Source organism: Cupressus sempervirens, chromosome 5 (assembly GCF_028749045.1).
Source record: "Cupressus sempervirens isolate cs-2001-9-10 chromosome 5, ASM2874904v1, whole genome shotgun sequence".
Classification (NCBI taxonomy): Eukaryota; Viridiplantae; Streptophyta; class Pinopsida; order Cupressales; family Cupressaceae; genus Cupressus; species Cupressus sempervirens.
In genome coordinates, this window is record NC_143122.1 from 503901216 (window position 1) to 503973304 (window position 72089).

Sequence of the window (72089 nt, forward strand, 5' to 3'; positions counted from 1 at the left end):
TGGGTCTACTTTTGGGGTCCAGGACTCACAGGTGGTGTCATTAATGCATATTGTTGGATTGGGGGTGGTAATTGTGGAGTACCAGTATTTTGGTTAGGCCATTGTTGAGGTCCTCTCAATTGATTTGTAGACTGCCAATTCTCCTGGGGGTGGTTGTCATTGGTTCTACTAGTTCTACCATTAATTATTCTATTAGTTTGGCTAGGAAGGTTGGATATTTTGAGGCCATTGGGGCTATTGTGGATTATTTTTCCAAGCATTATTCCAACTAGATTGACTATATTGTGGAGGACCTTGGGTATTATGATTTTTCCATTGATTACCATATAGATTTTAATTTTACAAAGGGCCATAAGGCATACCTTGATGTTGGGCCCATGGTTGGTGCTGAGAAACAAAGAGTACTTTCTCCTCATATCCATCTATTTTGATATACTTAATTGGAAGATGTTGGTTTTCCATGCTAGTGACTAGTTTGCATTGGCAATCTTTCTTCTGCTTCTAGCAATGGGGGTAGTACTCAGCTAGTTGTACTTTAGCTTTTTTGTGTTTCTTCTTTGCAATCATTATGTCAAGATGTGAAGCAACATCATTTATAATGTCCTACTTGAAATCTAAGAGAAGATTAGATATCTCGATCTTTGAAATACCCTAAATGATTCCTTTAATAGTTGTAGTTTGGTGTCCTTTTCCTTTCTTCATGGTTGATCTTGAGTAATTAAGAAATTTTTTCTTGAGGTTATCCCAAGAAAATTGATACACATCTCCTCCATCCATCAAGTCTAATGCTTCTAGACAACTATCATTCACACCTCTCAAAAAGACTAGCTTTTGTGAATCTTTATAGCACATGCTGAGGGTTCTTCTGTAGTGTATACAAGAAATGTGCAACATGGTCTTCTAATGTTTCTTCCTCCTTTTGTGATATCCTAAAAATATCATCTCCTCTTGAATCATTTTCTTTTGCAATACTCTTTGTACTTGTCCAGAAATAGAGTTTGCATTTCATCCCAAGTACCCATGAACCATCGTAAAGCTAACTCTTTTAGTGTTGCTAGAAATGATTTGAAATTATGGGTATTAGTGTTGTAGTCAAAACTGTGATAGAGTATGTCAAACTCAAACAAGAAAGTATCATGATCTTCAATTGTGAGGCCATAAAAGTTTGGAAGAGCATTTGGAGGTATATTATTGAGATTAGCATTGGTTTCAAGGCTTGGGAGAGGAAATGGAAAAGTAGATTGTGCCATTACTAGAGGTATTTGATTATGAGGTTGCTATTGAAAAGGGATATTGGGCACTAGATTGTTAACAACTGGTGGATTTGGAGCAGTATTATGAAAAAAACTGGCCAAAATTTTAGCAAAAGGTTGAAGGCCACTTGTGTCCAAAGGTTATGCCTTTGAGGATGATTCTATAGGAAAGATAGGCTTGCATCTAAAAAGGACAGCTCAACTTTTTCTTCAATTTCTTTGTTCAAATTAATAGGCTCCCGTGGAAGAAATCTTCCATATTCATCTTGTGGTCTTCCTCGTCGATGCATGCAATTGAATTGGTGACTTGTGGATCAAGCACTCAATCTTAGGGTTTTTAACTAACATACTAATTTAGAAATAGAGAACTCATGAAGGTTCCTAGTTTGACACCATCCCTAGCAATGACACAAAAAATGTAGGGTTTCCATAATAGATCAAGATAATCACACTACTATTCCTCTAACAAGGATACTCTATCCATCTTGAGAACTTTCTATTCTACTATGAAAATACATTTGAATTGTCAACTCGGGGATGTAGGAATTGAAATGGGTCAACATAGTATGTGCACCAAGTTCCTTTAAGAGTCTTAACACTTATGCTGCAAGAAAATAAAATGCATGAAAGGAATCTATACTACTGATATAGAATAGTAAACATACTTGGATCATCAATATAGAACTGTAGAAAATATAGAAAAGGGAATTCTAAGATAGTTAACAGTTCAAATATCCACCATGATAGTTTTCCACAAGTGCTACAGGAACTTTCATAGTAACTATGTTGCAGGACTAATATATTAAATCTATCTTAAATAGGAATTTACAAGAAATAAATCTATTCTACCTTAATCTATTCCACCTCCCAAGTGGGCCCCCTTGGTTGGCTTCAACTAATTAAGAACACAATAGGTATTCCAAAATCACTTTCTCATTAGGATTCTACTTTTGCTACATGACTGAACAATTCATAAGGAACAGAGAAAACAACTTCAGAATTTTTTCAAACTAACCCCAATTTCCCATCTATATAGGATTGGGACTTATTACAAAAACATAACATAAAAACTCATGAGTAAACATCATCAGTAGAAAAAGGGCAAGATGTCAACCTTGACTTCTAGAACATTGATTGAGTAATAGAATAATGGTCCGCAAATAATGTAACAAGTCAGCTTTCTAAAATAACTCCTTTCGTAGTTGTGGCTTGTTACCCAAAACTGGTCTGCACTTCTCATGCTATGACTGGTCTTCATTACTCCTTTAATGCAATGTTTACCACTCTTCACACCACTTCCTCATTTCCTACAAATTAGAAACATTTGAACATATAAAAAAACATTTCTACTCTCATCCAAATATCAAAATATAGCTTAAGACATTTATATGAAATATTGCACTTTATATATAATATTAAGCAATGTACGTCATATCCACTATCCATAGGTTTAATAGGTTTTGGTTGCATTCAGCATAAGACATTTAAAAGAATTATTTGGAAATGTTTTTCTCATGGCTCAAAGAGTAAGTTCATGCTATATAAAAATGATATCAAATTTGAGACATTAATTTGTCTCATCATGCACACTCTTAATGCTTGACAAAGAAAAGAAAAAAAACCTTGAGTTCTCTTCATTGTACATGCCATTTACATGTGTGCAGTAGGCACATGTGTGTGTGCACAACTACATATAATATATGCAAATAGGGGTCATTAAGCACACCTAGCGCACCTATAAAGGTGCACTAATTTGCACTTCTAGGCTTATGGGGGGAATTCAATTGGTTTTTCACTATTTTAGAGCATTTGGGCTAGGTTTTTGTTAGTTAGGGTTTTTTTTGGGTTATATTTTCAACTCTCTAGACTAATGTTTGCTTCATTGTGTAGGTAAAAAGGTATCCTTAACTTGTCAAGGTCATAACTTTTGACCTAGAGCTCAGAATTCAAAATTGTTTACACCGTTGGAAATAAGTATTAAAAATATAATTTTAGTCTCTAAAATAGTGAGACTTTGGCTACCTAGTTTTAGAGACCGAGGAAAGTTTCAACTTGAAATTTGGAGTAAAAGACCTCTGAAAAAGTCAATTAAAAATGCCTAGAAAAGCTTGTTAAAAAAAGATATGGAAAAATTTCAAACATTTGATTGATTTTGATAATCAGGATCACCTAGTCTCTGACCAAGAAGGATTGGGGAGTTTAGATAGAAGAAGTAGGAGGAGTTCAAATCTATAAGAATGTTTGGCTATAAAGAGGGTATAAATCATCAGAAAGGGCAAAATAAGTGTACAAAAGTGCTCCCAAACCTCGTTTGAGAAAAATTGTTTTCAAAACTGAGAACTTTGATTTTTTTGGTGATTTAAGCACCTTGCAAAAATTCCCTAAAGGTGTGTTACTCCAAAGGTGCACAAGGTGTACCTCTCTAAAGGTACGCCTCTCCATAGGTGTGCTTCTCCAAAGGTGCATTGAAAATTTTGAAGAAGTCAGAGGTGCACCACTAGTTAACTACTAGTTCCAAATTTAGAGCTTTCCATGCACCAGAAACAACTTTTGATGGTAGTTCAACTCCTAGAACCACCAAAAGAAGGCCAAGCTTCTATTTTTATAGCTTCTAGTGACTCCCAAATCCTCTTATAGTTTCCTTCTTCTAATCTACTTCTTTCATTATTTTGAAGTCATGTCAAGGCTCATGCACCAATTAATTCATATAAAAAAGGGTGCAGTCCTACTTAGCACCATTTAGAGAGTCAGTTTGTATATAATTAGATTTATTTTGTTAGTTTAGAAGCATATATTTTCATCAAGAGATCTCTCACTATCAACACAAATTGAGGAGAAGATTTCCTATAAATTGAGGAATTAAATATGTATTCCAAGCCATTATTTTAATGCAATAATATATGCTATTGGTGCTCTCATTCAGAGTGTAGTTATTCTTACCAGAGTGTGTTATATTTTGTGAATGTATGTTCATAGAGTGTAATGGAGCCAATAGTTTTATTGTGTTATTTTGATTGAGTGATCTTTTAATTTTGGTGTTTGCCACATGTTTGCAAATTCCACTAATGTACTTAGTTAGAGAAGATATCACCTTATTGTTCTTGCATAGATTTTTTTCTCGCATGAGAACATTTTCCATGGCCTTTTGATCTGATGAAAAGTGAAACATCTTATGGTTTTTGAATTCCCATCAATGACTGCATTAGTGGAATTAAGAAAGCGCTACTCCTATTTTCATTAGTTACCTACCAGTCTTTTCAAAGGCTTAACTCGTAGATGTGTTGTTTCTGTGACTTATGTTTGTTATGAATTTACTTTTCAAGTCATTTGTTTAAACTTCTTGTTACCTCATTTTCATTATTTTCTTTTACAAACACTTGGTTAAATTAGGAATTCATATAGTTGCATTGTTAGATTGCATTCATTTAAAAAAATAAAATACCAAAAAACATATGTCTTTTGTGGTTAATTTTGAAACAGCAAGCAGATTGGTCATCTTATCTAAAATTGGTTCAAACCAGAAAAGACCTCTTTGTGAACAAACACATTTATCTTCAACTGAGCATATTCTAATAGGTTGCAAGATTGCTCGGAACATTGGAGTTGATCCTAGATTAGCTTTTCAAGAGAGGATTTTGAAAGGATTCCTATTGTTAAGAATTGTGAAAAATGATAGCTCAATAGGCCTTTCGCTTCTTCTTCTTCATCTTCTTCTGCTTCTACTACTTCCTCATCACCTTCAACAAACTTCACTTTTAGTTTCTTCACTATTTTATTCTTCTTTCTTATAATAGAGGTAGTATGTAAATTAATTGTTATTCTAGATTTTACCTCATCATAATTTCCAAAGGATGTTGCATACTTGTCAATTTCCTCTGCTAATAAGGTTGTGATTGTTGTTGTTGCTTCATTTACATTAATTTCATATGGCAAGGGTTTTAACCATCTGACCTTGGGTATTGTTGCTTGCACATATGTATAATATGCATCATTGTAATGTTGTTCCACTAATGATATAGGAATCCTCAAACTTTGTTTCCTAGATTTCTTAAAATCTTCAAAATAAATAGTCATGACTAACTCAAAATTGTCTCCAAGTTACTCAATTAATTATGTAATCTGTTGTGTAACTGACTTGTTGGTCTTCCAAGAAACTTTACCAAAGGTGGGGAATGCATTTTGCACATAGAAAAATATACAAAAAATCAAAGAACCAAAATTGCAAGATGCACTTTTGGCCTTCCTAATGGCTTCCAAGTTTTTTAATAACTATTGTAGTTTTAACTTGGAAAGGTAATAGGAATGATCTCTCTTCACAATTTTGTAACCTAAGTCCACTACCATACAGGAAACAATATTCAATCAGCTTGACTAAAAGAACTTATGGGCAATGAGTCTGACTACAAAGGCAACAATGGGATCTAAAATAATATCTATTGGCATCCCTCTCTTATTCCAAATGGCATCTATATTCTTTTCAATACCCTTCTTTGCATCACTCTGCATGTTGTTCAGTTAGTGAAGGGTAGGATACCCTATTACCCTATGCATGTTCTCTTAATAATCCTAATTGGTCCACCCTCTAACCAAATTTGGTTGTCATGTATATGGTTTATAACAATATGAATCCATTCAATTTTAAACATCTAAGGAAAGTCTAGGGCATACATTAACTCTTTTCACTCAACGGTCTTATTCTCTTCCCTCAAAACACCATTATCACAAAGCTTACTATAGGTATCTCTAATCTCCATGTCCCCTACCTCTCCAATCTTTCTAGTATAGCAACATCTCACATCCTGGATCATGAGAACCTTTGGTGGTCTCATAGAAAGTGCACCAGATAGATCTCCCTTGTATGCAATATTAGGCATTGATCGGAAAGGGGGCTACCTAACATCATTTCTAATCAACTAAACATTGAAAACTTCCTTCCTCTCTTTCCTAACAGTAGACAAAGAACTAGCTACCATTATAATTTCCTAGGGTTTGTGATAAATAGAATAGTGTAACTCAACATAGGCTAAATACCTCTTGAATCCATAGAATGGTGTCAAGTAGCAATTAGATACGGTTTGCAAACACTAGAATCTCCTTTTATGAATCTCTTTTGTATTCTTTGTGCTCTTCAAACTCTCATAAATGCAATAAGTCAAAAATTGACTATATAACCCTTCAAATTTTGGTATTAAATACTCAACACTTATACATCTATAAGCTCAGCTATCATAGGATTTTCAAAATGCTCAAATAACATAGCAAGCTTGACTCATACTAACCTTGACTCCATCACTTGACAATAATTGTAATTTCTTCTTGACAACAACATAGAAGACAATATATCTATAGAGTAACTCTTACTCTTAACTTCTTCATTGCATCTTGATTCATGCATATTCATTCTTTTTTCAAATCTTAGATATTTGGAACTAATGCATTATATGAATTTTCAAATGTCAATCTCACACATGCCTTTTATTGCCTAGTTAAGGGTGATGTGATCACGTGATCCATTGGATGAGGTGGCCTCATCTGAACTTGATGTATTGCAATCTTCCTTCTTTCTCCATGTCTTGTTCATCTACACCTTCACTTTCTCAACACTGACCTTTTCTTTACCTTTACTAAATTCATTGCTTAGCCCTGGTGACCTAGTTGGATAGGTTCTACTGACATGACTAGTCTTGAGACAACTAAAGCATGTAATCTCACTCAACCATCTATTGTAATTGCCTCTAAAATGTGTCCTTATGTATTTTTTAGGAACATGTCCATATTCTTGACAATAGTGACAATTGTACCTTGTGTTGTAATCCCAATCATAGGAGTTTCTATTTTGGTGTACCTTTGTCTATTTGTTTGATGTCCACTTGGTCTTACATCTACATTCATATGATGTGTGTCCATCCATCTTACAATTTTAGTAGTACCCTTCAAATCTTTAAGTGCTCATGGTCTTGGTCCTACATTCATTTGCCTAATGTCCTTGTTTTTTGTAGTTGTAGTAGTATCCTTTGTATTTCTACTTGGGATTCTAATTGACAATTTTGCTCTTGCAAACATTTGTTGTATGACCCAATTTTCTACAATTATGACAAGTGGGTTTTCAGTTATTACCTTTGTTAATCCTTTCCTTACCACTTTTAGATGATTCTCCTTCTTTAGTATTAGTGTATCCCAATCCAATAGTATCATTATTAGGTCTTGGTGATTCCATCAATTTCTCAAAGTATTTTTTGGGTTCACTTGGTTTGTTGAATCTTTCAATGAATTCCTTTTTTGCTATTAGTTCATTTTTTAGTAGATCATTCTATGACTTTAGGGTTGAGATCTCAATGTCCTTTTGATTCAATTCGTGATTTGCAAGCATCAATTGATTCATTGTATCCAATTACATGTTTACAAGCTTTTGCACATTTGATGCCTTCTCTTCAAGTTTGTTAGTCAGTATTATTTTCTCTTCTTAATCATGAATTTGTCTTCCTCAACTTTATTTTTTATTTCAGTTATCTTACATAGAAATATTGATTGTACTTCTTGTTCTCTTTTGAGATTTTTGACTTCTTCAGTTAGCGCACCATTCTTTTCCATCAGATCTGCAATAGTTGTATCAAAATAATTTGAGTTTCTATTTTCAAAAAATCCAATAGTGTCTTCTTCTTGGTATTGAGTATTATTTTGTTGAATAGCCAATTCCTTTCTTCTCTTCAATGAACATTGCAATTCATCTCTTGCATCCTTGAGTTGATGTAGGGAAAGTTGTATTTCAACCTTTTGGGTCTTAATAGTCTTTCCCAACTTGTAGACTTCCATCTTCAAGATCTTACCTCCAAAGCTATAAAAAATTCCTTTCTAGAGAACAAAGCTCGGATACCAATTTTTGAAAATAACAATGAGAAAGTATGTTAAGGGGGGAGGGGAGTGTGAATCAACACATAAAATGGTGGCCTCTAAAAGATATCACCAACATCCATCTCATAACTTAACGTACAAACTAAAATAACCTAACATGCATCACGTCCATAACATAAAGTAAATAACACATAACACAATAAATTTGGTTACCTAGGAACCCTCCAATGAGAAGGTAAAACTAGGTTGGGGATGACACCCACAAATCTTCACTATTACAATTGTAAAGTGTGGCCAATTATGGCTACAATGTGTTTGATCATAATCTATGATCTACCCTATGAAAGGTCATCCCTATTGAAGGCTCACAAAGACTATTAGGTCTCACCTTGTTAGAGGATTTAAACTTACAATAAAGTAAGCAATCACTTAAGAGACTTACAACAACTTGTTAGGACTACTCGATTAAGAGATTTGCTTTGTATCACCTATGAGAATGAGGTAACACCATGATCCTTGGGTTAGCACCTTGCTACTTGATGTCAAATCTCTTCCTTACTGCTTAAACCTTGATCCTCTTGATTAGATATGGCTCCCCTATCCTTTCACTTCTTTACTTTTTTCTTCTCGAACTACTTCTACAATACATAACTCTGTCATAGCCATCTAAACTACCATAAATTCCCTTTGAACTCTTAGCATTCATCTTCTCACACATTCATAAACATTTTAGGGTTTTCCTTCTTATATAAACATTGGTGGTGATGGGTTAGGTAAGAATCAATAGTTGAGGTTGATCCTTATTGTTGCCTAATGCTTTCGTCAATCTGATTGGTTGTATGTATTGCATAAGGATTCATAATATGACTCCATACTTATCTCTTATAATTAAAATTATGATTATTTCAGCCCAAAAATTATTTTACATAGAATTTGGTGCTATTTCAAACATCTATGTCATAAACTATTCACTTGCATCCAAAGGCTCTGATGCTCGGCCTTCACCATGCTCTTAATACTATAACTCAGCTACTAAATAGCTCAGCACACTCTATTTTCCAGGCACCAACATCACTCAGCACATACTATTTACTTGACTCCCTCTATTGGCTTGGCACCTGAATGACTTGACACACTCTGACTGCTCGACACTTACTAGTGCTCAGCACGAACTATCATATAACTCAGTTGAACAATTATGCTCAACATTCTTTGATCTTAGCTGAATAATGACTAAGTTTTTTGTCACTACTTTGTCAAAACCAATCTAAGATTAACACTAAAGTCTTCATGATAAATCAATATTTAAAAAAAATAAAATTATATAATAGAAAGTGGGCCTGATATCCATGGCCTTTTACAAAAGAGTGCACATCCAACACCAACCTCGTATACCTATAAATATATTATATATTATATTCCTTCACTTACAAAAACATTTAAAGGAAAAAATTTGGCTTAGCCATATTATTCCAATAATTCCAAATCACCCAAGGCTTCTCTAAGAAGCTTAAGCATGTCGCTGCCATCACCTCCCTTTTTTACACTAGTTCAAATCTCGGGCTTTCTTTCAATCAAAAAAACCCATCTGCAATATTTTTGTCCGAAGGTTCACCCTTGTCGTTGCTACTTCGATTAGTCTAAAATACCCTAGATTGTGCTAACTTTCATCAGATGAGAAAAAAAAATTGTAATGAACCCTTTTTGGGGGTCATTCATTTATTTATGACTTTTTCTTTTATTTTTATCCTTTTTGCCATATATTTCCTAATTAAGTCTGTGTCTTTTCTGCCACTCGTGATGTTGGCTAGACTGTAATTCAATATATATTTGTGCAATAAGATAACTGGATGCTGAGTCCAATATGAATAAGTGATTTCGAATGATTACACTGTTAATTGTACATGTTATGCAAACTCCAATGAGTAGTAAGTAGCTGATTATATTGTGTATTTGACAAGCTTGTGATTTCCCTTATTGTTATCTAATTGTGACATGATTCCCATCCACGTGAGCTAACTCTATTACTTACTTCCTTCTATGTTAAGATGGTAATTGACAACTTGGGATGGTTTAAGATTTGTTGTTTGCACTCACTAATGGATTCATAACACTGACTCAAATGTTTGCACTATTGTGGATTATACCCTCTTAACTCTTTCATTGTTTGAATATTTGATGGGCTAGTAAATGACAAGAATTTTCCATCTGTAATCTCTTATCGATAGTTCAACTTATGCCGAGTTGGGTAGGGTAGCACCAAAAATGGATCATGATGGTCTTCGTTTAATCTTTATTTCTCAGTGTGATTATGCCTCTCTGTAGTATTGCATCTTTGGTAATGGCATTAGAGTGGACGTTTTGACCTTAGTTCTTTCTCCTCATCCAAACATAGTACCCTATTTGTCTTTGCCAAAGATGGTCATCAGAAGACAGTCAAATCTTTGTATGTGTTACGTCCATTTGTTAGCTATGCATCTAATATCGCTATTTACATGCTCCCTTCTTGTTCTGTTTCAGCAACTTGATTTATTCCATATCGTTCCTCTTGTTTGCTATGATTTCCAATTGATAATTCCTTTTCTTCATATTCTTCCCCACCATTGAGACTCACCTTTATAAATATATTAAGGTCAATTGGTAACGTGTTTGTTTGAAAAGACATGTCTATCTATACAACTTAGGTTTATTAGTTCATTATCTTAACCATTTTCTTCTCAATCGATGTTCTTAGGTGGGTTTGTAATATTATTTTTTATTCTTAATAATTATTAATATACTTATTGTATATCTCAACTTATATATATATATATATATATATATAATGAGTATGTATAATATTTATTATATCTTATCTATAATAGTTATTTAACAACTATAGAATATAATTAGTCACTCTATATAATTTGGTTAAATATTATCTTATTTATTGATAATACTAAATTATTATAACTTATTCTTTTATCATCATATTAATCATATTTAAAACCACATGATTATATCAATCAATATGCTATCAATCTTCTATTTTATTTATATTATTAGTTTATTCGTACTATTATTTTATTATAAATCTTATAAATATGGGGACATGACACTTTTCAATATAATAATTATATAATATTATAATTATTTATTTTTATTAAATTTAATATTTATATTATAATATATATTAATTTAGTAATATATCAACTATATTATTATAATACTTTATTAACATAGTACGTTGCTATATTATATTAGATTATTATTATTATAACATGATATGATATTATTATATAATTAGAATGTAATATTACTTTATATAAAACATTTATTTATTATTTAAATTATATACTAATATGGGGACATCACAAAAACTTCCTTTCTTTAAATTTTCTTTTTAAATTTTCAAAAAAGAAACCCATTCCGTCAAAATGGAAATCTATAATTTTGCAAAAAATTCTGCCCTTCCCAACCTTCCTAAAATCATATAAAAAAACTAAAAAACTAGTGAACATCTTCACTTACTCCTCTAGATAGAAAACCCTTACACTCATCCTACAATATCATGGAATTATAGAGTGATGAGGATGAGGAAAGGCCACTTGGAAGCTGAAAACCCACTTGTCCTTTGCCTCTTGAGAGCATTGAATCTCCATCTTCAACTTCTACCAAGCCACACAAATTCCCTCCTTATAGGCTTTCTAATCAAAATGTGCTAGCCACTAGAGGAAAGAATAATGACCCACCTCCATTCCTTCTTTTGGATTCATAAAGCATTCTCTATAATCGAAACCAAAGCTCGACACTACTCATTCTAATAGTGACTCAACACCTACAATTAAATTAAGAGGGGTAAGTGACTCCATCACCCATAGCACTACTACCTCCTTCTCATTTAATTCCAACCCTCACACCATTATCGTTGTCACTATATCTACATTCACTTTCTAGTGGTTCTTTCATTCCTAGAAAAGAAACCCTAAAGTCTCCTTGACTGCCTTTATTACTCCTTGTGATAGGCATTCTAAGGGCAATTTCAATCGATGATCCACCACCAAACCAAAAAGGGCTTTGTGTGGTTTCTTAGTTCAAAAGGTGAAGGTGGGCTCCATCAGAACCTTTTTTCACCACTAAAAACAAACTTCAAACTTCTGCCCAAGGAAAAAACAACTTTGTCAAATCTTCCTACTTCCCAAAATTTTATGCCTTGGCACACACATTACCTATTCTTTAAAGCATTAAGTGATTTGTCAATTCATAAAAAAGCTTTTCACCATCCATTTGAAATAATCATTATCATGTCTTCATAAAATCTACTAACATTTGAAACAAAAAGAAAAATATTTCACATGAGTAAATAAAAAGACACTTAAAGGGCCAATCCACCATCATTATCTATCAAATCTTTCAAATCCCCAATTTCCTATCGATTCAAGATGTGTTGCCCATTTAGATAAAACATCTTCTTCTCTATTACCTTTTCTTCTAGCATGGCTAAGTCTAAAATCTTCAAAGCTATCCAGAACACTCCTTACCTTCTACAAAAGATTTACCAAGTGTCAAGCATGTATCTGATTTAGTCTAATAGGTTCTACCACTATCATTGAATCACCCCTCTTAATGCACCTTTTGAATTTCCATTATTTTTTCACATTGAACTACCATTAGAACATCCTTGAACTCCACCACATTGTTTTTTCCTTGCTCAAGATTCTTCATTGCCATATCTAAAGTGTTCCCATTCCAATCTTGAATAGTCACCCCTACTCCTAAGGGGCTTGGGTTGGCACTGGCCGCCTCATCAAAATTTACTTTAACCCATCCCTCATCTGGAGCTTCCCAACACACCACCTCCTTTGAAACCTTCTTACTTTTCTGATGAAAATATCCCTCCTTTTTTTATACTTATCCCCAACCACATGCTCTGAATTAGACTATCACCTTTAGCAAAATACATATGCTTCACCTTGCATCTAAAGGTGGAAAAAAATATAACTTCTGTCATTGAATTATTAATCCTCCACATAGTACATTCCAAAGACTAAGATCTTTATCTTGAAAAATGTGTCTATTCATTTCCTTCCAAATTTCCCACACTACAATTGAGGAGATCACCACCCATATATTTGACAAAATAGATCTAGAAGTTGGTCTTGGCCAACTTAAAAGGAAATATTTTACTAGATTTAACCATGGGCCCTACCAATTTAAGTTCCTTTTCACTCCATCCCAACATTCCTAAGAAATTGAGCATCTGAGGAGAAGATGATCCACTAACTCCTCTTTATTTTTTCACATAACACACTTACTTGGACCATTAAAGCCAAACTTCCTCCTTCAGTAACCATATAGAAGCCCCTTCCTTTGGTAGGTAGTCCATATTCCAATGCAAATCACTACCCTCAAATTCATCATCCTTTCCTAAAGAAATTAAATCATATCCCAATTTAACCAAATATTTCCCATTTTAAGAGGCACACCAAAAGACCTTGTCCTCCCCTGTTGTCTTACATACCTCCCTTTCTGAGAGAATTCTTTACAAAAGGTCCTTTTTCTGATCTAAAAGTCCATCTCCATCATAACACTTTCACTTCCAATAAGCCCCATAAGGCCTATATTCTAAAGTTAAACAATCTTCCACTTTTCCTCCCCAATGTTGTGACAAGACCCTTCTTATCTCTTCAAACTATGGATTGTTAGCAAGGATAGGGTAATCATTCCAAGAGTCCTCCCTACAAAAAATTTCTCCATGTTACCCACCAACCAAGAGACATGATCAATTATAACAGGTCTATAGGAAATCACAAAATTCCAAACAATGATCCTGTAGTAGGATTTCTGATGGTTAAGATCCTCTCTGGTTCAGGAAAATCCAAATACTTTCCTCAAAGGATTCTTATCCAAGTTGATCCGAACTTTGTAAATACTCCAAACTAACTTTTCTCTCAAAGAAGTATTCATCATTTGCCAATCTCTTAAACCTACCCCCTCCCCCTCCCCCCCTGCCCCCCTCTTCTTTTTGACTAATTGATTTTCTCTGAAGCTTATAAAGGATGCTTCTCTTCTTCCCCCACTCCACTCCAAAAGAATTTCCTCATCTTCTGTCCTAGAATTTTTATAACCTTCTTTGGGATATTCAAACACATCATTGAAAAAATTTGCACAACTGACACTAAAATTTTTAACATTACAATATGCCTTGCTAGAGTAAGCCACTTTTCTTTCCAACCCTTCATCTTCTTTACACATTTTTCAACTAAATTATTCCACAAATCTTCCTTGTTGCATCCTTGGAAAAGGGGAATGTACAAATATTTACCTCAAAGAGAGCCACACTTAATGTTAAGGATTTTGCCAATGGCCCTTTGCTTATTGATTAATACATTGAAAATGAAAATCTCTAATTTGTTCTAGCTAATCATCTATCCTAAAACCCACCCATAAAGATCAAGTTTTTTATTCATCAGTCTAGCTTCCTTTTCAGAAACTTCCCCAACTAAAATATTGTCATCCACAAACTTAAATGTGAAATAACCTCCACTTCTTCAGCAATATTCACTCCAACCTAAGAACTAGACACTCTCTTTCTAGCGATCACTCTACCTAAAACTTCTGCCATTATAATAAAAATAAAAGGGGACATGGGATTTCCTTGACAGATACCTTTATCCACCCTAAAGAAATCTTGAGGGCTTCCATTTACCAAAACTAAGAAGCATGGTATAGAAATATAACTACTTACCCATTTCACCCACTTTTCATCAAAATCAAATTTCAAAAGAACTTTAACTAAGAAAACTCTATCCACCTCATCATAAGCTTTATTTATATCCAACTTTACTATCATCTTCTCCAACTTTCTTATCCTTATAGAGTGAATCAATTCATGGGCTATAATAGCTCCTCCATAAAGATATCTTCTTGGGGAAGAAAACACTTTGTTTAGCAGAAACCACAGAGTATAGAACCCTTTTCAACCTATTTACCATTACCTTAGAGATAATCTTATAAATATTATTATACAAAACTATCAGTCTAAAATCCTTAAATTTTTCCACTACCTCCTTTTTTGGGATTAGAGCAATGAAAGTGTTATTTAAATCCTTTAAAACAAACCCACCTTGGCATGATTCCTCCACAACCTCCCACACTTCTCTCCCAATTACATCCTAGACTTCTTGAAAAAAGAGTGCAGAGAAACCATTAAGTCTTGGGGCTTTATCCCTACCCATACCCCATAAATAATTTTTAACCTCCAACTCTACCACTATATCTAATAACATTGTATTTTAACTGTCATAAATTTTCCTCTAAATCAAATCTAAGACCTCTATCAACTCCACCTGATCAACCTCACTCTTTTGTCCCTGATTTTGGAATAAACCAACTACTGCCTTATTAATATCCTCTTGTGTAGTCAACAACTATGTCTCACCCGAATTAATAGAGTAAATCTTGTTTAAATCTCTTCTCATTCCTACTGAGTTGTGATTTATTTTTATATTCCTATAACCATTACTAAGCCATGTCTCTCAAGATTTGTCTCCAAAAGACATCTTCCCTAGCCAGAACCTCTACATATTCCTTGCTAAAAAAAATTCCATCTCATATAACCATTATTAAGCCATGTCTCTCAAGATTTGTCTCCAAAAGACATCTTCCCTAGCCAAAACCTCTACATATTCCTTGCTCAAAAAATTTCCATCTCAAAATCCTCCTCTTGCATCGCTGAGAGAACAACCTTATCATTTGAAGCCTTTAATGAGGCCTCTAAAGAGAGCTTATTATAAAAAATATTATGGTAGTGTTCTCTATTCCAAATTTTTAGCTACTCCTTCAAGAATTGCAATTTTTTTAAAAAGGCTTTATTACCTTCAAACAAGGGAGCCTGTAACCAACATCCTTTCACTAAATCTTTAAAACCCCCACTCTTATCCACATAGCTTCAAACTTGAAAGGACACGTGTCTAGGGAAGACTCCTTCTATAATCTTAAACCTATAGGAATATGATTTGGACCATGAATTGGTAGGATCTTAGCATTACAAGTCCATCTACAACTAGACCAATCTCCAAACAATAAGAAGCAGTCTAATTTCTCAGCAATATTCACAAAACCCTACCTTCTATTTGTCCAAGGGAACTCTCCTTTTTTGAAAGGAATGTTGAAAATCCCATTATCCATCATGAAATTGTTAAACTATGTTTGACTATTAGATATCTAACCCCTTCCCCCTCTCTTCTCCAGGGGACTTAGGATGGCACTAAAGTCACCACGAAGGATAGCAATTTCATCCTCCATCAATTGAAGTACTCTTATCATAGTTCTCCAAAGATCCCTTTTATGTCTATCCTGCATAGGGCCATGAATATTTAGAAGATTGAAATTCGCACTAAGCTATTTGGTGAAAACTCTAAACCTTTGCCAATACTGGCCACACTAAACAACCTCTATCTTCATTGATTCCTCCTTCCATAAGAACCCTAATTCTTGAGAAGGCCCTAATTAAACCTTAGTCCAAAAACTCTTCCATCTACCAAAACATTGACCTATGAAAGTAAAATCTTCCCTTTTGATCTTTGTTTCTTGCAAGAGAACAACATCTAATTTCACTTGATCAAGACCTTTCTTGATCAAACAGAGCTTTTTAGGGGCATTTCACCCCTTGAAATTCCATGATAGGAGCCTCATTACTTCCAGGAAGAGTGGCAACCCCTTCTCAATCCCAGTTTTCTCTGTCCAGCTACACTACTAGCCTCTATAAGAAGAGTCTTATTTCCTTTTTTACCTCACTTCTTTGTTTTTTGAACTTTAAATTTCAAGTCCTTAATGTCCATCTAGGATAAAAAAAAAAATTTAGTTAAGATAGAAATCTCCTCTAAACTTAGAACGTCCTCTTCATCCTCATCTGTTCCATCATCTTAGTCTGACTCCATCATTTGACCACTAGAATCCCTTACCAAATCAAAATATCTCTCTAGGTTCTGCATAGGTGAGATATGGATTAACCAGATTCTATAGCATCTTGACACCCAAGCTTCTAAATATCGTCCTTTGGTTTCTTCAATCTACCTAAAAGATCGTTCCCTCGACATTCCTAATTAGAAAGTTGATCTTCCCCTTTTGATTGTGAGGATGGGAAATTCTCTTCAAGAAACCTATTTGTATCATTTTTGCATTCCTCGTATTCTACTCAAGCTATTTCATTGCAATCTTCACTCCTTTCTTCACCCTTAGCTTCATCAGGCTCACCTTCTACTAAATCCTCCCTAAAATTCTCCACATATTTTCCTTCTAGAAAGGCTATGTCACCACTTATAGACTTCACAACTTGCATGTTTAGCCCACTTCCTTCCCATCTTAAGACATCCGTATTGTGTCCTTTCCTCTCCTCATCTTTGTAAAGTATCTCACACTCCCACCTTGTTTCTCTCTCTAAATGTTCTTTACAAGAAGTTTCCTAAGTCTTTTGGGTGGTGGAAAGAGTGATCACTCTTAGCAACAATTTCTCCTCTTCTAGGCTTTTCCTAGTCCTAGAGAATAAACATCCACCCTCCTCATGGTCTTCACTTAAACATTTGATACACACCATCAAATTTTCCTTGATGGAAAGAAGTTGTCGCCATATACCTTTACGGTGTGAATCTTGATTAGCTCTAGTAATGGATGACACACATTCTATGGGAAGCATATTTGGGAAAACATTTGAAAGGTCACCTTATCCACCATCTATCACCTATCAACTTGTAAGAGGTTTCATTCTAGTATTCCTATGGGAGATTTCTCAATCCTATCCAGATCAAGAAAGTTTAAATAGGCTCCTTTATAGGATCAAAGTTTTCTATCCAAGGTTTCATATAAAATCCCTTTCCTTCAAGCATGTAAGGACCACTATTTAAGATACAATCCTTTTCATGCTCGCAATTTGCAATCACCATATAGAAACCATTTTCTAGAGTTTTAAATCCTTTAACTCACCCCCAATCTTTATCACACTAGCTTTTGACCTTTTCAACCATAGGTCATTCACCCCATACCTTGATGTTTAAGTCCAAACCTACCACCATACATGTTGTTTGAGTTGGGTCATCTGCCATAGCTTTCTCATGTTCCTTTTCTATTTTAGGCCTCCATAACATTTGAGCCACCACACTAAAATCCCCCTTTCCTCCTAAATTTGTTAAAACAAATCTCTTCATTGGATGCTTGGGTGGTTCCTATCCTTTGAGACTGTACTCAACCCTTTCCTTCCCATGAAGCTCTTCCTTTGGTTTCTCCTGTGGCTCCAAGAGAGTGTCTTTCTTTCTTTGAAAAACTTGATGTTCTCGACTATTAGATGACCAAAAACCCCCAACTGTCTCTCTATAGATGAAACCATTATGATGTCTAAAGGGACCCATGTCATTCCTCTACTGCATCATATAACCATTTCTAGATGGTCGCCATGGTCTTTTGTGATTAAACCCTAAACCTTATTGATGTTGCTCCACCATCATTGAAAGGATATGCATTATAAAATTATAACATATTATAACTACTCAAAATACTATAAAATTTATATGACCATAATCTTGACTCTAAGATCTACAAAAAGGTTATTTTAGTTTTTGAAGAAACTTCATTTTTGAGGGATAAATTAACCTTGGAAATGAGAAGTTTTCAAAAACTGTAACTTTTGCTTGGGTGGCTATTGCATAAGATGCCACATAAACAATGTTTAGGATTAAACCACATACATAGATAAAAATTACATGCAAATATAACCAATATCAAAAAACAATAAATCACAAAGAAGAGAACACAAGACACAAAGATTTAACGTGGTTCACCCAATCCCTAGGCTACATCTAGCAAACAATGAGTCCAATATTATTATTAGCTAGTGATTACAACTTGATTACAATATGTAATCCCTTAAAACTCAATATTACCACAAGAAGAAATTATTGCATCACACCTTATGAAATCCCTAACCCTAAGCAATTCTATACAAGTATTTTTGCCACTTTAGGGTTAAAATTAGTTACAACATGTCGGCCCTAAAAATGCTGATAATATAGCCCCCTAAAAAAATTTCTTATAGAGGCTCTACCCCCAAACCCCAACTCAAGGTTTGACCCAATCCCAAGCCCTATTAAGGAATTATGGAGTATGGACAGTAGTTCCCTAATTAGTCACCACAAATTAACAACAATTATGACCGAAAGTGTTTTGACTATAACCATGGCCAACTCAACGTGCCCACTAGCAATTGCATGGCAGCTTCATATTAAAAAAAAATCTTTTTCCATTAATTTATAAATCAAGTAAATAGTAAAAAATCAAAGAAAATTTTTGGGGAATAAATATTTTTGAAGCAATTTTCTTCAGATTTTTTGTGGAGTTGAAAGGCAATTATGAATGATCGTTAATAAGCTAGATGTTTTTTTTTCTTAGTTATTCTTATATTCTAAACTGAAGCATTGAATTATACTTAGTGGAATCTAAATTAAAATTATTTTTTATATATCAAAGTATTCAATGGGGCACAAAAAGGAAAAGGTCATACAAAATGTAACCAAAACCAACCTATTGAAGTTCATGAAGAGGATGAGATTCAAGAAGATGAACAAATTGGTAGTTGAAACAATAGAAACACATTATTTGGCATAGGAAATTTGATGGATATGTATCAGGAGCTACCTTTTAGTCAAATTCCATATGAGCATATGGTACATGAGAATACTATTTAAAACATTGCAAAAAATGTGGGATGAATATTTCAAAAATAAAAGTGTATATGGAAAAGCACAATTATTTGTCAAGATATTTAGGAGAAAAGATATGAATCCCATTTTGGAGTTGTTGGGGGTTGATAACAAGAAAAACTATGTGCATTGTAATCACCCAAAAATGGTCATCTAGACTATAAGCCCTCTTTTTAATTAAAAAAATATCCATTGCATATCTTTGATTAAATCCTTTCTTTCCTATTTATTCTATTATAACCTATGGTTTGACCACTTTAACCTAATTCTTTTACTTAATTGAAAGAACTTTCTTCCTTTTAATCTAATTAAAAAATATTATACATGTCAACTATAAAAGGGAGAAATTGTTTTTTGTCCACTAGTTATACATGTCAACTATTACATATGTCAAAAATGATTTTATTTTATTTAATTAAAAAGGAGCAAATTCTTTCAATTAAATAAAAGACTTAGGATAAAGTGGTCAAACCATAGCTTATAATTGAATAAATAGCAAAGCAAGGATTTGATCAAAGATAAGCAATGAATAAATAATGCAAAAATGCTACAAGGGGGGCTTATAATCTAGATGACCATTTTTGGGTGATTACATTTTCTCCTCTTTGACTAATATGTGATCAATCTAGGAACACATTAAGTCAAAGAATAAAAATAATGAGATAACAACTAATAGATAGATTTGACTTTGAAGAATGAAGTACAAAGAGATAGCAAATCTTGAATGCATAGTCTGCTAGAAGAAAAAATGAACATTAGGAAAGAGATAAACAATATCAATACCTGATATGAGCATTGATATGTAAAGCCAAGTAGCCAAAGAAATCATATAGATTAAGAGAAAATACATAGCCATAGGAAGAAAATCAATTTGCAACAATGATAGAATATTCTTGCCCCCTCAAGATCAAAATCAAAATGAGATAGAGGAGATGCATAAATGAACAAGATTTGATCAAATCAAGACAAGCTAAATTCTAAGATGACAAATAAAAGACTAAAACCAAAATTTGACCACCAAGAAATGAAGGTATGCCCCAATTTGACTAAGTTCGACTAGGAAGATAAAGCATTCTAGAATTAAGTCAAAAAATGAAGAAAGCATGAAATGAAGTAAATAAGAAGAGTTGAAGGAAACAAAAATGATGAAGAAATGAATAAATTAAGAATACCCCTAAAATATTCCAAGATTAAACCTCAAAAAAGTCATCCAATTGTATAAAAGAAGGATGAATTTTAAAATGCAATTTTGACTAGTAAGATTAACCTAAATTTCAGTTTCAATCCTAAAAATGGACCCAGGATGTCAAAATTAGGTAGGATTGCAATTTTCATGCAAATTTGAGAAGTTCAAAAATTAGGTCAAAATAAGGCCAAAAGGTTATATAAGGGGCCCAAAAGGGTATATGTGATAAGAAGATTAACCTTTTTGATGAAAAGAAAAAAAAAAGAGAAGTGAGATGACAAGATAAAAATGAAGATGAAGACATATTTGAGAAGAGTCAAGAAGATAAACATAGTTGATTAACACATCCACAAAAGATAAATGAGACTCTCCCAACACATAAAATGCAAAGCTAATCTAAAATGAGCCCTAGAATGCAAGCTAGTGTGCAAAGGTGCAATTGCATGGGTTATATAAGTAGGTCCTAGTTTTTATCATTCAGTTTTATTAGGGACATCAAAAGATCATACAATCATCACTAGTATAAACTATGAGGATATGGATATGATATATATCAGATAGGAATGTGGGAACCCAATCTATGCATCAAAGACATAAAAGTTAAGATGGAAGCCTATGTATATTCCTTAGGTTTAATGTAACAAGATTATGCTTGCATTGAGACACAAAATGATGAGATGGTCATACGAATTCACTTGCAAAAAGAAGACAAGGATGATACATTGAAGATCTTAAGTGTCAAGTGGGACAAGAAAGACACTCAAGAAACCTAAGATCGACAAGTTATACCCACAAGCAGACATAAAAGGAAAATATGCCCCATGCCTCTAATCCTCTAGGTCATGACATCCTTGAGAGACTATTAGGGATGAAACACTCAATAAAGAAATCATCATAGACAACACACAAAGAGAAATAAGGCCAACAAATCTCAACTAGTTTTAGTTTTTTTTTTGTGTGTGTGTGTGAAAGTCATATGATTATCTCCTTAGGGCTCAAGTATACCAATGAGATGTGTCATGACATCGTAAACTGTAGATAAAGTATCCAATAAGTGTTGAGAAACACTTGATGTCAAATGGAAGTGTTGAACAATGCTATTGAGTTGACTGCCAAAGAAACACTAACCCAACACCCCAATAAGCTATGCAGTTTGTGCCCCCTTAGACCTAGACAAGAGTTAATTCCAAGTTAGGAAAGGCAACACAAAAATGAAATGGATGGTTCATGAGCCCAAAGCAAGTTGCATAGATGCAAGGGTCTCAAGTAGTGGACATATTTTAGTTGCATATTTCAGTTATGTCCTTTAGTATATGAGTTAAAGATAATCGATCAAATCATGTACATGATAAGCACAAACATCACATTTCTATGTAGAAATTCTACTCCATTACAAATTCAAATTTGGAGTTCAAGCATATATCAAGATCATGAAATAATATTGTATACAAGAGAAAGAAAAACATCACATGTACTATTATCTAGGTCGTGTCATGTTTCACAATCTATTTACAACTAATAGAATATTCCTGCCCCCTCGGGATTGAAATTGAAATGAGATAGAGGAGATGCATAAATGAGAAAGATTTGATCAAATCAAGATAAGCTAAAGTCTAAGATGACAAATTAAAGATTAAAACAAAAGGTTGACCACCAAGCAATGAAGATATGCCCCAGTTTGACTAAGTTTGACTAGGAAGATAAACCGTTAGAATTAGGTCAAAAAATGAAGAAAGGATGAATTGAAGTGAATAAGAAGATTGGAAGAGAGTGAAAATGATGAAGAAATGAATAAATGCCCCTAAAAGATTCAATGATTAAGCCTCAAAAAAGTCATCTAACTGCATAAAAGAAGGAATAATTTTAAAATGTAATTTTAACTAGCAAGATTAACCAAAATTTCAATTTCGATCTCAAAAATGGACCCAGGATGTTGAAATTAGATAGGGTTGCAATTTTCACGTAAATTTGAGAAGTTCAATAATTAGGACAAAATAAGGCCAAAAGGTTATATAAGGGGCCCAAAAGGGTAGATGTGATAAGAAGATTAACCTTTTTGATGAAAAGAAAAAAAAGAACAGAGAAATGAGATGACAAGAGAAAAATGAAGATGAAGACATATTTGAGAAGAGTCAAGAAGATAAACACAGTTGATTGACACATTCATGAAAGATAAATGATACTCTCTCAACACATAAAATGCAAAGCTAATCTAAAATGAGCCCTAGAATGCAAGCCAACATGCAAAGACGCAATTGCAAGGGTTATATAAGTAGGTCCTAGTTTTTATCATTGAGTCTTATTAGGGACATCAAAAGATCATACAATCATCACTAGTATAAACTATAAGGATATGAATATGATATATATTGGATAGGAATGTGGGAACCCAACCTATGCATCAAAGACATAAAAGTCAAGATGGAGGTGCAGGTATATTCCCTAGGTTTAATGTAGCAAGATTATGCTTGCATCAAGACAAAAAATATCAAGATGACCATAAGCATGCACTTGCAAAAAGAAGACAAGGATGATACATTGAAGATCTTAAGTGTTAAGTGGGATAAGTAAAACACTTCAAGAAACCATAGATTGACAAGGTATATCCACAAGCAGAAAGGAAAGGAAAACATGCTCCATGCCTCTAGTCCTCTAGGTCATGACATCCTTGAGAGACTGTTTGGGATGAAACACTCAATAAAGAAATCATCATAGATAACATATAAAGAGGAATAAGGCCAATAAATCTCAACCAATTTTAGCTTAAGTGCATGTGTGAAAGTCATATGATTGTCTCATTAGGACTCAAGTCTACCAGTCAGAAGTGTCATGACATCTTAGATTGTAGCTAAAGTATCCAATAAGTGTTGAGAAACACTTGATGTCAATGGGAAGTGTTGAACAACACTACTAAGTGAGCTGCCAAAGAAACACCAACCCAACACAGAGACCCCAATAAGCTATGCACTTTGCACCCTCTTAGACCTAGATGAGAGTTAATTCCAAGCTAGGAAAGGTAACACAAAAATGAAATGGATGGTTCATGAGCGCAAAGCAAGTTGCTGATAGACATAGATGCAAGGGTCTCAAGTAGCAAAAATATTTTAGTTACATATTTCAGTTATGTCCTTTAGTATATGAGTTAAAAGATAATTGATCAAATCATGTACACGATAAGCACAAACATCACATTTCTATGTGGCAACTTTGCTCCATTACAAATTCAAATTTGAAGTTCAAGCATATATCAATAAAATAATATTGTATATATTAGAAAGAAAAACATCCCATGTACTATTATCTAGGTCCTATCATGTTTCACAATCTACTTACAACTAATAGAAATATATGGATAAAACTTAAACAAACAAACCAAAAATCAAATCACAAAGAGACCCAAAGCTAGTGACGATCAATTTAAGCTACTCAAAAGATAAACAATAAAATGGCATTTTCAAGTGGAGGAAAGAAATAGTTGTAGTGGTAACTTAAGATAGAAATGGAGCTAAAGCTAGAGAGAATTGCAAAGAAGTAATACATTTCTTGAAAGTTGGAGGGAGAAATTAATATGGTTACAATACATAAAAAGAGAGTCTACTAGAAAAACATGTCTAATTCTACTATACTTATACACATGTATTGATTAGAATGAGACATTAATACATAAACTATTATTAAGACAAATTGTTATGTTGTTACAACAAAAAATAAGTGCCACATAGTGACTTAGTACTTGCCTATAATAAAAGATAAAGTAGTTATAATAGTATATTATTTTTGAACTAGTCTATTTCTTATAACAAATATCAAATATTTAGTAATTAATTAAAATATAATTTTACTTGTAATTTTATTAAATTATTACATCTTATAAATAATATATAATTATATATTTACTCTATATGATGATAATAAGAAATTCAATATATAAGTCATATAAGTTTTTAATTTAGTTTCAATAGTATTTTAGTATTTTATTTCTATTATTTTATTTAATACAAAATTATATAATTATGAATATAGTTTAAATATAACTTGTGGAAAAATTATAAGAAATTATTATCCATTTTATTTTAACTTAAAATATTATTAAATTACTACTAAGTACATGAAACACTATTATTATAACACCAAATATTTATTTAATAAATTCAATTTAAACTATAATATATTTCAAGATTGGTTTTTACTTAAATAATTACTAATACATAATTAATATATAATCAAATGAATTCTGTTATATTAAATAATAGATATTTATAATATTTTTATTTTTATTATATATATTGAGAAAATATATTGTATACTAATAAAAAAAGTTAAAAACTTAATGAAAGTATTTATTAGTTTCTAACTTTCAAGGAAATTTCAAAAAATTATTCAATTATTTTTACATGAAAATCATGCAATATGAACAAGTCTTAAAAGCTCTCTTCAATAAGACCTAAAACAATCTAACCAATCATATGACAAATAAGTAATATGTTAATATTATAAAGTTTTAAAATAATCAAATTCATGATATAAAATGTAAACTCTATAAAAAATGAGAAAAATGGAAATATTTTTAATTGGTTGATAGATGTAATTTTAATTCCGAATTAGTGTTTTTCAAAAAGTGATACAATAGTACTTAGCCTACGGACAAGTACAAATTAGCCTAGACAAGTACTAAAAATAATATATCAATCACAGTGATCTTTCTATATCATCAATACAATGATGTCATTAATATATATAACATTATGGCCCCCTTGAATGTTTCGAAGGTACCTAAAGACAATTTGGTAACGTACACCGTCTTTTACCTGGTTTGGAAATTAAGGGTTTTAATGCCAAAGGCAAATGTAAGGGCGAAGAAGAGTCCGAATCCAATTAAAGCGGGAGGAATATATCTCAAAAAATCGTGCTTAAAACCGAATTGGAGTCGCAGTAATTCCTTCACCTGTAGTTTGGTGCCATCTGCCAAAACAGTTTCCTCTGTAACATCTCCGAGCTGCGAAGCTACCAATCCATACATTGTCCACGCAAAGGGCGACGCCCAGTAGTACCATCTCCACCACACTGGAATTCTCTGCAATATTTCAATCTCATATGTTACACCCTCCAATTCTCATACAAATAGTAATAATTATACATTGTCAGATTGAATATCGAATCAGGTTTAGGGCTCACCGGGCGTGGAATTAAGAAGCCACAGAAAACCATCCAGATTGCCATGAAACCGGTCGAGAGGATTGAAGCCACACTTGCATTTGGAGTAAGGGCCACCGTCGTCATTCCATAGTAGGTGTAATATATGAATGTAAACAGCATACAAAACAAGAACCAGAAGAATTTGGGTGCTGTCCATCTGAAGTCTACCATTGCATAAACGATCAGCCCATACAGCACCGCCTGAACAAGTATGTATGGCAACTCAATCAATACCTGCACAGCAGTCAGCACACGATTATATGATAGAGCTTAGCATGTAATATGTATTTATGTGCTTTATAGGCCCACCCTATGATATTTCACTTACTTGAGCAAGCCCGTAAGCCAAGGCGGAATACATCCCTGCAGCCTTTTCCCTGTAGAAAACTGTTCTTTCCACATCGACTACGGGCAGAACGGAAAGTGTATTGCTGTAGCCCAGAAACAAAATTGCAGCGAACATGGATCCAATCGTATTCAGAATATCTTGCTCCCGCTCTCTGCATTTCATTTACTTGTTGCGTGAATTAAACGATTGTTTTCAAACGTGATCTACAGTTAGATTTTACGAAATTTCTTACATCTTGCGTCCCATTTTCCAGAAGATTGTGCCGAAGAGTAGAGCGCATGCCAAGGTGAATAAGAGCCTGACGATGTTGTATTGGGGGTTTCGCCAGTAGGAACAATGTTGCTTCCATAGACAGACCAAGGCTTGAACTACGAATGGCTGTGCATATTCGTTGTCGAAATGTAAATCTTTGGATCCTGCAGCAGGTTTGCTTAACTCCTCGATCAAGATTTCGTTCTGCCTGTATATTTCTCCTCATCAATGTACGAATGCCACATTAAAGAAACTGAAATGCACTTGCAGTTGATAATATTGTTCAAATATTTGGGAAAACCCTGAATGGACCACTTGAAGTTCATGACTGAAGAAAAAACCCCGATTGCCAGTAAACAGATTATTACCTGAAGAGGGGAGATTTCTTATAAATGTCCGCAAAATCAACCCCGAGGCGTGCCTCAGCTCCGTGGGAGGTAACATCCAGCATCCATGTGGCAGGATTTAACCCCTCTGCGATCTTCGGGACGCCCTCGACTGCCTCAAGATAATCAATTAGGGTTTGCGAGTGGTGACCTAGAGGACCCACGTAGATTATCTGCCCTCCCCGCTTCATCAGTACCAACTGCACAACCAAAATTTTGTTCCTTCAGATCTATCTAACAATCCATACTAAAATGGCAGGGGAGTAGCACTACCTCGTCGAAGGCTTCAAAGATATCGATGCTGGGTTGATGAATGGTGCAGACAACTGTTCGGCCCGTATCCACCGTGTTCCGAACGGTTCTCATGACAATGGCAGCAGCCCTCGCATCCAGTCCCGATGTGGGCTCATCCATAAATATTATGGAAGGATTTGCTACAAGTTCTACTCCAATTGTCAACCTCTTTCTCTGTTCTGTAGATAAACCGTTCACTCCTGGGAGCCCCACAAGACCGTTCCTTAACTCATCTAGCTCTATCAATTTCATGACTTCCTTCACAAACATCTGTGACAATATATTTACATGAAATTAAAAGGCTAGGCTATATAGTTATAGAGCAAGAGAATCAACGACACAAGAGTGTACCCTACCGTTCTGGTTTCAAAATTAACCTCCTCCGGAAGACGTAGCCAGGCAGAGTAAATGAGAGATTCGTATATTGTGACGCAGGGGGAATGAATATCAGTTTGTTCGCAGTAGCCAGAGATGCGTGCAAAGGTTTCCTGTTTCTTGGGGAAGCCAGAGATGGTGATGGATCCTTCAATGTAACCACTTGTTTTCCTGCCGGCCAGAACATCCATTAATGTGGTCTTTCCAGCCCCACTCACCCCTACCAAAGCAGTCAGCACTCCTGGTCTGAATGATCCACTCACGCCGCGCAACAACTGGAGCCTCTCTTCTGTTACTCCCTCCCTCTTCATTTCCTGCTTTGCATTTAGTTATACCAATTTCATCATTTAAAACTTCCAGCTGTTTTGGACAAAAGACAAGCCAAGATTTCAGTGGCCATTGACATGAAGAGGGTTTTAGTTTGTGGTTTTACGTACTGCAGGCATATCCACATAGTAGTTGACATTGTGGAATGTCAAGGACAGGGGCTGGAAAGGTAACACCATTCCCTTCCTTCCACTTTCCCCTTTGCGTGAAGCTGACAAGTTCCTTTCTTCTCCTGGAACTGCCCCTGTAGACGTCATATATTTCTTTCTATTAAGACAACTCAGGAACCCTAGGCAATCAAGTGGCAATCAAGTATAAAATGATCAAATCTAAAACCATGATCAAGCTGTTGTTGTCAAATCTTTAAGGAAACCAGTTTGCAACCTACCGCTATTTTGAATTTCGTCTTGCCTTGATTCTCTAGATGGAAGGCTTTTCATTTCCTCACCCTGTTCCTCTGTTTCCGACTCCTTGTCAACTATTATTGGTTGAGGTTTTCCAAGAGCTATTTTTTTGCATGCAATACAATACAATTAGTTTGATCACATTTATTGGGGATTGAGTTTAACAACACAGTCATTTAGAATGATTCGTAGGTAATTATGTCTCAGTTTTCAATAGGAACTATCTAACAAGTTAAAGCTTAAAACATGTTATGTAAACAGAAGCTCCAAAGAAAATGTGCATAAACAAGTGAAAGTTGATCCTCACGGTTGAGGTATTGCAAGGCTAGAGTGAAAAGCAAGTTTAGAACAATGTTGAAACCTACGAGCGCTCCAACCCCAAGCCAATACCAATAGCCATCCGTAAAAATTCCTCGAGATTTTAGAAATGTCACGCCAATATTCTCGTGTGGCTGAAATTAGGTTGAGCTAAAGTTAGTAGAAAATCCATTATTTCTATACTAGTAACAGGAAGTAATGATAAATCAAATTTCTGACTTTTACGTTTCAATAACGATGTACAAGAAATTAGTAAATATTTTACAAACCTTTTGCCAGCTAGTTGCTAAGAATTCATTCACTGAAATGGCATTTTGAGCGTAGGTGAGAGGGGATAACCAATAACACCATATCCACCACCCTTTAATATCCTCTGTATATATCATCAGCATTAGCAGCTAGCACATTAGAATCTAAAATGGGCATTTTAATGTGTGGATTCAGGATTGTGAAGATTGATATTGGACGAGGAATTTTCACATTTCAGAATAATAAGCTTCTGTTTATTCATATCAAAGATTAAAATTAGTTGCAAGTAATACCTCTTGACAATATGAAACCACCAAGTAGGAAAATCAGCAAAAGCGCAAACACACCAACAGTGTTTCCGATTATCTGAGTCCGTGCAATTGAAGCTATGAAACGGAACAGTGATAACCCCGTTTGATGGAGAAGCAGCAGCAGTAGAAAATGTCGGAAAAATCTGTACATTAGAACAATGCCAATACAAAATATTCATTTAAGATAACTATAAGCGAGCTAAACACAATACAAAACTTGAGGTATGCAATTAAAGGGAAACATGAGTATACGAGTACCTGCCAGGGTTGGGAGCATAACCAATCGTATAATAGGTAAGAACCACCCACGTAAAGGACTCTATGAGGGAAAGGGGAATTTGAGTGATCCAAAGCGGGATGGAGTAGGCCCAGGAAGGGTAGAACATGGAGTCTCTCTGCTTGTAGAACACTGGAAGCTTGTCAATTGTAAGTGCCATTTCTGAGATTCCATTGAACATATTGAGAACCAGAGCCAGAAACAGAGACCCAATGTAAATGGATGCATCCCCCACATTTCTATGATGCATACGCGTACGAATGAAAACTGACATTGACAGAACCGCTATCATAGTTATCTGAAAACCCACCTTCTATCAATATTTAATAAACCTCAACTATACTGATTTATGAAAATGCTCAAAACCAAATCATAAGCGACTCAACGACAAAATTCAAACCTGGAAAAACTTGAATAGGTGCACACCGGAATTCCTCTTCATTAGTAAAATTTGTCTGTCGAGACATGCTCTGAAAAGCTTTTCTTTACTTAATCCATATTTTTGTTTAGTGAGAGCTGCCGGATGACATTCTTTCTTATCGAAGGGTCTTGACAATTCTTGTGCGAATTTGGCACCTATGTCAAAGCTCTTGAATGCTTCTGCAAACTCCTCTACTGACACGTATCTGTATTCCTGCGTCCTCTTCCACCAGTACTGCCGTTGGTCTTTAGGCGACGTTACCTGACAGGCTCACCAATCATATAACACAGATAGATTTCAGCAAGTCAAATCATGATATTGTTATCAGGATTCAATTATGAGTCTAATTCATTATCTATATTTCAAAAAGTAATGGTTCACACGAATCCATTTCTAATGAGAATGAATGGAACACTTAACACTCATTGGATCTAGTTGATGCTCACAGAAGTGAAGCACTGGAACTTCCTGGGAGGTCCATCCCAGTACTACTCCAGCTCGAGTGCACTTAACTATGGAGTTTTCTCCATACATGGTTAAACCTACTTTGCAAGGTGAAGGTTTTGCAAATGGGGTTGCAAGCAGAGTCGGTTTAACCATGGAGAAAACTACATAGTTAATTGCGCTTGACCTGAAGCAATACTGTGATGGGTGAACTCTCGGAAAATCCCAGTTCGTCACCTCTATCACCATCACTTAGATCCAATAAATGTTAAGTATTACATTCATTCTCTACATGATTTAAGTTCTGATAGCAATACCAATAGACAGATCTCTGTCAGAAACAATAAAGACAATAGCCAGTAACCTTTTACACTTTATAGAAGTCAAATTCTAACATGTCTATTATAACTCAAGAGTGTAGTTTTCAATTTAAATTTATTGATCTGTTTTATGAGTAGTGATTGATAAGAACTTATTTCTTATGAAAATAAATAATTTACGAGAATAGATAAATTTGTGAAAAAACCCAATGCATCAAATATCACTACAATGCAATAAATTTTAAGATGAAAAGATTGATTCTTACAAATCACTGATTTCAAAATACCAAAATATATTTTTCAAAAAATATTGTACGTAATGTAACGCAACATGTAAGATATTAATTCACTAATCTACTCTCTTCCAGTGCAGAGTGGAGATTATCATATTATTCAGTAATACCTCTTGCAAGAAATCCGCAACACCTTTTCTATCAGGGCATTCAAAACCCATGGAGTGGAAAAATTGAAGAACGGAATGGGAAGGTCCATGGAAGACCAGAAACCCTTCTGATAAGAGAATGACATCATCGAAGATATTGAAGACTTCAGGAGCTGGTTGGAGAAGAGAAACCACCATGGTTGCCTTCATGATGTGAACGTAGTGGCACAAGCATTGGACAATCTGAAATGTGGTGGAGCTGTCCAGCCCTGTAGATATCTCGTCCATGAAAAAGGCTTGTGCACTTCCCACCATCATCTCCCCTGTGGTCACTCTTCTCTTCTGACCCCCTGATATTCCCCTCCGCATCTTATCTCCTACCAGTGTATCTGCGCATATGTCTAACCCCAATATCTGCTCCACCAATTACCAATGTTCATTTCAAAATGTTTCAAATAAATTCGTTGAAAATAATAATTCCAAAACATGCGGTTACCTTCAAGATATAGTCAGTCATTAAGCTGGATTTCTGTCCCTCTATTGCTGTTGCCTGCAGATAGTTTTAATCAAAATCATAATTTATTGCCATGGTATGATGATTAAATTAAATTGTAATTTCTTGACTTATTAAAAATTTCACTTTTTTTCCCTGAATGATTTATAATTCCAAATAAAAAATAATGATCTTTAATGTATGGCGTGTGACTCGTGAGATAGACTCTATACCTTCATAAAGAGATCAATATTGGAATCTGGTTTCACTCCGAGCTGCTTTTCTCGCCGGGAGAGCTCGCTTAACACATCTGCAGATAGACAAATTCCATATATATACATATTTTAGTTTGGCTATGAATGATGCTTGAGAATATCATGATAAAGTACGTGGTTGAAATGAAGAGGATTAACAAAAGAGTACCGTATCTAGAGCCTGTGCCTTGGCATCGGGCGGAGAAGTCCAAGGTTTCACGTACGCTCATCTCTCCCATATGCAAATCTTGCTGACTTACATATACAGAAGTCCTTTGTGCCACAAATTCGTCCATGGAATGTCCATTATACGTTACTTTACCTTCAACCTAATCAAAATATTACTTCCACTTATGGTGCAACGTTTAGCTACAAATTGAAGAAATAGTCTAATCATTTATAGAATGTTATAATAGATCTAAATAAACAGGTGAGATCATAATAATTAATTTGTAAAATAGACGAATACTAAATAGATTAGATTTTTGGTGGTTGATATTTTTAATTTAAATTTAAAGTTTCAAAATGTTAATTTCAGATATAATTTAAATTGAATCTTAATATTAATTTTAATTTTATTCTAAACTTATGATAGAGTGAAATTCTTAATTTAAATTTTAATCCTAACAACAATTAAAAGATGATCTATATTATTATTTTTAATTCTATATTATTTTGTATTTGCATTAGATGAGTAAAGATTGCATTCCAATTTATAAAAGAAGAATCTAATTATATATATAAATATTTTCTATCACTTTTTGTAGTAAAATTATACACACACACACAAATTAGATTAGGGTAGAATATGTCTAATATTTATTTTTAAACTAAATCATTATCTATAAGAAATCAATTTAAATATTTTAAAGATGAAAATACAATTTTTTTGATTAGAAGACTTGTCCACTAATAAGGTGAGGTCACAATCAATCCAACCAACAACATCACATCTTAACTATCACACTATAATGAACTATATATATTTTATTCTTGTAATAATAGTAAAATAAAATAAAATATGTATATACTTTTATAATACTATAATTTACTCTATAAAATCACAAACTAGTTATATTTATAAAATTTAAAAAATCAGTTATTCTTGGCGACCAGTCAATCACCAAAAACATGGTTTCATTAAAAAATAGAACATAATCTTTGTTTTGGTGATCAATCTTTTCAAATCAATGACATCTGATTCATAATATTGATACTAAACAAATCTCACACAATGATTCCAAACTTCTTGTATTTAATATTCTTGTTGTAGAATCCTTGTCTCTGTAGATTTTTCTATCAAGATCAATAGACAGCAACCTTTAATACTATTATAAAATACCTTCAATATAAAATATGTTTAATTTTAATCTTGATTTTCTCAAATTCACTAAACAAGAAGAAAATAATTTTAAAAAATCATATTTAAAAATAATTTTTAACTCCTAATGTGTCTAAATCTTTTAAATGATTCTTAAATATTTTATTGTAAAAAAACAACTTAATATAATGAAAAAACACATGTTTATATATACAACAGATACATATCATAGGCGTTGATAGACGCGGCCAAAAAGTTATGCTCATATTTCCAGTTTCTATAGGTGAATCTACGGTACGTTAAATTTGAAGAGCAGGAGAAATTAGAATTGCTATAGTTTTCTGTGCTCCGAAAACCGCAAAGCCTGCAAGACGAGTGCGAAACAAGCCAAAAATGTGCTTTTGTAGTTTGGCAACACGTTTAACCTTTCCTTCATGAGAAATCCCTGGCGCAAGGCAGCGATCCGGTGGCGAACCTTAGAAGCCAACTCTCCCCTTTTACCATTTTCTCTCATTCTCATTTATCCCTTTTACTTACCCAACACGAGATACCTAGACCAAATATGGCTATAAATGTTTAGAGTTATTTTATGTTTTGGGGATGGGGACCCGCAGTGGATTGGGGAATAGTTTTCTAGAGGTAAATTCTTATTTTTGGTCGACCTTAGGAATTATATAGAGAAATATAAACTATATACAATTTAAAGAAAATGTTTCTTTTTTTTAAATGGCCGACCGTTGTGTTGTCAACTATATATAATTTAAATATTATAAATATTAATATACAATATTTTAACTGTTAATATTTAATATGTATTTATAATTATAAATTTGATGTTAATATGTATGTAATATTAAAATAATAATAATAATAATAACATATAAAATTGAAATCGGCTTAATAACATAATTCAAAATTCATTGTAAATAACAAAAACAATAAGAACAATAAGCCATCTTCCAAATTCAAATAGACTACTATCATTTAAGTCTATTGTTAGTGTACACATTATAGCATTACAATCATTTTAAAAGAAAAAATAATAAATTAGATAAAATTATTTTCTCTAATTCAACTCTAAGATCCAACTCACATAAAAGCTTTTAACTTTTGTGATCTGTATAATATCCTTAAGAAAAAATTGCATTAATAAATGGTCGCATTAATTTTATTTTTTCCTCGGCTTGATCTTAATTATCATCGAATAAATTGAAAAACACACGATTTCCATAATTTCAATGTCGATTTACGTTCATAACAGTAATTTCCACATAAAGCAACGAACATATGCAATCAGTGGGCAAACTGAAAAATTTTGCTTACCTGGAGAGACGTGTCTAATTTTCCAGCCATTCCCAACAGTAGAGTAGTTTTGCCCGCGGCAGGCGGCCCAAGAAGAAGCGTCATTCTTCAAGTTCAAACATGCGAATGAGATATATTTATGTTTATATAGACTATTGTAACTATTATATTCTTCAGTCCCCTCAACTGCTATAACGAGAGAGTATATCCTCCCTGGGTTTACCTTCCGGGTTTGATAATGGTGCTGACGTTGTTGAGAATCCTCAACGTTTTCTTCTTGCTTTTGCTCAGCCCAAGTGAGCCCAGAACATCCTGGAATACCTCTAAGTAGGTGTGAGTAAAGGCGTAGTATTTTGCAGGAAATGCAAGGAGGATAGATGGATGTTAGATACCTGAAGCATGTTAACACTCCAGTTATAGAGCGTTGGCAATGCGCGGCTGCCGACGTAGACACTCGCAGACACGTTCAGATTCTCCAAACGGATTTCGATTTCCGGTAACACGATTCCAACTCTGCGTATAATTTATAATTGATGAGAAATGAGAAATGAGAAGTGGAAGAGGAGATGAGGATCTGTGTACGAAGTTGTAACTACTAACCCATCGAGCCTGTGGCGAAGCTTTTGAAGGAAGATGCGGTTATCGGGGTCCACAACTTTGACGAGCCTGTCAATGAGCTGCGTACGGCTGCGCTGATCAAGATTGGTAACGTCAATCTGGTGGTGATCCTGATCCTGATCCTGCGCTCGCAGTATGGACGTCCTGAGGCGGGTGTATGTGGGGAGCTTCTCTATGGCCGCCCATATCAGAGCCTCCCCCTCGTCGTTCTCGTTGTCTCTTCGGAATGATGATGAAACGGAGAAGCCACTTCGAAATGACATGGACCTCAAACTCCTCGCCATCTCTCCCCTCTCCTCTCCTCTCGCTAAACAGACTCATTCATTCATCATCTCACGCCCCCTCACCTCTCTTTATCATTATCATTATCATTACAACACGGAACCCACCGATTTTGTCAAACTCCGATCTTCTCGAACCTTTTTCTTTACCTCACCTAATCCTTCCTCACGCCTAATTATCCTCCCTAATCTTTCTCTTTTTTGACTTCTTACTCCCTTCAGATCCCTTTCACAAAGATACTGACAAGATATCAAATCTTGGATTTCTTTTCTGCTTCCTAGTACCACTTGGTATCTTCCGCCACACATTTTATACCGCTCCATAATTACTTAATTAGTACTTGATTAGTATACACATAAAAGAAGTTAAGGTATCGATGTACTTATTTTACATAAAGAAAGAGGGTTCTTTTTATATAAAAGAATTATATTGAAACATAATCATATGTCAAATACTTAATGAATTATTGAAACATGAAAAATGATGGAAAGATAGTTTTAGATTTTTTATTTTTTTAAAGTGGGTAGAAGATCTCTTTCAACCTATTTTATATAGATTATTTGTTAGAAATTGTAAGTTAAATATTGAACAATTTTTTATTATAAATATAAGTAAAGATATCTTTCTACTTGTTTTATATAAAGTACTTTAGAAAATATCTTTCAATACATATGTGTATGTATGTATATATATTTGTGTATATACACACATATATACGATCATAGATGCTCTTTCTTTACTTGCATCTCAATTGAATGGATAAACACATAATCAAATCAACCATCAAGACAACAATAAAGGGAAATAATATCTACAGAAAGAGATCCCTTGAGTTTACATCTGTGAAAAGGACCTAAATTTAACATTGATTCCATTTTTATCTTGGGTCGTGCCAATCTAATTTGGGGCCCTTTGAAAGGTTATGCTTGAAGGTCCCTCTTTCACTTTCCCTAATGGAAAATTTAAAATTAAGGGTTCAATATACACACCTTAATTACTTATCTCACATATTGGTGCTCCCTAATCTTTATCTTATAATTAGATATAATATTAAGTAATATAGATTATACTATTATTATACATCAAATATTCTATAATAATCTATAATAAGTATTAATTATAATATAAAGTTAAATTATAATGAATCATTTTTTTATCAATAATTTTAAAAAGATTTTATTAATAATAAACTAGGAAGGATTGTAGCCCATACTAGTGACAACTACAACCAGGGGAACTGTCTCCCAAAAAAGAATAACGCATACGAGCCTAATGTTAAAAAATATAACATAATAAGCTCAACAACATAACTTGAAACCATGTCAAAAATTAAGATTTGCACTTTCTTTCTCCCTTAAAGTTGCAAATAGAGAATCACACTAAAGGATTTCTTCTCCTTCTTTTCTTTCTTTCCTTTAATAGTTTCCCACCCATCTTCCACCTCAACTACTTCTTCGTACTAATCCATCAAGTTCAACTTAGGCATCATTGCACTGGCTACACTACTTTCAACTTGTTGGCTCAAATTTTTTGCTCTCAAAGGATCTTCCCCCTTTCTATTGAGACCCTTAAGTCCTTTTTCCCCCTTTCCCATGGTGTAAAAACTCTTTTCCTATGCATCACCTCCTTTCCACAACCAATAATGACAACATTAACACCATTCATTAAGGGTTGTTAAACCTGGATTAGGTCTCTACATGGTCACTAAAACACATCCTTTCTAATTACATGAGAATCAATCTTCTACTTCTCACCCTACTTCTCCATTATATAATGAAGGTGGGAGACATATTTCTACCAAGAAGTTGTCCTATTTGATTTCTTTTTAGCACATTGAGAAACCATATGCCCTATCTAAAAGCACCTCTTACTTCTAAAGGCTATCCATTCATAATATAAAGGATGCATCCATCAACCTTTTTAGGTTTTGATTAATTATTTTTTTAAGGATACCTTCAATGAGCTATTCATCTGCACTAGTATCCAAGTATAGGCTGAATGCAAGAGGTTTTATGATCGTTCATTTGTGCCATTGAAAAGATACCTAAAATGTTTTATATAACCTCAAAATACAAATCAAAATAGAAAAGTAAAGGCAAGTTCATAATTCTTACCTACTGTGTAGCCATGTCAAAGGTTTTACTCATAGGGATGCCATGGTCTTAGCATCAAAAATCCTTAATTTTTGAGCTCCAAAAATAATCACATAAAATCTTATTTTTGTCCTTTAAACATTTTCAAAAACCACAATGAAGAAGCCACTAGCTCCTATGTAAATTTAAACCCATCCATCGACAATAGGCTCCTAGTTATTCAAATCCAATTATGGGGATTTCTTAAACTCAACCCAAACCACTAAATCATCTAATTAGACCAAGCTAAAAAATGCTACAAAATTGTGGGATACTTCTTTTCCACTTTGTCCATTGGGTCCACAGTAATGACATGGTCATTTATGGTTTAGCTACATCTTCCAACCCATCTTCATGTTAATGATGCCTATAAAAATTTATGGTCAAAGATGACAAAACCCTAGAAGACCGTCTTGGGCAACACCTCTTATTATCAAGCATACTATTGTTTATTTCATAAAAAATCACCCTTGAGTGAACCATGTACCCTAACTGTCTCAGTTGAGTTCCTTCACCATCACTAACATTCTCCAGTCTATTCTACTTGTTCTCCTTACTTTTGTTCAAAGTTTTCCACTTGCAACCCACATCTTTGAGTTTTCCCTACAATAGTTAGAATCTCCAACAAGGCCACCTTTGGACACATATTCTCTATTTCATGTAAACCCTTTCCTAGTATTCTTCTTGTTCATTTCCTAAACTTTCTTCTTCACATGTGCTTCACCCTTCTCAACTCCATGTGGGTTCCATTGCAATGTCCCTACAAGAAATTGTGGCTCTTGTAACACCCTAGACTCAAAAACTACCACAATGACTCTATCTTTCTTTTTCATATATGAATTATATTATTCCATAGTTGAAATTGTTTAATACATACATATTTTTATATGATACACAAATTTAATTTAAAATATACATAATTACTCATCAAAAAGTTGATATTACAATGTACTAATGGTTACATTTTATTATTAATATTCTTGCTAGATCAAGGTTCAAATCATTTTCGGGTGTAATGTTGAATAATTATATTTGTTATGGATTGTATTTATTTATTTATATATAAGAAATATATTATTATACTTTTCAAATTAATACATCTAAAATAATATTTTGAATAACCATTGAAAAAAAAATCATAATATTAGAATAGAGTAGATTATATTTTCTAACTAAATTAAATAATATTAAATTATAATAAAATAAGGAATAAATCAATTTGGAGGAGGGTTGGACCAAATTTAAATTTGATGAGGCTTCTAAAGGCAATCTAGGGCCTTTAGGTGTGGCTATGTGGTCTGTGATTAGACTAGTAATGTATTAGCCTTGGGTGCTCAAAAGCTTGATGATGGTATGAATAATGACCCAAAATCAAGAGTGGCCTTGCTTGTTGTAAACTTGTGAACAAAAAAGAATTTGACAAAATCCATTTGGAAGGAGATTCACAGGTCATTATTAATGCAATTATGAATGTGGAGGCCTAAGTATACAAAATTACTAATATTATCAAATTGGTTATAGCCAACCTCAAGAGTTAAGGAGTTTTAAATTATCCTCACATATAAAGAAAATAGTAAATTGGTAGACACACTTTCCAAGTGGGTAATACAATCAACCACAAGAAATTACTTCTTGAAAAAAATTGAAGAACCACCTTGGATTGATAATATATATGGTTGTTGGAGAGGAGATCTTGTAAATATCCCATATATCATTATGAGAAAAGTTCTATATATTCTGACAATGAAAAAGTGACAATCCTTGATCCTTCTTGATATGATGATGGATAAAACATGGGCCCACAAAGATATATCTAGAATGCTAAAACACTTAGAAAAATATATAAACTAAGATCTTGAAAGATTTATTTGTGTGCCCTAATATATTTGAATGTTTCAAATATATGAATATTGTACTATTTAAATTCAAATATTTATCATTTTGGTGGGGAGGTGAAATTAGTCAACATTTGTGTCATTGTAATTTTTTGGTTCTATTTCAAAAAGCAAGCAAAGTTTATCTTGTTCACCTAATTTAGATGCCACTTTTCTTGTTTGAATACCTATACTTTTATGCCCTAAAATCTGATCTCCAAGATGATGTTTCTTTAGCATTTTACCAACATATTTTTTTCCTCATAAATCTACAATAGGAGCCTTCCATTCAGTTGTTATTGTCACTTCTGAAACAAGAATTTATTTATTTATTTTTACTTCCTCTTCACTCTCATCTATTTATTTTAGATTTTGAATTGTCCTCACTTTTTCTATATTTTTTATTAAGAGTGTTTTCTACATTCACTTTCTTATCCCATACAATTTCATCCACTTTAACCTGTATTCTTTCAATCATTTTATTCAACCTTTTGTTAGAAGATTTTTAAGCTTTATTATTACAATAATATCCTAAAAATATTCCTTCATCACAATGTGAATCAAAACATCCAATGCTATCTTTTGAATTTTTAATAAAGCATTTATGACCAAGGATTTTTAAATGCTTAACTATCATGCCCAAATTTACAAGGCGAAACACAACTAACATTTTTTTTGAAGGGTAATGTCTAGGGTTTCACATATTTTTGCATCATTTTATCCAACTCCTAATTACTAAATTACCTCTAACTAATTGTGGAATTAGGATGTGTTTGTTGTTGTACTAGAGTCTTTGAAAAACATGTTATCATGACTCATTGTTTCATATCGATACTCTTTATTTGATTATAAGCATATATTGTGATTTTGTAAAACTTCCATACTAAAATTTCTTCCAAAAGAAATAAATAGCATTTTACATTTTTAAAACAACTTGAACTTCCACTTCCACTAGATAGGATTCCTTATATACTTATCTAATAATATATTCTTTATGCCACAGATGTATTTCCCCCTAACCCTTTTTCATTAATGACATAATTATGAAATAGTTTCTAATGTATTCTACTCATATTATGTTATATAATATTCATTTGGAATTAGATAATATATTTATAATGTGTCGTATACATAACATATTTTGGGTTATCCCTATTTTTCATACCTTCAAATGTATCTCCAATGTCCTTTAATATAGACAAATTTCATATGTGATAACTCACTATTGTATATAGATATATATATGTTTCTCACTAATTCATCAATATATAGATTATATAATCATTTTTACCAACACACTAAACTTACCCATAATTCTTAGATGCCCATTTCACGTGTACTCCATCTTATTTATTTCATAATCTCTTACTCTAACAAATCTAATATCACTACCCATTGTATTAATCTACACCCAACTAATTAAACAACTAATTTTAATTCACTACTAAAATCCAACTACACTAACATTCCTATTATTCCAACTTACCAAAGTTTTACTATCTAAATCCCTATACTAATCTAGCTCCCAAATTTCTAATATCTAAATCCTTATACTAATCTAGCTCCCAAATTTGTAATGGTCTCAAACTAGTTAATCCACATACCCAAATTTTGCACCCTTAATAAGAGCTCATTTGGTTGCTGGAATAGGAATAGAAAAGTTTTAATATGTTTTCCATTTTCTATTTGGTTCGTCACTTGGAATAGGGAATAGGAATACGTATTCCCATTTTGCCTCTAAAATGAGCTTATACCCATTCCAAAAAATATCTGTTATTGGAATAGCCATTCCTATTCCCAATATTACATGCCTATTCTCCATTCTTATGCCTGGGACCAAACGGGCCCTTAATGGGCAACCCCACCATGTGAATCCTACTTTGTCACTACCCTAGGCCACGTGGACAACTCAAGCTGACCCTTACTAACTCATATTTCTCCTTTCCCACACTCCACGTGCCCCGAGATCCCCTTAATACCAACGTGGAGGTGGGTAGTGTACTGGTTGCACGTCCCTTTGGATGGGCGTTTGACTGTATGGAGGCGCTGTTTGGGAGGAGCGATTGGGAAGGTGGGGTCCCACTCACCACCTTGCAAAATAACTTTTGTTAGGGGTGCCGCTTGGCGTGAAATGCGAGACCCAAGTCTGAGCGCACCTTACAATTTGTAGGCACTTGCGTGAACACACTCCCATAGCATCTGATTCTTCGTTAGTAGAGGTGCCACGCTCTCTATCAACGGCTATCCCGGCAGGCAGTTCGACTGCCCGGATGCCCGGATCCCCCCTCCCCCCTGACGGCAACGTCTATACAGCCACGAAAATGCACTTCTTACGAAGGAGAGGACTCAGAATATTTTTTTTGAAAAATTAGAAAAAACAATGTGAAGGGAGTGCATTTTCGTGGCTGTATAGCCACGGGCCCCCCTGACAACTCCACGACACGCCATGGTGGGCCCGCCACCTCCAACTCGCAGTTCTGCGATTGACACTACTTTCTGCAATCATCACCAAATTAGTACTGTTCGAATATTAGTCACGAGTTGACAAATCGTTCCAATTGGCGCCCCTTTACACGTTTTTTCAGTATCTATCTTTCTAATAATATTTTCTTACATTTAATGAGACGTGTAAAAAGACCATGCATCAATATATTGCATCCATTATTAAATGAAACAGGTTCAATTATGCCAGTCATTAGCACTATAACAATCTCGAGGCAATGATCAACGGTCCAATTTGGGCAGTGGGAGACAATGATCAAGGGTTCACTTTCGGGTTGTGAGACAATTAAAGGTTCAATTTTGATTATTATTAAAGCTAGAGGAAAAGAAAAAGAAGAATCAAATTTTAACAATTTGTATAATTCATCTTATAATGTTTTTTTTATTGACATAGTTCTTCTCATTATTTATTATGTTAAGAAAATGTTATTTTAGGTTATGAGAGTTCTTTGCATTTACATTCTAGATGACATTATGTGATCTTTAATCAAGATGAAATAGTGGATAAACATCACATGATATAATCTAAAACATTAGTTTAAAAAAGCACACAATAAAATTAATTTCAAAATTGTATCTTTTATTTTGATAATTCTAAACATAATTAAGATATGATTCACCAATAATATCTATCAAAAGTTTTCAAACATGTTATTTCAATCCATCTTTAGGTAGGTTACATAATATCATGAGCACTCCTATATTACAAATAAGAAAAATCATAAATCATAAATTATGTAGAAAGCATAGATTCTTTATTGAAGGAGACTTATACTTTATACTCCAACTTGATTGTTTACTCAACAACTCTACGGCCTATATAACATGAATATTTTTTAATCTTAAAGAATGTTATAGAACAATGGACCTAATATATGAATGAGTTCTAATGACTAATGACTGCGACATCTATACTTTTGTTCGTTCAACAAACATAATTAATGAATTTCCACTCATGAAAGCCAATAAATTTCACTATGATTTTTAAAGTAATTACTTATGACATATTTCTTTTAACAAACAAAAATTATATAGATCAAATTTTATTTTTATAATTTATTTAATATATGATTACTTTTACATATTAAAGTGTAATATGAATGATTTACAAGAAAGCTTATATTAATGTTTATTAGGAGAGGGTGAGAAATTTAGTTTTCACTATTTTTTTTTAATGTTTGTAAAATAAAAAATATTTTTTATGTAATAGTTTTGTTTTTTTAAATTAAATTATTTTTAATGTATAAGAGCATAATTTTTTTTTTTTTTTTCATTTTATTATTTTTAATATTGTGCTATCATATTTAACAAGTGCCATATAATTGCTTAGATCTTGTTGTTAGTTTTAGTAAAAAATAATAATTTGTTTACTAAATTTGTTATAATATATAGAATATTTAAATTCATAAAAATATTATATAGTAATTTTATAATAATAATATATATAATATTGTTTCTTAGAAGATTGTATAATATAAGTATATATAATATTTTTCAATGAATGAAAAAAATTAATTTATAAAATATAATATTAAAAATACAGTTTTAAAGTATCCTGTTTTACAAAATGATATAAATTATTATAAATATAGCTCTTAAAAACTATAATGTTTTTCGGTCATATAAGAGATAAAATGATTCATCCAATCAAATCATAGAAAAGTATTTTATAGAAATAATTAAATAAAAAATCTTGCATCTACTTATGCACAATGTATTGATTTTATAATTACATTAAAAGATGTCAACTAGTAATTAAAAGATGTCAAATTTAAACTAGTTGAAAGGAAAACTTTTAATCACAATTTATTGCATGAAATGCAAAAAGTGTCAAAACAATACTTAGACAAGTATTAACAAGTGCCACATAATGGCATGTACTTGCCTTATAGTTTTAATAGTAATAGAAAATATAATTTAAATAATAAATTTTATAGTTTTGTTATCATAGTATATTTTTATATAGTAACTAAAAATATATCTAATTTTATGAAGGATGCACATAAAAATTCCAACATAGTAAACAGATATTAAAGTAAAAATAAGCATTTATACAAATAAATTGTGTGTTTGATTTTCTACAAAAATAATATTTATATAATTATGAAAGGAATGTTAGTAATATATTTTTAATTGTTTCAAATTTTATATAGATAAATTTTTTTATATAATTTTTTTCATTATTACTCTCAAAAAATGAGTCTCTTAGTAAAATATTCATTTGTAATTATTCTATTAAGATTGTTTTAATGCGATTATTTTATTAAGGCTTTTTTTTTCCCCTTCAAATTATATTCATATACTATAATTATGGTGAAAATATTCCAACATGATGAAGCCTTCGAAAAAAAGGGCTCCTATAACACAAATCAATTTGAGCCAATCATAGAACAAATAAATATTTATTTCTATTAGAAATTTTAATATAGGAGTGCTCATGTAACCTATGTAATTTTAATTTGAGCCAATCATAGAACAAATAAATATTTATTTCTATTAGAAATTTTAATATAGGAGTGCTTATGTAACCTATCTCAAAAAAGATGAGATGGATTGAAATAACATGTTTGACAACTTTTGATAGATATTATTGGTGAATCATATCTTAATTATGTTTAGAATTATCAAAATAAAAGATACGATTTTGAACTTAATTTTATTGTGTGCTTTTTTAAACCAATGTTTTAGATTATATCATGTGATGTTTATCCACTCTTTCATCTTGATCAAAGATCACATAATGTCATCTAGAATGTAAATGCAAAGGACTCTCATAACCTAAAATAACATTTTCTTAACATAATAAATAATAAGAACTATGTCAATAAAAAAATATTATAAGATGAATTATACAAATTGTTAAAATTTGATTCTTGTTTTTCTTTCCCTCTAGCTTTAATAATAATCAAAACTAAACCTTTAATTGTCTCACAACTTGAAACTGAACCCTTGATCATTGTCTCCCACTGCCCAAATTGGACTGTTGATCATTGCCTTGAGATTGTTATAGTGCTAATGACTGACATAATTGAACCTTTTTCCTTTAATAATGGATGCATATATTGATGAATTCTATCTATAATCTCCAAACCTAAACAACAAATTGTTGCATGGTCTTTTTACACACCTCATTAAATGTAATAAAATATTATTAGAAAGATAGATAATGAAAAAACATGTAAATGGGTACCAATTCGAACGATTTGCCAACTCGTGACTAATATTCGAATAGTATTAATTTTGTGATGATTGCAAAAAATTTTGTCAATCACAAACTGCAAATTCGAGGTGGCATGCCCACCATGGCGTGTCGTGGAGTTGTCAGGGGGCCGGTATGGGGGAAGGGGGGATTCGGGCATCTGGGTAGTCGAACGAACTACTTGGATAGTCGTTGCCCTACACTCTAGATGGATCTAACAAATGGTTAGAATATGTTTTCCCTTTTTCCCATACACAAGTACCTTGGCATATGCGAGGGGTGAGGGGGGGAATGTGATGTGTATGATGGGGAGTGGTAAGGACCACCTCCCTCCTCCCTCCTCCAATACATAAAACTTATACATATGTTTGCTTCCCCTTTTTGTTTTTCATCTATTTTTAATTATTATTTTTATTATGCAATCCTTTACTTTACCTTTGCAAGGAATGATATCGATGGGACATATTTATTTTAATGCATTTGATGGTGACTTATTCTCTAAGTATAGTCATAGGTGTTTATGAGTTATATGCATTCCCCAATTTGACTTCGTAGTGCTTCATATGTTATAACCTAGTCTTATTTTATTATTTTCTTACTTAGGGAGTATCAAAGAATATTCCTTTTACTATTTTATTGCTCTATAATTGAGGAGTGGAATTATTTCTCGCTCTCCATACATTTTTCAGAGAGCTTATTGCACTCTCCTAGCCTATTGCTTTGGCACAGATAACTTATTTTTCCATTTCTCTTCTCATGTGTAATCACCTAATTCATCTCACTCTCTGGTAGGATGGTAGGATTTTAAATTACATGTTAAAACTAGTTCATTGTATTGAGTGGTTAAGAAGTATATTATTTAGTTAGCTATGAGAGTAATATTGAGATGATGCAGATGAACATAGGATGTATATTTTGGAATTTCTATCTACATGAGTTAAGAGATCTATATAAAATTTGTAAATCAAGGTTTCAAATTTCAAATGAATTACATAAATTACATATCCATTCCTTTTTACTATGCATAAATTCATTTCAACAACATGAATAAGATGGAGAAACATTCTCCAACACATGAACAATGTCAAATGGTAGGTTTTCTCCTTCAAGAAACATTTACAAGAAGATCATTCCATGCTTTTTCCGTTGCTTCCTTGAGCACACAATCTATAAATACATCACAAAGAAAAAAACAGTAACTATGGAGGTTCACCTCCCATCCCAAGCTTCTAAGAAGCCACCCACAAATCTGGGGAAACAAGACTCAAATGGTTTATACTCTAGTGACTAACAATGCATACACTGTAACATCACAATACATTCAATCCCTCCAAGTTTTAACACAATCTACAATCACTTCAACACAACAAAAAACCTAATTTCACCAACAATAATTTAACAAGATTCCAACACCATTATGCAAGTGCAAAAGAAGGTCATGGAATGAGAACCACCCTTGTTCCAGGCTAAAGGAAATGATAGTTGATGAAGAGCTCCCTTCTCCTTAGTCTTTCCTCCAAAACCCTAATTGTCTCTAAACTTAGAGAGTGGGTGAACACCCCACTAGCTTGTCACCACTCCTCTAAAAAGTCTCTCTAATATCCCATTTTTGGTAGAACATCAAGCCCATTATTTCTTACATTATTGCCCCTTCAAAAAAGAAACTTTGACCAAGTGGGAATGTGAAGGTACACATGGGAAAACTCCAAATTTAGAATTGGTGAAAGAATGCATTTGTTAAGAGGTTCCCTAGGCTAGCTAAACACTAAAATGGTCAAATTTAGGCCCCTAACATGTTATGCTAACATATGGGTGTCTTATTTTCACAAAAATGACACTTTGGGACCATATATTGACCCTCTAAAATAGTGACCCATCCTATCCTATCTCCAAGTGGATTTACTTAATCTTATGAAAGGTGATTAGTTTAAGGTTAAGTGTAACCATGACCAAAACCCTAGGTGACATGTCATCAACACATAAACAATTACAAGTATCAAGCGACACATTAAAACACATTACACATCACAATGACATGTCCCTACACACTCATGAATTTAAATATATTACACACATGCAACTCACATTTACAAAATAAAAACATCACAATGAGGCATTGAATCTTCTAAAGATTCACCTTGGATATACTATATCCACATAAGTTTGGACCTTGTTTTTTAACCGATTAAATTCCATGGTTCAATTGCCTGCACACTAAAATAGAACATTAGTAGCCCAATGAAAAGTCATATAAAATCCATGTATATAGGTGCATGAAAATTTCATATTAAATAATTCACCTTAACATCATTAACCAAATCTTATTTTTAAATCATTTTCATATAAAGAATTTAAAAATCAAAATATTAGAATCCTACATATCAACATTAATCTTTCCTAACACAATCAAATTTATCTTCTGAATCACATCATATTTCATTTTCTATCATGGTGATGAAATATTGAATCCATACTTATTAAATCATAAGGCATATGAATTAGGTCATAGTACGTATCATAAGTAAAGTGTACCCAAATGTATGTTGATATTATAGTCAAGTTTGTTAATTAGTGACACATACACTTAATCACATAGTTAGCAACTACCAAGATTATTGTATACTTAACAATGTTAACTAACTAATTCAGGCTCTATCGAGTTCTAAAGTTGCTACTAAGTTTCGGGAACAATATTCAATTTGCACTGAGCAATATCTACCAAGTTGGTGATTATCAGTGTAAATTGAGCTTCATAATGTTTGCATGGGTTTCATAATAGATGAAGAGAATCACACCACTATCTTTCTCAAGGATACCATATCTATTTGAAGACTACCTATTCCATTATGAAATACATTTGAATTGTCAGCCCAGGGACATAGGACTTGAATAGGACAACATGGTATGTGCACTAAGTTCCTTTAAGAGTCTTAACACCTATGATGTAGGAAGATAAAATGCATGAAAGGAATCTATACTATTGATACAAAATAGTTAACACACTTGGACTAACAACAGATAACTATAGAAAACTTCAAAAAATGAATTATAAACTAGTTAAAAATTCAAATATCCACCATGATCATTTTTGGCAAGTGCTACAGGAACTTTCATAGTAACAATGTTGTAGGACTAATATAGTAAATCTATCTTAAAATAGGAAATTGTAAGGAATGAATCTACTCTACCTAAATATATTCAACCTCCCAAGTGGGCACCTTTGGTTGGTTGGTTTCAACTAATTAAGAACACGATAGGTATTCCAAAATCACTCTCTCATTAAAATCCTTCTTTGATTACATCACTGAATAATTCATGAAGAACTAGAAAAGAGTAACTTCTAATCTTAAACTAGTATTATCTATTTTTCATTACTTCCTTTCTACTAAGATGATCCCAAATCCATTATATAGAGTAGTGGATACTTATTAAAAACATGACATAAAAGTTGTGAAAAAAACATTGCTAGAAAAGAAGGCTGAACATCAACCATGACATAGAACATTGATTAGGCAATAGAATAACAACTCATAGGAAATATAGCAAGTTGGGTCTTCCTAGTTTTTCTAGAACAATAACTCCTTTGCAGGTGTGGTTTATCCATAGGAACTAATCTGCGCTTCCTTTGCCACGATCAGTCTTCTCCATCTTCTTCCTTTAATATAGTAATCACCACTCTTTGTGCCACTTCTCCATTTTTTGAAAGATAGAAACATCTGGAACACATATGCACGACAACATTCCTACTCTTATTCAAATATTATAACATAGCTTAAAAATATTTATATGAAATAGTACATTCTATGTATAATATTAAGCAAAGTATGTCATACCCACTATCCATCAGTTTAATAAGTTCTAGCCATATCTGGAATAAGTTCACAATATATTTAAAACAAATGTGTTGGAAATGTTTTCCACAAGGTTCAAAGAGTAATTTTAGACTATATAAAAAAAAAATTAAATTTGAGACAATAAAATGCCTCATCATCTACCCTCCACTATGTAAATGCTTGTCCTCAAGCATTGTACTTCTTTTCCATGGCTCTGAAATCTCCCACTATAGTCTTCCCCTGCTTCCCACTTCTAAAAGTGTAGAAATATCCTCTAGCGTGTCTCCAATGTTCACCCAAGTGTTCTTCAACCACTAGGTCTAGTCAGGTAGCATTATTTTCATACAGAGGCCAAAGAAGGGTAGGAGGCTGAAGAGTTAATGGCATACATAGCTCTTTTCTAATTTTTCTTCCTAGTTGCATATATTTAGCCACCTTATTAACTGCTACCTAATAATTGATAGAGCTATGTTGTTTAGCCTTTTTGAAAGCTTCTAGCAGTCGATTCCATCAATTTCTAAGCCCTACAATTATTCTTTGTTGTGTAAAGTTTTGAAGTGTCCAGTATTCTTTGTAAACCTTTCCCTTTCTACAAACACTTTCTCCTTGATCTTTGGTTTTGGTCTCCCATAGGTTAATCTAAACTAGTACCTTAGAAAGATCATTAGGCTTACGCGATTTAGTCCGTAATGGTAATGGTTCAAATTTCTCAAGATCTCTATAGGTATCCAACTACCTATCATAATTTGTCTCATTGTGCATCCAAGACATTAAAGCTCTGAGGTGAACATCCCCTATGTAAAGCAGAGGGTTCCACTCTGCCTCATGTGGAATTATGCAATTATGGAAATAGAGTTCACACAACAAATTCTTTTTCCATGAAGGAAAAGTATGATACACATTATAAAAATCTTCATCATCAATTGAAATAACAGAAACTACTCCTTCAAAAAAATGGCATACACCTTTGGTGGTGGTCTATAGGCCATTACCTGGTCAGCTAGCTTTAAAGCTTTATTCATTTGTTATTTCTATTTCTCAAGTTTTTCTTTCAATGATTCAATTTCCTCATCTCTGTCAAATATTGTCTTCTAGATTTGGTCTCTTTCTTTCCTCCACAAGGCCTTTTGAAAAAAGAAGTGGTTGTATAGACCAAACAATATCGATTGAATTGTAGATGAATGAAATTCTTGAGCCTTAGATTTCATCTTTTGTTCTTTGGAAACTTGCTGGAAATGTTGGGTGTACCAGGAGGATTTATAAGGTATGAGAGAAACATTAGAATATTTTGGGACTGGTAGCATTGTAGGTTGATCATTGCTAGGGGCTTTTTTTTGGAACAATAGCGGGGTTTGATTTACACATTTCCTAATTCTCTTGTGGTATCTCATTAACAGGTTCATTTTCATGTGTTTCCACATTTTTTGGTTCCAATTACACTGGATAGTCATCTAGAATATTTTCAACTACTGATTTTGCATGAAACTTTGAAATCGAGGCATTTAGGTTTTCAATGGAAATTGGAGATACTTGACCTCACATACGAGGGCTTCTACACACAAGAACCTCTTTAGCTTCGACCATTTTGCAGGTCCACTTTGGTTTAGGCATGACTGGAGTATATGTTGTAGGAAGAAACCTTTTTCTCATTGTTAATTTGATAGAGGGGTTTTGGGCTTCCTTTTCAAGATTAGGGCTTTCTTTACCAATCTTATGCTTTGCTTTATCTCTAAAAGAGCTAGGTATATCATCCTCTAAAATAGGCTCAACAGGCTTATTAGGAGAGGGTTCTTTTTCTATTTCAGTCAGATTCTAACTAGGCTCTATAATTTCTTCCTCATTTCCTAAATTTTGCGGAATAGGGTTGGCTTGAGGCTGCAAGGTTTTAAGTTCAACAAATTCTGCCCATGATATAGGGGAAGAATCCCTAAGAGACCTTTCAACTAAAAGTTTGATGAGGGCATGATGAGAAATAGAATTTGCATTTCCTTTTTGAGTTTCTTCAGAACTAATACATAGCATATTATAAAGGAAATTGGGGATATTAACTTGAATGTTATGTCTTATACAACTGAGTAGCTTAAAATGATGAGCATGCAAGTTTGAAAACCTACTTTTACAGGTCAAATACCTGATAATGTGGGTTGCCAATTCTGGATATGGAGCTAGAAGAGAAAGTCTTTTACACACTTGCTTTCAAATGTCCAGTTGAGGATCACTTGGCCAAAAGAACTGTGCCCGTAAAGTCCTGGCATCATGTTCGTTTGGATAATGCTCACCAATTGTTGGTAGTCTTGTGACTTCTACTATCTGCTCCTTAATAGCAATTATTCTTAATCACCATACTATGGCTTTCCCTTTATCAAATGTTCTCATTAACTTTGTTGCTACTTCTTCATTGAGCTCAGTTAATTGTAAGAAGTAGCCAAGCCATCCACAGGCATGAAATCGTCAGATTGCTTCAATGTCTGCAAGTAAAATATTATAAATAACTAGCTCATACCTCCGTAAGTATCCTCCCATATTCAAAATGTCTAGCTTTGATTTTCTCTACTCTCACCACTTTGATAAGTTTTACCCCTTTTTACCTTTGTAAATTCCCTCTTCTCAAAATTTCAAATTGATCTTTTTGAGAAATGTCATTGCCAATTCTCTTAACAAGTCTTTGTTGTGTTTGGCATGTAAAATAATTATACAATTAATTATGAAGGACATCAAGGTTTAACTAAAGGTGTTCTCATAATAACTCTTAGTCTTTTCAATCATGTCAAACATAGGAGATCTTTTCCCAAAATCGCAATGAAAAGGTATGGTAGATACAAAAAGATTTTAAAAATTAAATTAAACTATTAGATTGATGCCAAAGTATAGCCTATAACATGGGCATGACTAGGGTAATGTGGAGATGACATTTGGAAATTAATACTCTTTCTTGGCCCCCCACTAAAATTTGACAAGTGTCCACACTTTAAAATTTTTGGCACAGGAATGAGAAACTGGCTTAAGACTTATACAATACATTTAATGCAGTATTATATATAGATATCAAAACCTATGCACTAAAAATGAATAAAGAGTAAAAATTGTTGTACCTAAAAATTTAAGAGCTTTCATCTGCATGCAAATTGATGAGGTGGCAAAGTCTAGTGACCATATAAAAGGTGTTAATGGTATGGTTTATTGAAAGCAATAAAAATAGAATTTGTGGGTGATGTGGAGTGTGGGTGTATAGTGGATAGAGAAATGAGATGAGTTGATATGAAGAAAAAGAAAAATGAATGAAAGAATAGACCTCATATTAAATGAGGTTTTATTATGGGGGCTCCTTGAATGTTTGTCATGGTACGGCTGTAGGAAGAAGGTTTGCACCATCTACTATAGGAACTGTGTTCATAGGAGCTAGTAAACTAGTTGGTTGGAACTCGTATAGGAACTCATCTTTGGTCCATGGTTTATGATAGATGCACAAGCTATGGCCATTTACAAGTAACTTAAACCGAATAGGATCAATGGTTGTTAGTTGGATTGCTCCATTGTCAAATACATACTAAATTTCATAAGGACCTAACCACTGAGTCTACAACTCCCTTGGATTCTCTTTGAAGCAAGAGTCGTATAGGAGATCCCAATCTCCCACTTGCAATTGTTTATTACAGATATGTGCATCATGCAACTTCTTTCACTATTGTTGAATGATTTGTGTTATTTCCAAAGCTATCTTTCTTATTTCATCTAGTGAATTCAAGTGGAGAAGTCTCTTTTCTTGTGCTGTAAGAAGACTAATGTTCAATTCCAAAGTAGTGCATAGTGTTTTATGTTCAAATTCAATAGGCAACATTATTGCTTTGCCATAGACAAGTTCAAATGGAGTGAATCTAGTTGTTGTCTTCCATGTTGTCCAATATGCCCAAATAGCTTTAGTTAATTTGTTGGTCCAATCCTTCTTGTGTATGTGCACTGTATTAGTCAAAATGGCTTCAATTTCTCTATTGGTGAACTTTGCTTGCCTATTTTCTTGAGGGTGACCTGGACTAGATTTGTGGTGCCTTATGCTATATTCTTTCACAACCTTAGTGATCAAGTTTGATGTGAGTTGGGCTCCTTGACCTATGAAAAGTTCTTTGGAAACTCCATAGCAGGTGAATATTTCTTCATGTAGGAATTTAGCTACTTTCTCAACTCTTATATTTTTCATTGCTCTAACTTCCACCCATTTGGTTACATAATCCATGCATACTAGGATATAGGATTCACCAGTTGACGGTGGGTCAATTGAGCTTATGAACATTGAGTGACACCTCATTAGTTTAGGTTGGTCAACCCATTCTTTGGCATTTGTCATAGTTGGTTGTATAAGTTACTACATCCTTATGTAAGGTTGGCCAATAATATCTAGTTGTAAGTACCTTCATCCTGTTCTTTTTCCTGCAATATGTCCTCCACATGGTTTTTCATGATAGGCATGCAGTATGTCATATATCTCATCCTCTCTGGCACATCTCCTCATGACCTAATCTGGTCCAACATAGAAGAGATTGTTATCTATCTAGGAATAATAAAAACTTTTCTCTACTAGCTTCCTCTTGTCTTTTGAGAGAAGTGTGGGGGCATTCTATTTGCAGCAAGATAATTTGCTATGTCTGCATGCCATGGTGTATGAGTTGCTATGTGGAACAAGTGCTCATCTAGAAAGGTATCTTCAATTAGAGTTGGATCTTCATCAAAAATATGCAATCTAGACAAATAATTAGCAACTATGTTGGATTTTCTTGGCTTATCAATGATGGTTATATCAAACTCTTATAACAACAAGAGCCATCTTGCCAATCTACTAGTTATAGTAGGTTTGTTCATTAAGTACCTTATAGCTGAGTGGTTAGTATGAACAAAAAATGTACATCTAGTTACATAATGTTCGAATTTGTTTAATGCATAGGCTACAACTAAAAGTTCTTTTTTAGTTACTCTGTAATTTAGTTCAAGGCCATGAAGGCTTTTACTAATATTGTAGATGGCATTTTCAAGATTAACAAGCTTTTGTCCTAATACAACACCTACATCATAGTTTGATGGATCAATATGGATATGAAATGGAATTGACCAATCAGGTCCCTTTATAACTGGTGTTGTAGTGAGGAGTTTCTTAAGCTGCAAGAAGGCTTCATTACATTTGGTTGTCCAAATGAATTTATCTTCCTTAGTCAATAGTGTATACAAAGGACTATCTATTTTACCAAAATCTTTTATGAAATGCCTATACTAGCCAGCATGACCTAAAAAAGATCTTACATCCTTTGGTTTTGTAGGTATGGGTAGTGTTAGAATTACCACTATCTTAGCCAAATCCACTTGTATTCCTACAATGGATATGAAATGACCAAGCACCACTCCTTCCTGCATGAGCATGAAACATTTCTCACTATTGAGTGATATATTATGTTCTTTGCATAAGAAAAGAACCTTTTCAAGATTTATTAAGGCCTCTTCAAAGGTGACTCCAAATGCTGTGAAATCATTCATGGATATTTCCATGCAATCATGTGATATATCAACAAAAATGTTGATGACTACTCTTTGAAATATTGTGGAGGCATTATTACACAGGCCAAATGGGAAGACAAAATATGCCAAAGTACCCCATGGGCATGTAAATGTGATTTTATCTTGATCTTTAGGAGCTATACTTCTCTAATTATAACCACTATATCCATCTAGGAAAAAAATATTTCTTACCAACCAGAGTGTCCAAAACTTGATCAATAAAGGGTAAAGAAAAGTGATCCTTCTTGGTTTCCTTATTCAATTCTCTATAATCTACACAAATCTACCATTTCCCTCCTTTTTTAGGTACTATAACCAGAGGTGAGACCCATCTACTATCAGATATAGGGTATATAAAACCAGCATCAAGCAACTTTTGCAATTCAATTTTAACTATTTCTTTGAGGACTAGATTAATCCTTCTTTGGGTTTGATGGAGTGGCAGGCACCCTTCATTGATGTATATTTTATTAGTGCATAATGTAGGACTTAACCCTTTCATATCTCCAATATAGTCCCATGCAAAAGCCTTTTCATGTTTCTAAAGAAGCTCTATTAACTATTTCATCTGTGCCGAAGGCAATTTGGAATCGACATGGAGATTATGACCCTTTGACAACTCAACTATAGTTGTGAGATTAATCATAATAGCTTCAGGGATTGGACTTGTATCTAGTTCACATGGTAAAAGCTGATGGATAATGTCTGGCTCCTTGGGTAGAAAAAAATTCTCATTACATTCCTCATATATAGTCCCATGCAAAAGCATTTTCATGTTTTTGAAGAATCTCTTTTAATTATTTCATCTATGTGGAAGGCAATTTGGAATTGACATGGAGATTATGACCCTTTGATAACTCAGTAATAGTTGTGAGATTAATCATAGCAGCTTCAGGGATTGGACTTGTATCTAGTTCACATGGTAAAAGTTGATGGATAATGTCTTGCTCCTTGGGAAAAAAACAATTCTCATTACATTCCTAATATGTAGTTAATTCTAACACAAAACTATTAGATACATCCTTTTCTACCACATAGGTATTATTAAGAATACTATGAATTACTGAATCTTCCTGCTGCAACATTAGAATTATATAACATCATAAATCATGCTATTTTTTTCAACTCTTCCTCTCCATCCCCTAAATGTAGCCATAAAGATGTGCTTAAATCTAGTTGGGGTTGAGCCGGAGGATACGAATCAAATTTCTTTTTTGCCTATCCATCTGATATGGTCATACTCCTTGACCTACAAATCATATTTGCATCGGCTATAGCTAACCATGGTTTTCCTAAAATGATAGGGTAACCAAATAAATTGACTTTTGGGGACAAAATCATGAAATATGTAGGGTATTCTAGAGAGTTTAGGTTTACTACTTTGTCTTCTATCATCCCATCAAGAGTGACAGTTTAACTATCCACAAGTTGCATAATTTTTGGGTTAGCCCTTAATCCTTCTATATTCAACTTTTTCATGGTATCCTTAGTCATGATATTTATAGCAGCACCAATATCAATTAAAGCATTTTTAACATATTGACCATTTACAATCACATTCACAACTGGACTTCTTGTCAGAGTATTTAGGAATAATCAATTTTCCTAACATAATGTTAGCCAATTGTCCTACAACATGGACTGTAGTTGGGTCTTTTTTCTTTCTCCCAGGCTTTTTTAGATAGGCTTCTCTGATGGCTTTTCCATAAATAGGAACATCTTTAATAGCTTGGAATAAGGGTTTTTGGACATGCATGTTCTTTAACTAATCAATGATGTCAAAGGATTGTTCATCTATTTGTGTAAGTTTACTTTGTATGAGCTTTTGCGGAAAAGGAGGTTCAACTACTATTTGGGTTTGAGCTGAGCTCATTATATTGGTTGGGTTAACCACTTGTAGCTCAAAAGTCATAGGTTTTGATGTTGCAAGAGTATCTGGTATTTTAGTTATGAGAGGTGGTTTAGGTGTTGGTAGGGTTGTACTAGATCTCAAATGTATATCTACAACATTTAGAGCATAAGTAGGGTATTTTTGAGCATCAACACAATACATAGGTTGTTGTGGTTGCTGGTTATTTGGATTTGGTTGAGGTTGTGTAGGAAACTGAGTTTGCTTTTGAGGTCCAAAAATTGTAGGTGGTGGCATTAGTGTAGGTTTTTGGATTGGAAGTGGTAATTGTGGATTACTAGTATTTTGGTTAGGCCATTGCTAAGGTCCTCTCCATTGGTTTATAGGCTATCAATTCCCTTGGGGTGATTGCCATTAGTTCTTCTAAATTTTCCATTGATTATTTTTTTGGTTATACCACTAGTTGTTTTGCTGGTTAGACTAGGAAGGTTGGTAATTTTGAGGCCATTGAGACTGTTGGGGATTATTTTTCCAAGCATTATTCAAATTAGGTTGATTATATTGTGGAGGACCTTGGGTACTATAGTCTTGCCATTGATTACCATATAGATTTGAATTTTGTAAAGGGTCCTAAGGCATACCTTGACATTGGGCCCATGGATAGTATTGAGCAAAAAAGAATATTTTCTCATCCTCTCCATCTATCTTGATGTACTTAGTTGGAAGATGTTAGTTTTCCATGCTAGTGACCAATTTTCATTGGCAATCTTTCTTCTGCTTTCGGTAGTGTGGACAATACTCACCTAACTGTACCTCAGATTGTGCATGTTTCTTCTTTGCATTCATTGTGTCAAGATGTGTAGGGACATCATTGATGATTTCCTACATAAAATCTAAGAGTAGATTAGATATCTTGAGCTTTGAAATACCCTGACTGATCCCTTTAGTGGTTGTAAACCGATGTCCTCTTCCTTTCTTCATAGTTGACCTTAAGTAGTTCAGAAATTTTTTCTTGAGGTCATCCCAAGAAGATTGATATACATCACCACCAACTATTAGGTCTAGTGCTTCTAGACAATCGTCATTCACCCCTCTCAAGAAGACTAGATTTTATGAATCCTCCACTAGTACATGCTAAGGGTTCTTTTGCATTGCATACAAGAAATGTGAAACATAGTCTTCCAATGTTTCATCCTCCTTTTGTGATATTCTAAAGATATCATCTCCTCTTGAATCATTTGCCTTGCAATACTCTTTGTATTTATCCAGGAATAGAGTTTGCATTTCATCCCAAGTACCTGCTACAATGGTTCCTAAGCCCACGAACCATTGTAAGGCTAATTCTTTTGGTGTTGCTAGAAACAACTTGAGATTATGGGCATCGATGTTATAGTCAAAGCTATGATAGAGTATGTCAAACTCAAACAAGAAAGTACCAAGGTCTTTAGTTGAAAACCCATAGAATTTTGGAAGAGCAGTTGTGGGTATATTTTTGAGATTAGCATTAGTTATGAGGCTTTAAAGAGGAAATAGAAAAGTTTGTCATGCCATCACTGGAGGTATTTGATTATGGGGTTGCTGCTGAAAAGGAACATTGGGTACTAGATTGTTAACAACAAGTGGATTTGGAGTAACACTATCAAGGAAACTAGCCAAAATTTTAGCACAAGGTTGAAGACCACTTGTATCTAAAGGTTTCGTTCTAGAGGATGATTTTGTAGGAAAAATAGGGCTTGAATCCTCAAAAGGAAACTCAACTTCTTCTTCAATTTCTTCGTTCAAATTAATAGACTCTTGTGGAATAAATATCCCATATTCATCTTGTTGTCTTCCTCTTTGATGCACTCAATTGAATTGGTGACTTGTTAATCAAGCCCACAATTTTATAGTTTCTTGCTAACAAACTAATCTGAAAATAAAGGACTCATGAAGGTTCCTAGTTTGACACCATCCCTGACAACGGTGCCAAAAATGTATGGATTTCATAATAGATGAAGATAATCACACCATTTTCTTTCTCAAGGATACCATATCTATTTGAAGACTACCTATTCCATTATGAAATACATTTAAATTGTCAACCCAGGGACATAGGACTTGAAATAGGCCAGCACGTTATGTGCACCAAGTTTCCTTTAAGAGTCTTAACACCTATGCTACAGGAAGCCAAAATGCATGAAATGAATCTATACTATTGATATAGAATAATAAATACACTTGGACCAACAACAGATAACTGTAGAAAACTTTAGAAAATGAATTCTAAACTAGTTAACAACTCAAACATCCACCATGATCATTTTCTACAAGTGGTGCAGGAACTTTGACAATAACAATGCTGTAGGACTAATATAGTAAGTCTATCTTAAAATATGAAATTGCAAGGAATTAATCTACTCTACCTAAATCTATTCCACCTCCCAAGTGGGTCCCCTTAGTTGGTTTCAACTAATTAAGAACACAACAGGTATTCCAAAATCACTCTCTCATTAAAATCCTTCTTTGATTACATCATTGAATAATTCATAAATAATAGAAAGGAGTAACTTCCAAATCTTAAACTAGCAATGTCTATGTTTCATTACTTCCTTTCTACTAAGATGATCCCAAATCCACTATATAGAGGATTGGATACTTATTAAAAACATGACATAAAAGTTGTGAATAAACATTGCCAGAAAAGAAGGTGGAACATCAACCATGACATAGAACATTGATTAAGCAATAGAATATCAACTCATAGGAAATATAGCAAGTCAGGTCTTCCTAGTTTTTTTGGAACAATAACTCCTCTGCAAGCGTGACTTATCTTTAGGAACTGATCTAGTCTTCCTTTGCCATGATTGGTTTTCATCATCTATTTCTCTCTTTGCACTGCTTCTCTATTTCCTGAAAGTTAGAAACATTCAGAACACATATGCATGACAACATTCCTACTCTTATTCAAATATTATAACACAACTTAAAAATATTTATATGAAATACTGTATTCTATGTATAATATTAAGAAAAGTATGTCATACCCACTATCCATCAATTTAATAAGTTCTATCCATATCCGGCATAAGTTCACAAGATATTTAAAACAAATGTGTTGGAAATGTTTTTTCACAAGGCTCAAAGAATAAATTCAAACTATAAAAGACACTACATCAAATTTGAGACATTAATATGCCTCATCAATGTTTACCAAGTTTCTCAGCACAAGCCATGTTTTCTAGTGCTTACCAAGTTTGCAAATTTAGTGATGTGAATCTAATGTTGATTGAGGTATGTAGTGTCAACCAAGTGATTTGATTTATATCAAGCTTGTAGTGACAGTGTTGAATGAGCTATGTAGTTCCAACCAAGTGATTCAGTTTATATGTCAAGTTTCAAAGTGTTCACCAAGTCACCAGTGTAGACCAAGTTTAAACTACTTGGAAGTGATTAGTATGAGCCAAGCTTCTACATCTATCGAGCATTAAAAATGGTTGCCAAGTGTCAGAACCTCACCGAGTTTGTCTTCAGAACCAGAGTACCAACAATTGGGCCGAATTTGTGTATTTTGGTGAAACTTGTATTGTTGTCGACTTTGATAAATTGTAAATTGGATTGGTATATATGTAATGTATTGTATCACATCCAAAAAATAGAAAAACAAGAATGTAGTAAGTATAAAGAAGCATACATGTGAAGCAAAAAGGCTACAAACAGTATAAGGAGAAGCAAAGACTTAGCTATCATAGTAAGGTGATTATTATAAACCAAAGGAATCTCATTCAGTAAATCAAAGTTGCAAATTAGAGATTAGCCACTATTTCATCCTAATAGGTAGAATAGTTAAATCCTTTCACAAGGTAGACTTATCAGTCTTTTGTAAATTTGTTTACTAAATGCATACTTCACCATATGTTTGTAAATCCTTTTGCAAGGTGGACCTAAAAGTCCTTATTGCTCCTAACAGGGAAGATCATTAGAAGTGATCATTGTAAGCCTTAATAGGCCAATGTTATACCATAGTACTAAAGCTTGTGGGTATCATCCCCACCCTAGTTTTACTTTCTATTTGGAAGGTTTTTGGGTTACCATACTGTGTGTTAAATTCTGAATACCATATTAATGATGTAATGCTTTCAGTTTTTCATGCATGCAATTAGATCAATATATATATAAAGGATTAATTGGTGAATTAGATTAAGTTTTATTGGTTACTAATTCACCCCTCCCCTCTCAGTAACTTATCCTATCTCATATTTATAACAATTGGTATCAAAGATTTGTGGTTCTCAAAGAAAATTTTAACAACTTGAGTAAAGATTAGAGATAATGGAGGTATTCAGAATTGATAAGTCTATTGACAATGAAAAGCTAGATTTGGAATTGACTATTGGGAAACTCAAGAAGGTAAAAGAGAAACTTTCTCAATCCCTAAAAAGAAGAAAAGATCTTGTAGTATAGAAGAATGATAAACTCTACATTGAAGAAAGAATTAAGGATATCTATTTAGAAAGTAATTCAAATGAAGCTAATGAAGCAATCATAGAACTATTAGAAAAGAATGGTACACTTCAAGAAGAAGTAAGAAAGCTAAAAAAAGAACAAAAAATTTAGTCAATAAGATTGTGTGAAGTCATGGAAGATAAAAACAAGATAAAAGAAGAGTTAGAAGGAAAAAACAATGAAATTCAACATTTATCCCTTCAATAGATGGACTTCATTGATCAGCTTACTAATATAAATGAAGAAGTCATAAATCTAAGATCAGAGAATGAAAGATTGCAGAATGATCTAAACACTACAAGGAAAACCAATGAGAGTATGATGAAATCTCAAGCAAACATGGATCAATTGATTGAGAAAAATAAATATAGAGAGAAAGGAAAATCAGTAATTGGATATACAGAAGAAGGTGAATTATCCAAGCAAGGAGCTCAAAAAAATTAAAGACCTACTTACAATCATTGTGGTAAGCTAGGTCATACATCAAAAAAATGTTGGAGTAATGGGAAAGCTAAATTCAATGGGAAATGCTACAATTGCAATATTCATGGTCATAGAGCTAATGAATGCAAAGAGAAACCTAAATTTGAAGGCAAATGTCACAAATGCAAGAAGCATGGGTACAAATCTTCTGAATGGAAAACCAAGATATTAAATCTGGTAGAATAGATTGTAAAAGCTATATATGGTTGGGACTAAAACACTTGGTGTAGATGTCATTACTATGGAGAATTTGGACACATTGGAATGAATTGTGTAAGACATCACATGAGGACAAGAGACACCACTAGAGGATGTTTTATTTGTATAGAACTTGAACATCTTGCCAAGAACTATATGAACACTAGAAGAATTGAAGATGAAAAGAAAACCAAGGCTGATAACATCAAAAAACAAATGAGAAAATAGTGGATTCCAAAATCTTCTGAGAATGCAAATCTAAGTACTGAAGCACATGTCACTCAAGAATTGGGTGACTCAAACATCTCTACTTGATCTCTCACAGGGATAATTGGAACTAAGATTTTGAAGCAGACATTTTGCATTAATTCCAATCAGCTAGAAGGAAAAATCCATATCACCAAGTTTCTAAAAGAATTCTAGACCTTATTAAGCTAGGTCAGGTTGCAAGACCCTATTGAGCAAGGTCGAGAGCAGCTAAGTTATTGTGTGGACACCGAGTCATGAATGTCCTTACCAAGAAATCAATTCAAACCGAGTGGAAGATAGTCTATCATCAACCAAGTGAATGTACCAAGCATTTATGGTGATTGGAAGGTGAAATTTGTTAAAAGAGATGAAATCAAACTCATTTTTCACCGTTAATTTTCAAGAGCTATTTGCGACAAGTGATTTCTGTACATCCAAGTGATCTATGTGAATTATTATTGAAGTTTTCCATGTTTTCACAAACCTTACCAAGAAATGACATCCTCTAGTAGCAAAACCAAGAAAGGATATGAGATGTTAGTATGAGGAGTTGAATGGAAAGCACCTGACTTCAAGTTGAGTTTGGCAATTATGGAAACTCTTGATCCAACCAGAGGTTAGTCACAAATTCCATCAAAGGTATTTCTAGTAAATGATATTTGCTCACATTTTCATTGTTCAATTCATGACATGGGAACCCTATAAATGGATGAAACTTTGGAAAAGTTGTGTGCAAATGATGTGTTGAAACCTGAACATCAACACCTAGAAATTACGGGTTTAACCCACATTCCACACGTGTCCCAAGAATTTTAGATAAAATGGATAAGGTTTATCCTTAGCTATGTGCATAATGAATAGCTATGGTTGGAGCAATATATTCTCATTACAAAGAAAATGATTCATCAGATCATAGGGCTTCCAATATTGGCGAAGGAAAAGACCACCAAAACCCTAAGTTGGGTATAACTAGAAAATAAAACTCTTGCCAAATGGGATGGAAGAGGTATGAAGATCAGTTGTGTAGCTAAAGTTTGGAATTCATATAATTGCACAAAAAATATATAGCTCTAATTAACTCAATAGTTTATCATGTGAGGTAGTGGATCTCGCTTTCAAAGTGGTGAAGAGCAACATGTCCTTCAACCTTTTTGAGTTGATGTTGAACCAATTCAACAAAAACATGGAAAGCATTAGAACATCAAAAAATAACCCTTGTAAGTTTGATTCACTTTTAACCTATTTATTCTTCTTTGTACGAAAGCTTTTCCCTTCAAAAGATAAGCGGTATGGATAAAGGATGTGCTTATACTATATCAAATCAATGAGTATATAGTAGAGATGGGTGAAAATTATATCATTATCATGGACAATTATTTTAATTCATTCAAGGATAATATGAATAACATATTCAAAATACCAAAGAAACTTGTAGAATACTACAAGGATGATGTTTTTCAATGGTATATTGTGATAAAGTGTTCATACAAATAGTAAAACTGAGAGTGGTATGGGTTAAGCCTCTAGGTTATGAGGTTACATTGATGACACAAGAGATATTATTGAGGCATTGTTGAATGAACTTGTAGATCCCAAGGCTACAGATTTTGGCACATATGATGAAGCCAAAGCTAGAATTTAACTAGAGATAAAACTTCCTCACACTATCAACAAAGGAAAGAAAAGGATAGAAAAACCAAGAAAAACCAATTCCACTCTCTTATTGACAGAAGGTAAAGGAGTGATATAGAAGAAGATGATGTAGAAGATGAGGTAGATGAAGTAGAATTAGAAGAAGAGTCAGTCAAGAAGAAAGGTGAGGTTATCATAACCAAACCTACCAAGTCATCTAATATAGTGTTTACAAGAAGAACATCTAGAAAGAAATTGAAATTAGGTGAAGAAATATAAGATGTGATTTTCAAGCAGCCTCCACCTACTTTTCAAGAGAAATCAAAAGAAATTGATTTTGGAGCTGATATGGAAAATTTTAAATCATTAAGCTATAAGACCAAAAATGAAAAGGAAAGGAAGCAAGTTGAAGACATGATGATGTCTAAGCTAGGAAAATGGAAATATCCTCCTGACCAACTTGCATTGCAAATTTCCAATGAATTAATGGAGAAAATTAAGCCAAGATGGGAACATGCCAAGAAAACTACAAAGGACATATATGAGAAGACACTAAGGCAACTCATGCCAAGCTTAAATGACAAAGAAGTGAAAGAATCCATTAAGCAGAATGAAGAAAAACTTACTTTGAAATTCAACATTTGCTTGATATTGATCAATGACATTGAACATGTGGTGAAGAATGTCACTAATACATGGAAGAACATGTACAATCTTCATTAGTAGAGTGACTTTGTTGTTCATGTTAGTGATAAGGATGATGATGATGAGAAGGAAGAAGAAATGGAAAATCATGATGAAGAAGAAACAAATGATGAGAACAAAGATGATGAGGAGCAAGAACAGGAAGCCACCGAGGAGAATCTCCATGAGATTCAAAGCATTGAGGAAACTAACCCTAAAAAGATTGTAGCAGTGGTTATAGACTCAATTCCTCACTCTTTGAGCAAAGCTTTAGATCCGTCAAGATCAGAGAAAGCTACTACCAAGTTGGTTGGGTCAAACACTACAAATCCAAGCACTCAACCAATCTTTGCACATGTTTAGCTTAAAACTTCATTGATTGAAGTGATTAGCACTTCATCTACAGAGAAGTCAGTGCTTCCTCCTTCATCACTTTTGGTCACTCACCAATAAGTTATTTCTTTAATAAGTGCAATATCTACTTTTGTTGCCAGTCCTTCCATTTCCACTATTTTTACTATTCCAAGCATGTAAATAGTTAGTACAAAGACAATTGAGAGCAAGCCTCAATTGAGTACAAAAGTTTCTAACAAAGACAAAGATAAGGAAGAAGACATTGATCTTGATGAAGATATAGTTGTTCCAAATTGGGATATCTCTACTCTGAATCCTAATCAAATGCATACAATAGGTGAGCTTTTGCAGAAGAAAGCTAAGCAATAGGGGCTTAGAGAGGAAAGAAATAGAGAGCATCAAGTGATAGAAGATGAAAAAACATTCTTGTAGATACACTCAGCACTAAGGTTGAGACTTCTCAACCTATTTTGGCTCAATTAGCATAAGTGGTTCATAAATTTAATGAAGATCTGAATGGGCAAGAGAAATTGTTGCAAAGTGTAGAGAAGAAATTCAAAAAATAAAGTATTGGAGGTAGTTGCATAGAAGATTGCAATATACCAAGTTTACTTGTCTACTATTCTTAGCTCATTAGAAACCTCTACCAACAATGTCACTTCTCTATTTGGTAAACTCTGTGATACATCTATCTTCACATAGGAAATTGTTGGAATGATTAAAATGGGAAGAGTACCTTTTATAGGGGGGTGAATCAAAACTATCACACTTTTAACCTTTTCTAATCTTTTAAATCAAATAACTGAAAGTAAACTGCATGCATGTAAACATATAAATGAACATAAGGTAAACACATGCAATAACACATAACACCAAATTTGGTAACGTAGAAACCCTCCAGGAATAAGAAGGTAAAATTGGGGTGGGGATGATACCCACAAAATCACTACAGCAATAATTATTTGACCACTTCTAATGGTCTACCCTGTGAAAGGCCTACCCTGTTAAAGGCTTTACACTGTGTCAATAGTGACCTGATTAGAGGATTTACAAACACTTTACATGAAGTGTCACCCTGTTAAAGGATTTACAATAGGCTATTAAACCCACCTAATACATAGGATTTTCAATCACCTTCTCCAAAGTTTCTCCTACCTAGCTATTAAGCTAACCTATCAATATAGGATTTTCAGCATCTAATACAATGACAAGAAAGTATTAGAACAATAAACCTGATAGTATGCAATTTGTAATTGCTAAATTTAGGCACTTGATCTGCTCTCTTTGATCTTGATCCTCTGAGATCTAAGATCTGATCGTATTCCTTGTTCTTTGTGCTGTTTTGATCAACTAGATATGAAATTGCTACTTTGTTCCTCTAAGTCTTTCCTTCTTCACACTGAATTTTGCTATACTCTCCCCATACACTGTTCTCTACCACATACCTAATGGATTTTTTGACCTCCTTTTAAAGATTGTGAAGACTTAGGGTTAGGTATGGATCTATGATCCATATTGAATCTTTAAGTTCTCGCTCATTCATTGCATTTTTCTCATTGGTTCCATGCCTTCTCCATTTTTCTAATTAGCTGCATGTTGATTGCATAGGAAATGTAAAAGATTCAATCTTATCCTTTTTCTCCTTCAAAATATTTCTATGTTAGCTCCAAAAATGATTTACATTTGAGTTTGTGAGGGCACAAACTCATATGTTGATTCTATGTTACTCAACACATATTGAACTATTGGTGCTTGACACACATATACTATCCTAGATTACTCAACACCTATTAAAATTGTCTCACTCAACACATATATGATTCTAGTTCACTCGACATATCAAGCATTCTGAATTGCTTGGCATCAAATATGACTCAACACCTCTATGTCACTTGACACTTTTATACTACTCAGCACTTAAAGTCACTTGACACCCATTGGAATTTTGACTCGGCATACATAGTGTACTCAGCTTCAATGTAGAAAGTGGTTAAGTGTGTTGACACTCAAATGTCAAAACTATCTAAGACCAACAATCTCCTCTTTGACATGAGTGCCAAAAAAACTTAACTAGACATTATTAATTTGTCCTTATGAGTACCTTATCCATAAAATTTCAAAATTGTTCAAAATACCTAACTCCCTCTAAGTTGATTTGTACTTCGTCATTCTTGTAACCAAAATTCTGTGCTGAATGTGCCTATTACTCCTTGTCTTTTGTCCTGTACCTATATTTTGTACCTGTGTCTTTGTATCTATTTTATTAGAGCTTATGGAATTTTTGCATTTTGCATCAGAGCTATTTTCCATATGATTGCCAAAATTTTGTATCTCCCCCTCTTGGTTGTCAAAATTTATAGTATTCTCCCCCTTATTTATCTTATTATCTCCCCCTTTTTGACACTTATGTCAAAGGGCTCTAAGGAATAATACCATACTTAGCCAAAAAATTACTATTTACCTCCATTATTGTTTTTAGAGCTGCATCCCAATTCTCCAAAGCAATGTCAAGTGATTTGTGCTGGATGGCAGCCTCTGTAGCAAGGTGTACAAGTCCATCAAGTGTAGAAAGATTTGGATCTTTCTTTAAGACTGTTTCAGCATAAACTTGTTCCTTGTGGAGGACTTCTAAATGAGGGGTTATGGAGGACTGGATTTGCATCAATTTTGCCTTAATATTGGCCTCCTCTATTGTTAGTACAGTAACTCCCTTTGCGTGTGAAGTGATTGTACAAAATGCTTCTCACTTTGAGCTAGATCTCTAGGTAATTGCATGCTAGATATTTTAAAATTTCTTTCCAAGCTCATTATTCTTTGATTTGTTTCTTGTGTGAAATTGGAAAAATCACACAACTTCCTATACAATGAAAAAATGTTTTCAAGGACAATTTTGACCTTATCTATTTTCTTGGCCAACTCTACCTATTCAAGTGCTATTCCACTTGATATCTTTTCATTCACCTTTCCTTGAAATTTTCTTTCTGACCATTCCATGAGTTTAACATTAGTTTCCTAGTCTTCATTTGTCACCAAGTCAACCATGTCTGATAGTTGCTCTATTATTGGCTTGGCTTCATCTAGTGACTGCAAGTTGAAAGCATCCATAAAGATGTCCTTGATGTCATGAAGTGCTTTCTTATGTTTGAATTCTTTCCTCAGTATTTCTTGCCTCATCCTTTTGTCTAATGCATTTTGCATTTTAGTCATTTGTGCCATTGTTATAGTCTTGGAATCATAGGAAGGAATCACAATATCTTCATCTAGTTTAGGGTCTCCATAGTGAAGTGCCTTGGCCACTTTAGTTGAACTTGAGCCTGGAGTTGAAAATTGCAAGGGGATGGCTTTAGTGCTCAGCTTCTGAATGGTCTTAGTAGGAATGCCAATGTTTGGTAGTTCTACCAATGTTTGAATGACATCCTGCTCCTTTTCTTTTGATGTATCCTCCTTCTCATTTGATTTCCTTTCTTCAACACTCAGCATCTGGATAGTATCACTTATTGCACTTGATGGAGGTGGTGGTGGAAGCATCAAAATTTTAGTCCTAGTAGCTGTGTAGTTGTTCCTTTGGCTTTACCATTTCTCTTTGTGGTGCAGCTACTGCCTTTTGTAACTCATCAACACTCACCAACATAGGGCTTGTGCATAACTCTACCTGTAAAGTAGATTGGTGAAGGATATTTGAGAGATCCTCTATAATAAGGGGATTGATGTTCTGAGTAGAGTTGTCAAGAACATCCTTAATTATTATTATCTTTGCAGGTGTAATAGTTACATGAGGTGGACTGGGAGGTGGCATTTGTGTGTCTTGCACACTCTGTTCTTCTTTTTGCTACTAGTCAACTATTGCTATAGTTTCTTCTCCATTGGTTGGTTCCTCTTCTTCTTTCTCCTTATTATCTTCCTCTTTCTTTTCTTCCTCATCTTTCTTTTCGTCCTTTTTCTTTTCTTCTTCCTTTTCCTCTGTTTCCTTTACCTCTACATCTCCTTTTTGTTATTTTGCTTTCTTTTCCTCTACCTTCTCTTTGGAACTAGTTTTTGCCTTATTGGTTTCCTCTACTTTATCATCAGTAATTTTATAAATTGTTTCCCACAATTGTGTGGATTTATTTACAACATCGTCAATCTTGTTTTGAAGGATGCAAAAGGCTCTATACTTGGGTGCAAACTTAGTTATTTGAGCCTATGTCATGTCAGGCTTTACTTGTGTTAGGGTAGATTCTCTAATCTCCCTCTCCATATTTAGACAATAATGCCACATATTCTCAATTATTTCATACAATTCCTTTGGCATAGTATTGTCAAGTTCTAGAGGTCTGTTTTTTAATTTTGCCATCATGGCATACACAGATTTCTCTACTTTTTTTTTGCTCTTCCCTACTGAGCTTATTGAAATTAAGAGACTTTAAATCATTCAAATCTACATTTTTAATCTTATTACAAGTTTGTCAATTGTAGATTTAGGAGGATGGCTTACCACTTTAAAGTCGCTAATGTCCTCTGATTCTGTTCTTTCCTCATCATCTATATCTGGCTATGCCACATACCTTCTTCTCTTCTTGGGCTCTTTAGCAGGTTGTTTAGTGGCTTGTTCTTCTCCTTTGATGCCTCTTTAGCCTTTTGAGTGGTTGTTCTTGTAGTGGCCCTTATTGCTGGAGTTGGTTTGTTCTGAGCTTGTTTGGTAACCTTTTTAGGCTTGGGTAGAGCTGTACGCTATATTTTTTCCTTTCTTTTCTTTTGCTCAATAGGTGTAGGTGCTTCCTTGGTTTCTTCTCCCTCAATGCCTTCCTACTTGTCTTCCCCTAAGCCTTGTGTTAGATCTATTGGGCCTTGCCCTTGCTCTCCTTCTTCACTATCTCCTTCTGCTTGTTCTTCTTCTTCTTCTTCACCTACTTCTCCCTTAATGCTTGCCCCAAATGTCTTCTTTATCTTCCTTACCATTTTATCTTTCTTCTTGATGACAAAAGCTATTTTCAATTTAGTCTCAACTTTAGACTTGACAACATCATATGTCCCAAAGTGAGGAGTTGCCTTATCAATTTCTTCTGCTAGCAATGTTGTGATTACTGTTGAGGCTTCATCTATATCAAACTTATATCTCAATGGCCTTAGCCATCTTAGTCTTGGTATTGCTTCCTGAATATAGGTGTAATCAATGTCAACCAAGAAGCATATGTCATTGACATGTTTCTCTACTAGTGAAATTGGTATTCTCATTCTTTTCTTCATGGATTTCTTAAAGTCTTCAAAATAACTTGTCATTTGAGCCTCAAAATTGTCACCCATTTGATCAATGAACTCATTGATTTGTGTAATTGTAGTTTTATTGGGGTTCTAGTTTACCTTTCCTATAGAAGGGAATTCTTCCATCACATAAAAGAATATACACATAAAAATTGAGCCAAATTTGCATTGTGCACCCTTTGATCTCCTTATAGCTCCTAGGTTCTCATGCCATACGAACTTTAGATGGCATTTCAGAATGTTTTAGGAGCGATATTGGGGTCAAATAGGGTTGTCCTTTATCTCCTACTTTGTTTGGTTTATATATTGAAAAACTGGAAGACTGGTTAAACATGCAAAAGGGTGAAGGCATTCGGCTAGGTGAATTTGTTATAAAGCTCCTCTTATATGTGAGCAATCTCATTTTAATTGCCAAATTTGTCGATGGTTTGCAAGATCATCTATCTTCTCTTGAGCACTTTTGTAGAATGGTGGGGATGCAGGTCAATATCAGCAAGACTAAGGTTACGATTTTCTCTAATAATAAAAAACAACATCGACATGAATTTTACTACAATGGAAGTGTTCTTGAAGAAGTTGCGAAGTATAAATACCTTGGCATTGATTTGAACAAAAAAATAAGCTAGTCTAGCTATAGGTATAAATGTATATTAGGTGGGTGGAATGCTTTTTATGCTCTTCAGAATAGGTGCCGTGAAGAAGAGTTATGGGATTGGAAAACTATTCAAACCTTGTTCGATCTTCTTGTGCTGCCGGTTGTTCTTTACAGGTGTGAATTATGGGCCAGCAACACTACTATAGCATAATGGAAACAAATCGAAGGAATCCAAAAGCACTTGATCACAAGAAAGTTTAAAATCAAAAGCACTGTTCCATACGATATCATGCTAAGTGAAATGGGGCTGCTCCTATTGAGGCACTTGCTATGGTTTGCCTTCTAAGCTATTTAAAAAGAATCAAAAAAATGGAAGAGGATAGATGGCCTAAAGTTGTCTTTAGTGACACACTATGTAAGTGAAAAAGGACATGCATGCAACAAAACATCAAATGGATGAGTAAATGGAATATTCAATTCAATATGTGCCCCACAAATAATAAATAAGTAAAGGTCTTTGTTATGGAGAAATTCTACAAGAGAAATTGGGGAAGCGAGATCGAGAGGAAGAAACTATATTTATGTAAATGAGTTCAACCCCACTTGTGATCAACTCCAAAAAGCATACATAGGAGCCAACATTTCTTGGAGGGCTAAAATTCTTATTGCTCAGCTGAGAACCAACTCTCACCAACTTCGGTGTGAGACCAGGCATTGGAAGAGGCTAAAGGAGGCTTGGGAAGAGAGAATTTGCGAATTCTACAATTCTAGGAAAGTGGAAACTAAACAACACTTTATTTTAGAATGTGAGGCCTACAAGAATAGTAGAGATAAATTTGTAGATACTATATGTGATAGTTCTTAGTATAACTTATTCAACAAAGAGTACATTGAGCAATTGGATGGACTCATCATCATCCTGCACAAGAAGTGAACAATGCTACTTAAGTCTACTTGAGTTGTCTTGCTGGCCCATAGGCTATTTTTAGCCTTGTGGACGTTAAATTTTTATCTATCTATCTATCTATCTATCTTAATTTGCTGCAACATGAGTTCTACAAGATCATAGGTATGATCTTTCTTCACTAGTTTGAAGGCTACATTAACTGCTAAACATGGCATACTATTTAGTCTACTAGATTGATAAAAATTGTGAGATATAATTCTCACAGCAAAATCTAGAAGTGGATCAGTTATTGTATCAATGGTCATTCCCCTATTGTTCCATTTGGCTACTATATTTCTCTCAATGACCTCTTTTTTGTCGCTTCTCAAGGTCTTTGGCTGATCTAGGGTTGGGAGTCCCATAACCCTATGAACTATTCTCTTGGTATTCTTAATAGGTCATATCTCCAGCCATGGACATCCATCATGAATTTGACTCAAAACAATCTGTATCCATTCAATTTTGAATCCTATAGGGTAGATTATGGCATTGGTCAAACCCTTTTTCTCAACTATCCCAAACTCCTTTTTCAGAATCTTGTTCTCACACAGTTTTTCATAAGCTTGGAATATTTCAAAGTCACTTATGGCACCAATTTTGTAGTTGTAACATTTTCTTACATCTTGTACCATGACTACTTTAGGTGGAATGATGGATAATGCACCAGTTGGGTCATTTCTGTAGGTAACTTCAAGGA

General features: G+C 33.7%; 1 protein-coding gene across 1 annotated transcript; it reads right to left on the bottom strand.

Annotated features, from left to right (window-relative positions):
• Positions 1-25570: 25570 nt before the first annotated feature.
• On the bottom strand, positions 25571-35678 carry LOC149556925 (pleiotropic drug resistance protein 1-like). The gene is made up of 22 exons (XM_089831552.1): positions 35299-35678; positions 35091-35211; positions 34922-35010; positions 34720-34804; positions 32245-32404; positions 32055-32131; positions 31825-31878; positions 31350-31742; positions 30162-30443; positions 29743-30059; positions 29467-29627; positions 29194-29297; positions 28914-29058; positions 28591-28707; positions 28313-28446; positions 27857-28189; positions 27480-27770; positions 27189-27406; positions 26801-27028; positions 26548-26719; positions 26199-26453; positions 25571-26097 (listed from the first exon to the last, which is right to left on the bottom strand). The coding sequence occupies exons 1-22, from the start codon at positions 35598-35600 to the stop codon at positions 25828-25830; spliced, it is 4308 nt and encodes a 1435-aa protein (XP_089687678.1). The 5' UTR covers positions 35601-35678; the 3' UTR covers positions 25571-25827.
• Positions 35679-72089: the final 36411 nt, after the last annotated feature.

What these genes read in the sequence shown, in the direction of transcription:
- LOC149556925 (XM_089831552.1), bottom strand. Translation starts at nt 35,600, where the DNA reads ATGGCGAGGAGTTTGAGGTCCATGTCATTTCGAAGTGGCTTCTCCGTT. An exon ending in CTTCGCCACAGGCTCGATGG is followed by an intron (nt 35,212 to 35,298) that starts GTTAGTAGTTAC and finishes AATTATACGCAG; the next exon opens with AGTTGGAATCGTGTTACCGG. An exon ending in ATATTGATCTCTTTATGAAG is followed by an intron (nt 31,879 to 32,054) that starts GTATAGAGTCTA and finishes AACTATCTGCAG; the next exon opens with GCAACAGCAATAGAGGGACA.